Source organism: Abramis brama, assembly GCF_963993115.1.
Source record: "Abramis brama genome assembly, chromosome: 6".
Lineage (NCBI taxonomy): Eukaryota > Metazoa > Chordata > Actinopteri > Cypriniformes > Leuciscidae > Abramis > Abramis brama.
Window position 1 is genome coordinate 20821838 of NC_139968.1, and position 72089 is coordinate 20893926.

At 38.8% G+C, this 72089-nt stretch overlaps 2 protein-coding genes across 4 annotated transcripts; both read right to left on the minus strand.

Moving 5' to 3' along the window:
• Positions 1-22749: 22749 nt before the first annotated feature.
• Positions 22750-24525, minus strand: LOC311085814 (granzyme B(G,H)-like). Of its 2 annotated transcripts, none has more exons than XM_084118436.1 (5): positions 24449-24525; positions 24202-24352; positions 23957-24053; positions 23301-23552; positions 22750-23215 (listed from the first exon to the last, which is right to left on the minus strand). In XM_084118436.1, the coding sequence occupies exons 1-5, from the start codon at positions 24510-24512 to the stop codon at positions 23051-23053; spliced, it is 729 nt and encodes a 242-aa protein (XP_083974562.1). In that variant the 5' UTR covers positions 24513-24525; the 3' UTR covers positions 22750-23050. The 2 variants fall into 2 exon arrangements, with proteins under 2 accessions (XP_083974562.1, XP_083974561.1); XM_084118435.1 differs by having other exon boundaries at positions 23957-24095.
• Positions 24526-47872: 23347 nt separating this feature from the next.
• LOC311085812 (granzyme B(G,H)-like) lies at positions 47873-49648 on the minus strand. Of its 2 annotated transcripts, none has more exons than XM_084118434.1 (5): positions 49572-49648; positions 49325-49475; positions 49080-49176; positions 48424-48675; positions 47873-48338 (listed from the first exon to the last, which is right to left on the minus strand). In XM_084118434.1, the coding sequence occupies exons 1-5, from the start codon at positions 49633-49635 to the stop codon at positions 48174-48176; spliced, it is 729 nt and encodes a 242-aa protein (XP_083974560.1). In that variant the 5' UTR covers positions 49636-49648; the 3' UTR covers positions 47873-48173. The 2 variants fall into 2 exon arrangements, with proteins under 2 accessions (XP_083974560.1, XP_083974559.1); XM_084118433.1 differs by having other exon boundaries at positions 49080-49218.
• Between the last annotated feature and the right edge of the window lie 22441 nt (positions 49649-72089).

Genomic DNA, 72089 nt, shown 5'->3' on the forward strand with positions numbered 1-72089 from the left:
AGGCGAAAAGCAGTATGCAACCAAGTAGTATGTCTGAATTCAAATATATATACACAGTCACCAGCCACTAGGTACACCTTTTCAACTGCCTATTAACGCAAATATCTAATAATCAGTCTATCACACATGGCAGCGACTCAATGCATTTAGGCATGTTGACATGGTCAAGACGATCTGCTGAAGTTGGGCATCAGGATGAAGAAGAAAGGTGATATTGGGGGTATGTGAAAAAAAAAAAAAGTTGTGATTGTCAAAACATTTGGTAACTAAACAGAATTTGATTAAGTTTAGTGACAACATGTTACAATGTTTAGCTACATGGTACAATGACTGGTAGGCTACTGTTTTTATTATTGCTTGACATCTTGATTCAATATCGATTCATTTGGATAATTACAGTAGATACATGTCAATTTTTCTCAAGAAAAAAATATATCTCACTAATGCTGTAAACATACAGAGAGCCCTGTCAGCTGGTATTATTAAAGGTTAAAAATAACAACTCAAATTAAATATAATGCGTTTTTTATTATAATAACAACTTTATAATATTTTAATGATGTAAGTAAACATATAATATGTAATATAGTGGACATCTTTAGCAAAACACTCCTCTCTATAGCTAATTTTTCTAGCCTATAGCCTATATGGTCATTAAATGGCTTTCCTGAGGTAAATGTAACGTTATGTGACATTGTTCTCCAGTTGTTTTATTGACCTCTTACCGCGGTTGAAAATCACTGATTAATCCGAGGCATATACATTTCGGTAAGTTGTACTATATCTTTCAACATACCTATTGTTCATTCGGGTTTATTTACTTAGCCTAGTAAAGAAGAGTAAAAGATGATCGGTTCATGTGCCGCTTGAACTGAGGCGCTACAGCGATCTGTCACGTCACATTTACAAGCACATTTATTGTTTGAATTTCGTAATAAAATTGACAGACTCTGAGAGCTGATCATTTGTTTTATATCAAAAGTAACCTGCTCTGTCTTGTAAAAGTAACCGTCAGTGTCCTTTGCTTCGCAATTTTTCTCTGCGTGAGAAAATGGATGTGTGGTGTGGATATTTCCGTAAACTAAAACGTCTATGTGATGAGGGTCAGTGTGGGTGTGAAGGAAGAAGACAGGGTTGGCATGACTGGGACTCGTACGGCTCTTTTAATTAAAGTAAAAGAAAAATAAACAAAAGGTGCGCCACTGCGCGTTCAACCTAGGTTTTTACTACAGCACAGAAAATTAATTGACAGTTCACACAAGCTCTTCCTGCGACATCAGCTTTCTCTGGTTCACGTAAACTCTTCCCGCTGTCAACAGCTTTCTCTTGCCACAGTCACGCTGCATACGAGTCCTCAGTCCTCCTCTCTCTCTCTCGCTCACTCCCCGTCAGCTTATATCCGGTCTCTCCACGCCGATTACTGCAACAAGACATAGGTGTTTTAGACATTCCCTTTCGAAAGGGAACTCGCACTGTGTCGATTGACGCTTTGGGGAACGATATACCAACGCCACCATGCTAAGGGAAGTGCATGCCCACTGGCAGTGACAACTGTCAGAACCAGCTAAATTCACACCAAACAAAGGTCACACTGGGCTATCAGTGACAGCATTCCCTACGGTCATAGCCCAAGCTATACGCTTCACAGGAAAACCTCCATAAACTTTGTTTAATGAAAGGCCTGACCTGGTGTCACTTACATGGGACACTTAAGTCTGGCCAACTTTCCTGTCTGTCCGAAGACAAAGCCTCTGGACACTTGCCTTAGGTAAGGCATCCAACCTGAGGGACTGCGAAGCTGACAGTGAACCACTCAGCCTGGATCTCAAAGACAGGGTATCCTGGAGAGCATGACTCAGCATAGCGCTTACAACCCTTGCTAGCGAGGGGAGTTTCTCTGCTTGTTTCAAGCACTGAGGAGGCCTGAAAAAAGGGCTGATCTAACTGGGAGGCCTCACGAGAGGCCTACGACCATCTGACCAGACTTCAGGAGGCCAAGTACTCATAGTGATCCTCAGTGAGGGGAGCACATGGCCTGGTCAAGATTATTAAGATATGCACACGAGTTAACTGTAATCTGTGCAAACATTAAACTTTGCTTAAATTAAACGTCTTGCTTTGGTCTACACTTGAAGTGTTCTGTTTGCAAAATAAATAAAAAAAGCAAAATTGAAAACGATATTAAATTAAAACTAATTTAAAAACGCAAACCTATAATAACCTTGGGCGTGAGAGCGTGTGAAAAGTGTCAATTGTGTGAGTCTCACGCTCAATGCGTGAGAGTTGGTAACCCTGGGAGTTTCCACTCTGAATGATGCAAAAAGCTTGCTGGTTGAAGCCACCAAACACATGTTCCGTTTTCTCTTGAATGTAGGGTCAACCCAAGACCAACGCAAGTCATATAATCAATGCAAGGAAACTGACAAATAAAATTTATGAAGAAAAAGAGTTTAGGGAATTGTGGTAGTTTATTTGCACTATGATAAAATGTTGATGCTACATGCTAAAATATTTTTTTGTGTGTAAAATATCCTCCTAGCATATTCAGGTCAAATGTTTAAATGCTTTGTTCCTTCTATCAAGTCTTACTGAAAGTCTTTATGTGAGCATTTTTCTCTGAAATTTTGCTGCCATTTCTAGTGTTAGGGGGTAACAGTTTAGGACCCAAGGACCAGATGTTTGAAAGAAGACCCGGAGTCAGAATTATAATAAATTGAAGAAAAGTTTTACTGAAGATAGTTTGCAGTTTCATCAGCAGAAGTCAGCTTCAAGACTCACACAGGAGTTTGTAGGCCGCCCCGCTTACAGTTACAAAGATCACAGCAGTTATACTCTTCACCAAGATCTAAGGATTACACCCCTCTCAAGGTGATCGGCGAGCTCCATCTTGGAACCCCCTTGACGCACATCGCCGCTCTGCCTCAGCATGAGCGGGACCTGAGCCACAAGGTCCAGGGGCCGGTTGCACCAGCTGTGCGTAAGTTATAACTTAGCCTAGTTTTGACGTAAATTGACACTAAGTTACGACTTACGCACTTCTAAATATTTTTGCGTTGCACCATTAAACTTAGTTGAAGCGTAACTCTACGTTTAAACTAAATATTTACGACAGCCTCCGATCAGGAGTAACGGATGGAATAAAATATCAAACACACTGAACTGCATCAATAAGCTATTCTTTTACCTGACAGACTTCAATTCTTAATACATATATGATAATGCAGACATTTACACTCGCTTACATTTTAAGAGAGAGAACATTATGTGAAAAGATTACTTTGTTAGAGGCTATCTTTAACACGAACCCATCCTAAACAGCACGTCGCTGTGTGCATCGGTCCATGGTGTGCATGTCAAATATCAGTCATAATCAATAAACGTAATTTCTTATGCTTTTTGTATCAATATTTATTTATTGATCCTTATTCATTTCATTTCAAATAGTTTCTGAATGTTACATATAAAAACACTTATGCTATTCATGATCAAGTATCGTATTTAATGGAAACTTATTTTTACCGTTAGTAACGTGAGGCAAAAGAATGAAGGATAAACTGAAATTCACAGCATTTCAACACAACATCTGCTCACGTATTTGAAGGATGCTATTGGATAACCGAGGCTAAACGTCATATTATGCGACTACGCATTACTTTACGGAGAGCTTACGACCTACTAGCTACGTTCTGCCTTACGAACAAATGGTGCAACGGAATAAAGTTCAGAGTTAGTTACAAACTAGCTAGTAGTTACTAAGCCTCTAGTGTGGACTTTACGTTCCAATTTAAGAAAGAACTTACGAACGGCTGGTGCAACCCTACCCAGCTGCTGAACCCTCTTCTCTCTAGAAGAGGGCCAGACGGGAGCGGAGTGTTCTTAGAGAAAAAGGCTCACAATTTGCACAGACAGATCCCTCGAGAACTGCCTTGTGACTCACAGTTTGTGTGTGTCACCCAGCGTCAAGTATCTTGGGCACGGGTCTGCACACTTCTGAAAGCACCCAGCCCTCTCAGTGCATTACATAACTTTACCTTTGATTTTCAAAGCGCTTACAGACAGAACAGTCCCTGAAGACGAAAAAGGTGAATGTCATGTTTGCAAGGCGCCCTTATTTACTTCTAGGTCGCATGTTAATGATTCATGGGCTGTCGCCGGTCAATAGGATTGTCAGGATTTGATAGTAATTTCAGACACCTGTCACGCCTGAGGCACTCCCCCAAAGCGTCAATCGACGCAGTGCGAGTTCCCTTTCGAAAGGGAATTGAAACTAAGACTACAACTTTCGGTCAAAAAACATTTTCGTAAACTGAAATAAAATTTAACAGGTTGAAAGGTTCTGTTATTATCTTTGCTTTTACTAAATATTCACTGTTAATAATTTTACGATCCATGTGGAGACATTTCCCCAAAGTGTAGGGAAAACCAGGACAACACACTCACACTCATGTATACACAGACAGACAGACAGATACACACATGCCTGGTTGTTACGAAACTGCTCCGAGACTCAAAGGTAAGATCCAAATGCAGCTTTTATTAAGAGGCAATCCAGACACGTAATCCAATAAATGGGTCAAAACACAGGTAGGCAGTCCAAACAAACAAACAAACAAACAAAACAAAACAAAACAAGATAGGCAGGGGTCAGAGGCAAAAGAATAGTCCACGGAACAGGCAAGAAATCCAAAAACCAAGAAACAGAAAACCAGGGAAAATGCAACAACATACAAAACTTCGCAGTTAGTGAAGGGGTGAACCAGGCTTGTATGGGGTGAACTAAACAAGATAACAAGACACAGGTGACTGTGATAATGAGTTTTGATGAGTCCGGGCAGTAAGTTCTGGGAAAAGTAGTTTGTGAGTGAAATATGATAGTCTGGTGTGGAGTGGCACTCCAGCTGGTGACCGTTACAATGGTTTACTACCCTTGTGGAGACTCTCCATAGACATAATGGTTTTTATACTGTACAAATTGTATATTCTGTCTCCTTACACTAACCCGACCCCTAAACCTACCCATCAAACAAAACTTTATGCATTTTTTGCATTTAAAAAAAAATAAAAATAATCTGTATGATTTATAAGCTTGTGTACCCATGAGGACCTCAATTTAGGTCCCTACAGTGACTTGAGTCCCCATGAGTCAGTGTGCATTCAGGTTTAAGTCCCCACTGGGATAGAAACACACACACACACACACACACTGCATATATACTTCATTATTTAATCACACTGGCTTCACAGCATGTTGTGTTGGCAGGTCTGTAGTCAGATGAATTTAACTGATTTTTTGTATCGTTTTTTTTTTTTATGTACCAGTTGTCACAGCTATATTGTACAGCTGGAAAAAGTAAACTAGGTATGTTTAAAGATTTAATCTTTAATATAAATTAGTTTGTTTGAATCTTTCATAGTTTTTACTTTGTTGCATTATTTTATTTTTATTGTCAAGATGTCTGCACACGAGTTAACTGTAATCTGTGCAAACATTAAACTTTGCTTAAATTAAACGTCTTGCTTTGGTCTACACTTGAAGTGTACTGTTTGCAAAATAAAAAATTGAAATTAAAATAAAAACTAATTTAAAAATGCGAAACTATAACCTTGGGCGTGAGAGCGTGTGAAAAGAGTCAATTGTATGAGTCCCAAACTCAAAGCCTGAGAGTTGGTAACCCTGAAATATCCACTGTGAATGATGCAAAAAGCTTGCTGGTTGAAGCCACCATACACATGTTCCTCTTTCTCTTGAAAGTAGGGTCAACCCAAGACCAACCCAAGTCATATAATCAATGCAAGAAAAAGAGTTTAGGGAATTGCAGTAGTTTATTTGAACTATGATAAAATGTTGATGCTACATGCTAAAATATTGTTTGTGTGTAAAATATCCTTCTAGCATATTCAGGTCAAATGTGTAAATGCTTTACAGGTCTTACTGAAAGTCTTTATCGGTATGTGAGCGTTTTTCTCTGAAATTTTGCTGCCATTTCTAGTGTTAAGGGGTAACAGTTTAGGACCTAAGGACCAGATGTTTGAAAGGAGACCCGGAGTCAGAATAATAATAAATTGAAGAAAAGTTTTACTGAAGATAGTTTGCAGTTTCATCAGCAGAAGTCAGCTTCAAGACTCACACAGGAGTTTGTAGGCCGCCCCGCTTACAGTTACAAAGATCACAGCAGTTATACTCTTCACCAAGGTCTAAGCTACATCATTGCTTACAGGTTGAATGATTCTCATTGGCTAATAAATAGATAAACATAGTAATTTTCCACACATATACAGATAAATGGAAGCATATCTCCATCGATTATGCAGCTGACACTCAGACCCTGAAGTTAGGCACGTCGTGACCATCCTGGTCTCAGATTTGCTTTGCTGGGCGCCAGCATGTCCAGAACAACAACTCAGTCAATCTCCAATAATGCCAGTTGTTCCTTAACCTGTAACCAATAAGACTAACACACACACAGACACACAGCTTTTCCAAGGTTGGATTTGGCCAGGCTCTAACTATAAACAGGAGTCTCGTCTCAAAACATCAAGATAACAAGTTCTTTCTCTCAAGGATATAGAACACTTTAGTCTAAATGGAAAATATAGGCTTTAACTGAGAAATGGTCCCTTAAACTATAGACTTCAATGACCCCTATTTGTTTTAACACGCTGAAGACCTTTCTCAAACACAAAACATGTCCCTATTTCATTTCTGGAAGCCGGGCTAAATGAGCAAGCACTGTTACTGCATTCAGATATCATATACTGACATTAAAGAATACATGAAAAGAACATTTCAGTAATCACATTGGTAACTTCTATAACAAAGTAAAATCTCCAGAGAAGTCATTCAACTCATTTGATATTTAGAAGGAAAAAATATTGATTAATACCTTGATTATAATTTACATATACAATGAAGCAGCAGTGGATTCCAATCCACCCCCTTCACTAAGTACATGTTTTGGGCAGGAAATGTTTCGCAAAATATCCTGAATCCGTGTGGTAAAACATTGTGGGCAGAGCATCTTGCCTACAGGAAATACACTATCTCTTTAAAAAACTTGATACAAAAATAAAGTAGACCTTTACTGTATATTTACAGTGACCAAATGCCAGATAACAAAACTTGACTCATGGAGGATTGACATATTATGCATTTATTGAAACAATTTGGAGACATTCAAGACAAAAACAAGTAAATGTCAGGAAACATTTCCAATAAACGTATGTATCCATGGAAGATATGCTAATATACCAAATGTAGTACCTATACAGTATGCAATTTCAGATGCATATATACATATACACATATATACCAACGCATTCTCATCCTAGGGCGTCATATACTGACGCTTTTGACATTTCGTCTCTATATCCAACACACATGGCACCCTTTAATATGACACGCACAGAGCTTTGTTCGGTTATGGGTAGGTTTAGGTCTGGGGTAGGGTTAGGGTTAGGGTTAGACCGCTAGGAGGCGCCTTCTGGCCCATATCTATCTGCGTCTCATATTGACGGTAAAGGATGCCATGTGTGTTGGATGTAGACGAAATGTCAAAAACGTCAGTATATGACGCCTTGGGATGAGATCGGGCTGTATATACATATACACACACACAATCACAGTCACCAGCCACTATATTACACCTGTTCAACTTTCTATTAACGCAAATATCTAATAATCAGTCTATCACACATGGCAGCGACTCAATGCATTTAGGCATGTTGACATGGTCAAGACGATCTGCTGAAGTTGGGCATCAGGATGAAGAAAAAAAGGTGATTAAAGTGACTTTGAACGTGGCCTGGTTGTTGAGTATTTCAGAAACTGCTGATCTACTTGGATTTTCACTCACAGCTATCTCTAGAGTTTACAGAGAATGGTTAGAAACATATCCAGTGAGCAGCAGTTCTGTGGGCGAAAATGCCTTATTGATGCCAGAGGTCAGAGGAGAATGACAACTGGTTCAAGCTGATAGAGAGGCAACCGAAGAGAGAGGAGCATCTCTGAACGCACAACATGAACCTTGAAGCAGATGGGCTACAGCAGCAGAAGACACACCGGGTGCCACTCCTGTCAGATAAGTACAGGAAACTGAGGCTACAATAGAAAGACAAATGTGCCGAAGGTGCAGGCAGGTCGAAGGCTGACCAAGGTGGAGCCGGAGGGACAAGAGAGCCCAGAGAAGCTGTATGGCCGATGATCTCCGGTGGAAACGAGGGAGGGTGGAGTGATGGGCACAGAAGCTGGAGGCGGAGACAGGGGTTCATTTGAATGTTTTGATTTGTTCTCATGGGTTTTGGGGGCAACGCATTACAAGTACATCTGATAAAAAAATAAATGTAAAAAATTGTAAGTAACTATTAAAGTTATGCATTACTTTTCCAAATAAGCAACACTTTTTGCATTTTTCTCAGTTACTCAGAGACTATTTGGACTAGACCAACCAAATTTGTATATATTAAACTTGCATCTGTCTGCTAATTACTCATACAATTTAAAGTTGATTACATATGACATCGTTCACAGTATTGCAATGTGGTTGCAATGTTAAAAATACCTTCAATTTCACTAATTAACTTTAGCTTTTTGTCTCAATGAGCATAGAATTATGAAAATATGAACTGTTTTAGGCCTACTATAATATTATAGTATTATTTATACAATAATATTATTGTAGCCTAGTCATATTTATCAAATAACAGTTACTGAGTTTTGTTTGTTTATGTGTAGAACATAGGCCTACACAGATTCAGTGTGCAGGTGTTACAGATGCTATTCAATCTCTCCGTATTTCAGTGTCAGACAGGAAGAACTGAACAATTTGCAATGCAACAAACTTTTATTAAACATGCAATTTATAATTTGTTGCAACCGTCCCCAATGTCAGCCATGACAGAACACCATATGCCTGCTAGACATACAGATTCAGTATTCCTCAAAATTAATAAAAAGAGTGAAAAGCAACTCAGAATATTATGCAAAAATGCAATAATTAAATATGTTAAATTGATAAATGTAATGTATGTACTTAATCTCACTTTATTATCCAATTTCTTTGCTGCTGACTTTTGTTGTTCTAATTCAATCAAGTTAAACATCACATTTGTGATTCAATTAACATATCCAATAATGCTCGTTATCAATGGAAGATCTGAAAAATCTGAAAATAAACTTTTACTGTTACTGTAATTTCCTGAGGTTATAAAATTGAGGACCATTTGACTTGTCTTGATAGTGATTATTAGAACAAGATGTGGGAGAAAATCTGTTAAACATTTGGAAACTAGTACAGAACTAGTACAACACATCTTTTTTATTGTTAAAGTCAATTATTGCTAATTATGTCTTTGATCCATGGAAGAAATGCTGAAATCTTCGTATAAACTTCAGGATATTTAGGTGAATTACAGAGATCTGGGTCTCCGAAAGATGTGACACCAACTGCAGTGTCTCCACAAACCAAAGGACCTCCTGAATCCCCCTGTTAAAAAAACAAGGATCAGCAAGTCACTATATCAGTTATCACCTTTCTCTCTTCAGCACACTGAGAATGCATTGTAAAGTGTTATATAAATTGAAATAATTTATTCATTATTCTATAGATATATTTATTTTATTTGTTAATTTCTAATATGATATTATTATTATTATTATATAAAAAAAAAAGTTTACATACATCACAGCTTCCTCCAGTGCCATTTACACACATCATCTGTGCAGCTGAGAACGCTGATCTCCAACTATTTTCACATTTTTTGTTTTCCATGATCTTCACATTTGTTTCCATGAGGACTGGGCTTGCAGTGCCATAAGTTACTAAACTTCTCCAGCCTGCAACACTGCAAACAGAATCTGCTGGGATGTCTTCTTTTGTCTTTGGTATTGAAATCCATTCGACATTTTCGTTCTTTTCGACTTTTTTCTCTAGCTGCAATCATAAAATGCAATGATGTGTTAATAGACAGTGTTTAAATGATTAGGTATTATTTTGAACAACTGGTATAAATGCAGTCTGTTACCCTCAAAAGCATGATGTCATTCCGATAAGGGTCTTCACTATAATTCAGGTTTGTAGTAGGACATCACGTTAATGCTGACATTCATTTCTCGTAGGTCATGTGCACCAACCACAACTGTCAGAACTTTTTTTCTGTTTATGGAAAAATTCATATTAACTTCAGCTTTTAGGTTTCTTAATTCTTTCAGTGAAGATTGTGAAGGTATGATGAAACCATGATTGAGATTTTACTTTTAAATTAGTTTAGTTTGAATCTTCTTATGAAGATTTCAGATGACCCAAAACTTGTGAAGAGATTACGTCAACCCCTACGAAGACTTCAGATGACGCCAACTCTGAATCAACATGCACCACTGCCAAATTTTCTATATATTGTAATCATTATGATCACAACTTGTACACTGTAAAAAAAAATGTTGCTGCCTTAAATTTTTAAGTACAATCAACTTGGATGTTTATGTAATTTCAACTTAAATTACATTAAACTGACGTAAAAAAATTGTTGAATCTTTTTTTTATTAAAAATGCTTAACTTATTTTGATGAGTTAAAGCAATGTAAATCCAATGTAAATAGGATTCAACATATAACCTTAAATAAATCAAAATCAAATCAAACAGAGATATATAATGAATAAAGATAAGGAAAGCAAAATGTAATCAAATATCATAAATGTACAACTAAATAAATCAATTGATAAAGACATTAACGTTGCAATTCCAGCAAATGGCATGTTCGGGCGGATCCCATAACGCTTAAATTCTGTTCCTGCCCGGACTCTAATCTTCGTCACGCCAAGATGCGGGAGTTGCTGGCTGTACGTCTCGCCCTGCACCGCTTCTGTGCGTTGCTCAGGGGTTGTCACGTACTAGTCCGATCAGACAATACCGCCACAGTAGCGTACATCAACCATCAAGGTGGTCTACGCTCCCGCCGTATGTCGCAACTCGCTCGCCACCTCCTCATATGGAGTCAGAAGCATCTGAGGTCGCTTCGAGCCATTTATATCCCAGGAGACCTGAACCAGGCAGCCGACAAGCTGTCTCGGCTTCAACCTCCCGCTGGAGAATGGAGACTCCATCCCCAGTCAGTCCAGCTGATTTGGGATCAGTTCGGGGACGCACAGGTAGATCTGTTTGCCTCCCACGACTCGTCCCACTGCGGCCTGTATTATTCCCTGACCGAGGGCACGCTCGGCACGGATGCACTGGCGCACAGCTGGCCGCGGGGCCTACGCAAGTATGCATTTCCCCCAGTGAGCCTCCTTGCGCAGACCCTGCGCAAGATCAGGGAGGACGAGGAGCAGATAATTTTGGTTGCCCCGTATTGGCGCAACCGCACCTGGTTCTCAGAAACTAGTTCTCCTCGCGACAGCACCTCCCTGGCCAATTCCCCTGAGGAAGGACCTGCTTTCTCAGGGACGGGGCACCCTTTGGCACCCTCGTCCCGATCTTTGGGACCTCCACGTGTGGTCTCTGGACGGGACGAGGCAGGTTTGAGTACCCTACCACCAGCGGTGGTGGCTACCATCACTTCCTCTAGAGCATCGTCCACGAGACATGCCTATGCGTTGAAGTGGAACCTCTTCGTCAACTGGTGTTCTTCAAAACATCAAGAACCCACAAAATGCCCGATCAGTGTCGTGCTTTCCTTCCTGCAAGAAGGGTTGGAGCGAAGGCTGTCTCCCTCCACCCTAAAAGTGTATGTTGCCGCCATTGCCGCACATCACGACACAGTTGATGGTAAGTCTCTGGGAAAGCACAACCTGATCATCAGGTTCCTGAGGGGAGCGAGGAGACTGAATCATCCTCGTCCTCCCCTCGTACCCTCTTGGGATCTCTCAGTGGTTTTAACTGCCCTGCAGAGCGCTCCCTTTGAGCCTCTGCAATCAGTGGAGCTTAAGTTCCTGTCAATTAAGACAGCGCTCCTGGTTGCTTTGGCCTCCATCAAGAGGGTAGGGGACCTGCAGGCATTTTCGGTTGACGAAGCGTGCCTGGAATTCGGGCCGGCTAACTCTCACGTGTTCCTGAGACCCCGGCCTGGATATGTGCCCAAGGTTCCTACCACCCCCTTTCGAGATCAGGTAGTGAACCTGCAAGCGCTGCCCTTGGAGGAGGCAGACCCAGCCTTGGCACTGCTCTGTCCAGTACGCGCACTCCGTGCTTACGTTGACAGAACGCGGTGTTTCAGGACCTCAGACCAGCTCTTTGTCTGTTATGGTGGGAAGCTGAAGGGAAAGGCTCTCTCCAAGCAAAGGTTGTCTCACTGGATAGTGGACGCCATTGCTTTGGCATACCAGCAGCAAGGTCGACCATGCCCCCTTGGTGTGACGGCCCACTCCACTCGGAGTGTGGCATCCTCTTGGGCTCTAGCGCATGGCGCCTCGCCAGGGCCTGAAGTTAACTTTTTTGACCACCAGCCACTGTGGCAGGTGGATTTTTAAATCCACCCGCCACAGTGACTTTTTACCAGCCAGTTTTTTTTTTTTTTTTTTTTTTTGGCCTCATAAAAGGTGAAAAAAAAAGGAATAGCACAACATTTGTTCTTTAACTTGTAAGAATACACATTTAAGTGCTGTCAAGTTATTAAAGATCCATACAAGTAATAATAACTCTTAGAATACAGATATAGACCAGCTCGTAAACAAATCACACGCGGCTGTGTTGATGGCTGGGCAGCTGTTAGTTACAGCGTTCAGGAACCGTTAAGCAGAACTAAATTAATATTGTTAGTACTGGTAAAGTTACCGGGTAGGCTACCGGACATTTTCTCACCGGTTCCCAACTCCCAACATCTGTGCAACTGTCATTGTACTGTAGCCTATGTCAGCGTTGCATTATCTCATCTCATCTCACCAACAGTTTAATACTCACACATTCAAACGTAGTCAGAGAAGGGCCTCATCTTTCTCTCCGATCACGTTCCGAAACACTCAAATTGCGCTGCTTTCACAGTTCTTTACTCCAGTAATGTGCCACCACATTTTTAGCTAAAAGCCAACGAAATGGCTGGCTTCGTTTAAATGTCAAAGAACAACAGTTGAAAAAAAAAAAAAAAAAACCCGCAAAGACCCGGCCCCTTTAGTTACTGTTGCTATGTCCGACAAGCTACACCGTACTCACGCCAAACTCTGGCCAAACCATGATCTCACGCAATGAAAAACACATCGCGCAGCAGAGACAGACAATACAGTCAGGTTACTTTTGATATTAAACAAAGTCTCAACGTCAAAATTTGGTAATTTTTAAAGAAATTTAGACAATACCGTTTTGTGGCTCTGTATGTGTCTTGACAGATCGCTGTGGTGCCTCAGTTAAAACTGCTCGTGAACCGATCATCTCTTCCTTCTAGTTAATTTATAGCATCAAATAAACATGAATGAACATAAGAAGGAATGTAGTTTTAACTGCGGAAAGATGTCAGTAAGTTAGGCTTACTCAGTACACTCCGTTTTTTCAAGTTCAAATCCTCCAACGTTGAACTCTCCTGACTGCTTTGTCGGACAAAAAAAGGCGGATTCGGCGGATTATGATTGGCCAGATCGCCTGTCAATCAAACTCCCCGCGAAGGGTTCTCATTGGCTGCCTGCCAATGTGGCAGGTAGATTGACAGTGTTACCCGCCAATTGCAGAATTCACCCGCATTTGGCGTGTGGTCGGGTGTTAATTTCAGGCCCTGCGCCTCGCTAACAGACATCTGTAGAGCTGCAGGCTGGGCGACACCTAATACATTCACGAGATTCTATAATCTCCGAGTGGAGCCAGTTTCTTCTCATGTACTCGCTTCAACTAGCCGGTACTAGATTCTGCTCAGGTGTCTTCGCTTGCTTGCCATTCCTCTCCACGGACGGGATACGTGCGATATTTCCTCAGGTGAGCCTAATAAGCCCTGAGTCTCCTCCAGCACTGTCGACGTCAACGCCAGAGTTTTGCCACCGGCAGCTTTCGCGCTTGGCTAGGTGCCTCCATGTGCATGGTTCCCCCTCCGTGCGACCCCCACATGTGTATTCCACTGTAAGCCTCTCTGAGCATGTGTCTTTACGCAGGGCACTGGAAGACAGTCGAGAGGTGGCGTGATTACACTGGGAACCCCATTCGTCCTCATCCGACGTAACTCGGAGTGACAACGAAAGGGAACGTCTCGGTTACGTATGTAACCCTCGTTCCCTGAGTAGGGAACGGAGACGTTACGTCTCCCTCCCACTTCCGCTGTACCGCTGGAACGCCTGAGTTCAGTCTCAGCTCCTCAGCAAAGACATATCTGCATGTTGCCAGCGTACTTCCTTATATACCCCCAGGGTGGGGCGGACTTACGCTATGCAAATTCCGCAGACCCATGGCATTTCATTGCCATTGGCTCGTTTTATATACTCAAAGATGACAGGCTTTCTAATCGAAACCCCATTCGTCGTCATCTGATGTAACGTCTCCGTTCCCTACTCAGAGAACGAGGGTTACATACGTAACCGAGACGTTTTCACTAAAGTTAAAAAGAAAAAAAAATGACTTTAATATATTTATTTACTTCTTATTTACTTCTCCAGTGCTGCATTTCTTGTGTCACATCTTTAATGAATTACTGAAAATCGTGCAGAAAATGTAGATGGAAATTGAGAACCGTATTATAGTGCATGCAACTAAAATAATACATTTAAAAAATACATTAATAATAAAAATATATTTTTTTTACTCATTTTGATAACATAAAAAAATGTTTGGAGTGAAAATGAAACATCTTTTTTTTATCAGAATGTACTATCATGTTAAACTAATAATAATAATAAAAAAAAAGGTAGCAGATCTTATCAGCAAGAATTACTCATAATGAATATTGTGAGTGTGAAACAGCATTTTCCCAGCCAGTTGCAATGTTCATTTGAATCTTTTGATTTGTTCTTATTGGTTTTGGGGGCAACACTACAAGTAGGCCTACATCTGATTCTTTCTTTCTTTTTTTTCACGTAAGTAGTAAAGTTACACATTACTTTTAAATGAGCAACAAGTTACTACAGTATTTCCAAATAAGTTATGCTACTCCGTTTTCCCATTTTTTGACCAACATCTCTCCTGTCCCCATGTTGAGAGAAATCTTGAGCAAGGTTTAGCGGTGTGAATGTGAACATGATGGTCATTGTAGATCTAAATGAATCAAAATGAATAAAAACAGTGAAAAGAATCAGCCTGTGAATCTCAACAATGGTGACAATTGCAGTGCATTCTGGGTGCCACCAATCAAAACTCATTCATGGCTCCCATCATGCATTGCTGCATGAATAAATAATGAGCTTATGATCAGAGGTGATCTGTTTGTCACCATTGCTGAGATTCATACGCTAATTCTTGATGTCTGTGTGTAAAGTTTTTTATTTATTTTTAACTGATTTGATCATTTGGATTTCATTGAAAAGGCTAAAAATATTATGCTTTTCAAGTACAGTGCTGCTATAATTAATAAAGTAAACCTAACTCAGAAATTGGGCTCTATATGAGTTCAGTGATTCAGTATTAAAACACATTGTGTTTATTAAAACACAACCAACACCATCAGATCACCTTTTCTATTTGTTCATTTGGCTGTTATAACTCACGTACAGCAGCCAAACAAGATTTAAAGTCAATGATATAAGGGTCATGTGAGGGACCGAGAAGCCAAGAACAAGGAACACAAGCTTTGCACAAAAAAATGGGTCTTTATTTGAACCCAAGAAAAAAAATTTACTTTACCAACTCATAAATTTCTTACAACAAAAATAAAATAAACAAACAGAAAATGAGATCAAAACAGTTAGACAAAAACCAACCAAACAAACTAAAAATGACCTGCTCAAATGAACAAAGCAACAGCTTATAAAGGAGCTTTGCACAAAAAAAAATGGGTCTTTATAAAGAATCTCACTTTATTATACCATAGTTATTCCAATTTTGGAGATTTCTGCCTTTGCTCAATCAAAATGAGGTGTCATGGTTATCTCTGTTTAGTTTGATTTTCATGAAGTTTTAGTTTGTTTCTCTTCAGTTTCCTGTTTCCTTTGTTCTAGTTTCCCGCCACTTATATCAGTTACCATAGATATTCATTTAATCCTCACAGCTGTTCATTATCGAGTTCATTATCTTGTGTATTTAAGCTCCTTTTGGGTTTCTGTTGGTTGTCCTGTATTGTTTGTGCCATGCACATTGTCATTTGTTGTTTGCTCTTGTTAAATAAACCTTGTTGTGACTTGATTCGTGACAGTAATATTGTAATTATATACAGGGATGGGCAGTATTTCAGATACATGTATTTAAAATACGTATTTGAAATACAAAATACTATTTTGTATTTTGTATTTTAAAGCCTTTGGAAAAAATCAAATGTAATTTGTATTTAAATACATTTAAGATGAGTATTTTTGTATTTTCAAAATACATAAAATACTTTTTGCCAGTCAACCTCTTTATCAGGGTATTGATTTTGTGCATCAACTAGTTCAGACATTCACTAGTTCAGACATTCACTATAGCTCAGCACTGGATCAGATAATTTTTTTTGGAATAAGGTGAGAATGTCATGATCAATTCTACTTGTTGATTAAAGTTAAAATAGTGCATTATTCACTTCAGTTAACATGAAAGAATAAAAGAGCACAGACAAGTGGGAAAATAGCATTAGCCAATCAGTCTTGACCGGTTGTTGATTTTGATCAACTAGCTTGTCAAATGTGTTTAAAGCATTACTGTATGTTAGGGCTGGGTGATATGACACTATATCATAGCGATGATATAGAGTTTGAATTGATGGAACTTTTTCTAAATTGTTTACATAAACAGGCCTATTTGTGGGGTAAGTAAATATCCGTGCAGCTTTTAGTGGGGCAGGAATTATTGGAACGTTGGAGTGGAAAAACAAGCACTGATGAATGATACACCACAAAAATCTTCAGCTTTTAGTTTTATTGTACATAAAAAATAAAAATAAAAAAAAGGGGTAAATAGTGTCAAATGAATCTAAATTAATTCTAATTTTAAATTGTAGATACACTTTCTAATTTTAATAAACTTATAGAAACAAATAAACTTTACATAAAATAAACATAAAATTACTTAAAGGGGTCATATAATGGTACATGCACTTTTACAAGTTGATTGTACTGAAATGTGTGTTGGCAGTGCCTGTACACAACCATCATAAAATGATAAAAATCCATCCAGTGTTTTTTTTTTAAATCTTCTTATGTTTTCCCCCATCTCAAATAAAGCCGTTCGATTTTGTGACGTCACAAAATCGACGCCCCTCCCACGATTGTTGATTGACAGCAGCGTTTCAACACAGACCCGCCCTCGCTCGTGAGCGAGCTGTCAATCATAGCCCGCGCGGACCGGCGCGGTCATTGTTGATACGCTGGAGCACTGTCTATGAGCAGAATGGCTTCTAAGCGATTGTGGTGTTCTGTTCTTGGATGTAATAAGGAACACAGCATCATTTTGATGTTCCTAAATCCGAACCGCTGAAGACACAGTGGCTGAGTTTTGTTTTCGAAGGGAATATTCCCCACGATCAACGTCAATGCTTTCATGTTTGCGCGAATCATTTCACACACCAGACTGCTTTACAAACAAGGTCATTATAAAGCTGGTTTTGCTAAGAAGCTGCTCCTGAAAAAAGGATCGGTACCAACCATTATTCGTGTTCCTGCTGCACCTCCAGAAGAACTGAAGTGTAACATTTATTAACCTTATTATTAATATTTATATGAATCTTTGCAAATCGCTAGCACGCTTCACGATGAATGCGGCTGTTTACACTCAGGGTACATTACGGCATGTTTTCTATGTACGATGTTCTCAATATAATTAATAATCCCACGTTTATAATGAACAACGCGTTATGGTTATTGTGTTGCGTTACAAACGGTGTACGCACAGAACAGAGGGGTGGGGTGAGCAAAGCTCATTATCATTTAAAGACACATGCACTTAAACGGCGTGCTGAAAACAGAGCTGTTTTTGACCAGGTAAAATTAGTGTTTTCTTACAATACTAATGAGAATTTTTAATTAAAGTATATTATAAACTTTTAATTTAGACCCTAAAGAATCATATTAGCTTGTACAAAAATGGCATTATATGACCCCTTTAAAAAGCATTGGACTACCTGCAAAAAACAAGAACAAAAAATACTCAAAAGAGTTTGAAATTCAGTTTATTCTGTGGAATCAAAACTGATATTGAGAATTGTGAAACCATGATACTGTTACTGTGAAGCAAAATTGAGATTTTGGTAATATCGCCCATCCATATTCGTTAGATAGCAGAAAAGGTTCCCACAGTTTTATATACAGTATGAATTTTTTAATAGTGTTCACCACAATAGACTACATTGTAACCAGAAAGAAAGAAAGAAAGAAAGAAAGAAAGAAAGGGCAGAGATGAGGTTAGGAATGAAAAGTCAGTCGGCCTGTGTAGTTTCTTCATTCACTGTGACCTATGCCTGCACTGGATGGCCAATTTCCACAAAAGTCTTACTTCTAACAAAAGTCTTACTTCTTTCGGCAATGTGCAGCAGTCAAGACAAACTGATCAGAATTGAGGAATCTACCGCATTCATGTTCCCTGTTCTTCTGGATAGAAACCATGTAGGGTCTGGAGTGGGGTTTGGCTTCTGTGCCGTTCACTATACCCACATTCACATGAGCTGAGAGAGAGAGAGAGAGAGAGAGAGAGAGAAACACCACACAAGAAACATCTTTATGAGGCCGTTTACACTACACTGTTTTCAACTAAAAACTGAACACATTTTTTATCGTTCATTTACATGACAATGCCGCTTTGAGGGCCTGAAAACACAAACTTGGGTTTCGAAGTGCAAGTTCTTGAATACGATATGGTTATCTTCTCCGTGTAAACCACAAAAATGTGAATTTGTGAAAATTGTGAAAACTGTGATGTCATGCGAATGCGTATTACATGTTCAGTCTAAAGGTGCATAGTAAAGTGACATCGCCAACTACTGGCCTGGTCTAAATAATAAAGCATTTTTTAGTCACTTTTTTCGCAGATCCCTGTGAATGGGGATCGTTTTGACAATGTTATCATCTGTACACAAAAAAATATCAGTTTTTAGTAGGCTATAGCCTACTGTTGACGTGTAAATGTACCCTTAGTAATGAATCAATATGCAGTTCAGTTCAGTTAGTCTCACCAGTGAAGGTCAGGTGTGGCAGCAGAGAGGCCAGCAGGAGCACAGAGAGATGATGATGGTCATGATGAAGACGACGATCAGTGAGCTCTCATGATAAAACACTGTTTAAATATAAGGGTGGGTGGAGACAATGAGCTTTTTTTTCAGTTTGTGGATAAGTATTTTTCTTTTTAATTCTTGTGGTCTTATTTCAAGGTCATATGGTTTGGCTGAGATCTAGAAGATTAAAGCAGGTCAGCATACATTTTGTTACTTGAATATTTTACAATTCATAACCTTAAATATCAGTACAAATTGATGGAAAACCAACATAATAATCCAGATGTTGTATATATGTATATATCTATGTGTGTGTATATACAGTATATATACATCCTCATATGTTTCTCCACTATAAGTACGTAATGTATGCAAAACACCATCTAGATAATTTGTCATTTAGGGTATGCTCAATGCATCTTTTTATCAACAGTTCTAAACACCAAATTAGGGTTCTTTGGCTTGTAACAATAGCAGAACCCTTTTTGGTGCTAAATATAACCCTTTTTATATGTTTCCATAAATAACCATGCTTTTAAAGTGTTATAGGGCCTTAATGATGTTATAAATAACCTTTGAAATAACATTATATTTTCATTAATATTAGTATATTTATATTATTAATATTATTCTTATATATTATTTATTAATATTGTTTTTTTTAGTCTTTTTTTAGTTACTGTTTATCTGCCTTTCGTATAATATCTGTATATGACATTCTTCTTTCAAACGAATACATTTCGAGTTATATAAAAAAATGTGCTGGCTCTTCCAAGCTTTATAATGGTAGCGAATGGCTGTTTGACTTTGGAACCATCAAACCGCAAAGTGCTCCATGCATCTATATATATACATATATATATATATATATATATATATATATATATATATATATATATATATAGAGATAGAGAGAGAGAGAGAGAGAGAGAGAGAGAGAGAGAGAGAGAGAGAGAGAGAGAGAGAGAGAGAGAGAGAGAGAGAGAGAGAGAGAATGGACCCTTTTCACAGACTGTGATTCTCTCTTATTACAACTGTAATTGTCTTGATATTTTTCCCTTCTTCTGGAAAGTCATGGCAATTCTATCATGGCTCTTTTCTTTTGTTATTATAGCAAATGGGAATACAAAAAAAAATATTTTATCTCATCTCCATTTCACTGCTATAGAAGTTTACCCAACTATGAGGACTTCTACTGAGAACAATAGAAATGTTAGAAGTCTTATTTAGACAGCTGGGGATGTTGACCTCTGGTGTTGAGTTGAAGTAATTGCAGGTTGTGTTGGATGGATGGCAAAACTTGTTCAACTTTAATAGATGCATTTATCAAAATTAGAGGAAATAACGCAGTGAAATTTAGAAGGGAAGGGACGTGTATCTATATATTATAACATAATGGTAAAATATACTGAATCAACATTAGATTCAACATTAACTTACATTGCTACGCGCAAGTGGAAAGACTTTATTGTTCAGTAATGGGAACCATATATGAACATGATGAAGCATTTGTGCCATATGATTCTAAAGAAGCATGCAAACTTTTACAGAGATCGGGCCATACGTAGAGCTATTACACTTTAAAAGGGGGAGGGGGGACAACAAAAAACACATTTCAGTGATAAATGGCCTGAAAGTGCAAAAAGTGTTTTGTTTACAGGCTTGATATATATTTTGTAATCAGCAGCTCAAGCTGAGACCCTATAGTTTTTTGTTTTATATGTCTTTTTTTATTAGGGGTTCAAGTGCATAGCACTGAAACCCTATTGTAATTGTTAAAATTTCCAAGGATGAGCATTCTCACCTAAAACTGATCGGGCAGACCAAACCTAGTTGTAGAGACTTGAAACTTTGAGGGCTGGTATTACTCACACCATCTACAACTTCACCAGGGCCCGCCCCGATCGGCCTGACGGGAGCACTACATATATGATTGCCGCACGGCGAAATTTTTGGGTAATTTGTAAACTAGTCCTAGGTTTTTGGCCCGATCTTGCAGCAAGATTCTCTGGAGTCAGATTGTCAATAATTATATCAAAAAGTTAAAATTTCGATTAATGGTCTCTAAAACGGATAACTCGTGAACGGAATGAGATATTTTCACCAAACTCGGTGAAAGCACATGTGTATGGGCTCAATCTTTGGTCAAGTGAAAATAATCGTGGCGATCGGATGCTTGGTGGTGCTATAAACAGAAAAAAATACAAAAACCACAAACCAAAAGTGTCATGCAGTATCTTGGTCCAAGGCGCCATGATTGTTTATGAGGACATTCGCGTATCTCGAAAAACATGGCCGCCATCGGCCAATGAAGTTTGTGCACCTATTAGATGAGGTTAATGTTGGCCGATCAGAACAAAACTTGGTGGGCATGTTCGACTCATGGCCCTAGAGGCCTGTAAGAATTTTGAAAGAAATCAGTTGGTGCAAACTAGTTTTACGCCTCTGTAATCACGTGGTGTTTCACATATCCCCACAATATTTATATCATTTGATAGATCTCCTCATACTGAACAACTTTTCCTCATTAAAATATTGCTGTCAATCAATTTTCTCATTAAATATTCACAATTTTGTTAAAAACTTGCATTTGCTAACTAGTCTAGGTTTTTTGCTCAACCTCAATAAAACCAACGCAGGGAAATAATCTGGACTCTCTAGATCAATAATTATCAAAAATTTTTTAACTTTAACCTTTGGGGAGCTATAACAGGGTCATAAATAAAAATGGGCCAGGCAAAATATTCTCAAAAGCCTATAAATCCTATAGGAAAACTCAAAACTAGGTGCTTTTATAGAGATCGGACCATAGGGGGAGTTATAACTGTATATATATTATTGTACATATATTTCCTATGGTAAATTGAATGTATTGGCTGTAAATGGTCTTTTCCATCTATGATCATATGATAATATTCATATCATTTGTTATATCTGCTGATTTTGAACGACTTTGCCTCAAGAACCACTGCTGTCAAACAAATCGTTCATTAAATATTTGAGAATAATTTAAACAGCTATTGTAAACGGAGCGTTCTTTGATCGTTGACACATTCACATTGTTGAAAATAAATATCCACATTCCTAGCATTGGGATCCTTTGGAAGGAAATGTTATTTTTAGTTCTAGCAGAGAGACTCGGGAGATAAAATTATATAACGAAGCATATATTTATTAACAGCCCAGCAAGCAATTATTTATAAAGTTCTTTGGCGTAGGCCCCATCAGTAGCGCGCAATCCGAGGGTAGCGGAAACTGCATTTCCTGCCTGAAGATGAAGGCAGGGGCGCAACTGACCCCTGGGAGGTATGGGAAGGGACCATCCTGGTGGTGGTGGGGAGGATGGAGGGGAAGGGACCATCCTGGTGGAGGTGGGGAGGATGGAGGGGAAGGGACCATCCTGGTGGAGGTGGGGAGGATGGAGGTAATTGTCAGCGTCTTGTCAGATTGTCAGATTATGCTCCGTTATAAACAACCCAGTTTGCTGTGTGCATTTTTTTATTTTTTTTATTTTTACTCAAATCCTGGAGGCCTTTCCAGGACTGTTTTAATTCAACTTAATTTAATTTAGACTAAACTAATTGTTTTACTTATAAAATATTTTCTATTCTTTTCTTTTTTTATTTCAGTTTTCCCCCCTTCAAGTAGATATGAGCCGTACTTGCATGACTGAAAATTGAGGGTGTTGCCATGATGGCCACCAAGTGAACTGCTAAATGATTTTAAAGCGTGCAATTATTTATGTTTGTGACAATGAGAACACTTTGACTATAATTGATGCTTGCCATGAAAGAAAAACATTTCTTTCTTTTTAGTTTACATGAAGTCACTTAATTTTTCCATTTTGTTGATCCATTGAAGATATGCTGAAATCTTAGTATACACATTAGGACGTTGAGGTGAATTGCAACGATATCCAGATCCGAAAGATGTGACACCAACTGCAGTGTTTCCACAAACCAAAGGACCTCCTGAATCCCCCTGTTAAGAAACACAGATCAACACATCACTAGTGAAACCAGTCTGTACATTACCATAAAGTCTGTGATTCATCTTTTGTACATACCTTGCAGGATCCACCATCATCATATGCACAGATCATCTGTGAGGCCAAGAAGCTCGATCCCCAAGAAGCTTGACAGTCTGCCTGATTTTTTGTAGTCGTGTTTGCCTCCATTAGACGATAACTCTTTGGGCCATTTCTCCACAGTCTTCCCCAGCCGGCAACACTACAGAGAGTACCTGCTTCCACATCTTCTCCTTTCTTTGGTAATGATATCAGTCTAACTTTGTTGTTTAGTTTGACTTTTTTCTCTAGCTGTAATTAAAAAATACAACAATTTTTTATAAAAAATCTTTTATAAGACTGAAGTTCAGTTGATCATACTTTTGTTTTTGAGGTTTGTACAGAAGCCCTAAAGTTGATTTTATTTTTAAATGCCTCTTTATTATTGTGTTTTCTGCTTATAACAGCCACAAAACAAATGCATCAATGATATTCCAGTTTTGTTTGTTTTTTTGTGCCTTTTTTGCCCATTTCTTTTTTGTTGCTACACAGATCAATATATAAATAATGTAGGAAATAGACCTAAAGAGGCACTTGGCCATTTACATATAATGATTTAAATCTCTTCAGTAATTTTTAAGAAAAAATTGTAATAGAAAATCAAACATAGTGGTTTGTGCTACTGTTTCCTGATCAGATTTTCTTTTGAACGTTACCCTCAAAAGCATGATGTCATTCTGAATAGGTCTGCGTATATAGTCTGGATGCGGGATGTAGGACTTCACTGTAATGACATCCGAACTCTGGCTGTACCTTAAATCATGAGCACCAACAACAACCGTCAGAATCTCAAATCTGTTGAAAGAGAAAGTCATGATAGTAATTTATGTCATTCAGCACGCTGTATGGTTGCATTGCAGTTGTTGTGTCATTCAAAAGTGATTTCTAAACAAGCTTTTACCCATCCCAGCAATGTGCAGCAGTCAAGACAAGCTCATCAGAAATGAGGAATCCACCGCAGATATGTCGAGAGTTCTTCTGAAGAGAAACCATGTAAGGTCTGGAGTGGGGTTTGGCTTCTGTGCCATTCACTATACCCACATTCACATGAGCTGAGAGAGAGAGTGCTGTCAGTCAACTTATTCAGCACATACGAATCAAACATTCTTAAAAATAATCATAATTTACTGTTATATAATCAATCTTACCAGTGAAGGTCAGGTGTGGCAGCAGAGAAGCCAGCAGGAGCAGAGAGATGATGATGATGGTCATGATGAAGAAGATGATCAGTGAGTTCTCACTGGCTAAACATGGTATAAATATACTTTAAATATGGGTGGTGACATTAAGTGGCACGTTACTCCACCTCCTTTAAAAAAAAAAAGAGTAGTATGAGCAACACAATGATTAGAAAGTACTGTTCTTGTTAATCCTTGCGGTCTCATATTGAAGCCACCGATGGTTTGAATTATTAGATTTAAGTTTTTAAAAAGTTGAATTTATTATACCATTTTTGTTTGATTGTATCCCAAATATTGACCAAAAGTTGCCGTTTTCAAGTCTTTGCCCATTCAAGTTTATATGACCCGTACTTGCATGACTGGAAATTGAGGGTGTAACCAAGATGGCCCTAAGTGAATTAATGTGAAATTACTTTTGCAATTAATATTGCAATTATATATGGTTGTGACCATGAGGACACTTAGCAATATTATTTAACAGATTGATCAATATTCTGTTCTGTTAGTCTCACCAGTGAATGTCAGGTGTGGCAGCAGAGAGGCCAGCAGGAGCAGAGAGATGATGATGGATCAGTGAGCTGTCATGACAAAACACTCGCTCTGTCCGAATATGCCTACTTCCATAATATGTAGTAGGCGAAAAGCAGTATGCAACCAAGTAGTATGTCTGAATTCAAATATATATACACAGTCACCAGCCACTAGGTACACCTTTTCAACTGCCTATTAACGCAAATATCTAATAATCAGTCTATCACACATGGCAGCGACTCAATGCATTTAGGCATGTTGACATGGTCAAGACGATCTGCTGAAGTTGGGCATCAGGATGAAGAAGAAAGGTGATATTGGGGGTATGTGAAAAAAAAAAAAAGTTGTGATTGTCAAAACATTTGGTAACTAAACAGAATTTGATTAAGTTTAGTGACAACATGTTACAAAGTTTAGCTACATGGTACAATGACTGGTAGGCTACTGTTTTTATTATTGCTTGACATCTTGATTCAATATCGATTCATTTGGATAATTACAGTAGATACATGTAAATTTTTCTCAAGAAAAAAATATATCTCACTAATGCTGTAAACATACAGAGAGCCCTGTCAGCTGGTATTATTAAAGGTTAAAAATAACAACTCAAATTAAATATAATGCGTTTTTTATTATAATAACAACTTTATAATATTTTAATGATGTAAGTAAACATATAATATGTAATATAGTGGACATCTTTAGCAAAACACTCCTCTCTATAGCTAATTTTTCTAGCCTATAGCCTATATGGTCATTAAATGGCTTTCCTGAGGTAAATGTAACGTTATGTGACATTGTTCTCCAGTTGTTTTATTGACCTCTTACCGCGGTTGAAAATCACTGATTAATCCGAGGCATATACATTTCGGTAAGTTGTACTATATCTTTCAACATACCTATTGTTCATTCGGGTTTATTTACTTAGCCTAGTAAAGAAGAGTAAAAGATGATCGGTTCATGTGCCGCTTGAACTGAGGCGCTACAGCGATCTGTCACGTCACATTTACAAGCACATTTATTGTTTGAATTTCGTAATAAAATTGACAGACTCTGAGAGCTGATCATTTGTTTTATATCAAAAGTAACCTGCTCTGTCTTGTAAAAGTAACTGTCAGTGTCCTTTGCTTCGCAATTTTTCTCTGCGTGAGAAAATGGATGTGTGGTGTGGATATTTCCGTAAACTAAAACGTCTATGTGATGAGGGTCAGTGTGGGTGTGAAGGAAGAAGACAGGGTTGGCATGACTGGGACTCGTACGGCTCTTTTAATTAAAGTAAAAGAAAAATAAACAAAAGGTGCGCCACTGCGCGTTCAACCTAGGTTTTTACTACAGCACAGAAAATTAATTGACAGTTCACACAAGCTCTTCCTGCGACATCAGCTTTCTCTGGTTCACGTAAACTCTTCCCGCTGTCAACAGCTTTCTCTTGCCACAGTCACGCTGCATACGAGTCCTCAGTCCTCCTCTCTCTCTCTCGCTCACTCCCCGTCAGCTTATATCCGGTCTCTCCACGCCGATTACTGCAACAAGACATAGGTGTTTTAGACATTCCCTTTCGAAAGGGAACTCGCACTGTGTCGATTGACGCTTTGGGGAACGATATACCAACGCCACCATGCTAAGGGAAGTGCATGCCCACTGGCAGTGACAACTGTCAGAACCAGCTAAATTCACACCAAACAAAGGTCACACTGGGCTATCAGTGACAGCATTCCCTACGGTCATAGCCCAAGCTATACGCTTCACAGGAAAACCTCCATAAACTTTGTTTAATGAAAGGCCTGACCTGGTGTCACTTACATGGGACACTTAAGTCTGGCCAACTTTCCTGTCTGTCCGAAGACAAAGCCTCTGGACACTTGCCTTAGGTAAGGCATCCAACCTGAGGGACTGCGAAGCTGACAGTGAACCACTCAGCCTGGATCTCAAAGACAGGGTATCCTGGAGAGCATGACTCAGCATAGCGCTTACAACCCTTGCTAGCGAGGGGAGTTTCTCTGCTTGTTTCAAGCACTGAGGAGGCCTGAAAAAAGGGCTGATCTAACTGGGAGGCCTCACGAGAGGCCTACGACCATCTGACCAGACTTCAGGAGGCCAAGTACTCATAGTGATCCTCAGTGAGGGGAGCACATGGCCTGGTCAAGATTATTAAGATATGCACACGAGTTAACTGTAATCTGTGCAAACATTAAACTTTGCTTAAATTAAACGTCTTGCTTTGGTCTACACTTGAAGTGTTCTGTTTGCAAAATAAATAAAAAAAGCAAAATTGAAAACGATATTAAATTAAAACTAATTTAAAAACGCAAACCTATAATAACCTTGGGCGTGAGAGCGTGTGAAAAGTGTCAATTGTGTGAGTCTCACGCTCAATGCGTGAGAGTTGGTAACCCTGGGAGTTTCCACTCTGAATGATGCAAAAAGCTTGCTGGTTGAAGCCACCAAACACATGTTCCGTTTTCTCTTGAATGTAGGGTCAACCCAAGACCAACGCAAGTCATATAATCAATGCAAGGAAACTGACAAATAAAATTTATGAAGAAAAAGAGTTTAGGGAATTGTGGTAGTTTATTTGCACTATGATAAAATGTTGATGCTACATGCTAAAATATTTTTTTGTGTGTAAAATATCCTCCTAGCATATTCAGGTCAAATGTTTAAATGCTTTGTTCCTTCTATCAAGTCTTACTGAAAGTCTTTATGTGAGCATTTTTCTCTGAAATTTTGCTGCCATTTCTAGTGTTAGGGGGTAACAGTTTAGGACCCAAGGACCAGATGTTTGAAAGAAGACCCGGAGTCAGAATTATAATAAATTGAAGAAAAGTTTTACTGAAGATAGTTTGCAGTTTCATCAGCAGAAGTCAGCTTCAAGACTCACACAGGAGTTTGTAGGCCGCCCCGCTTACAGTTACAAAGATCACAGCAGTTATACTCTTCACCAAGATCTAAGGATTACACCCCTCTCAAGGTGATCGGCGAGCTCCATCTTGGAACCCCCTTGACGCACATCGCCGCTCTGCCTCAGCATGAGCGGGACCTGAGCCACAAGGTCCAGGGGCCGGTTGCACCAGCTGTGCGTAAGTTATAACTTAGCCTAGTTTTGACGTAAATTGACACTAAGTTACGACTTACGCACTTCTAAATATTTTTGCGTTGCACCATTAAACTTAGTTGAAGCGTAACTCTACGTTTAAACTAAATATTTACGACAGCCTCCGATCAGGAGTAACGGATGGAATAAAATATCAAACACACTGAACTGCATCAATAAGCTATTCTTTTACCTGACAGACTTCAATTCTTAATACATATATGATAATGCAGACATTTACACTCGCTTACATTTTAAGAGAGAGAACATTATGTGAAAAGATTACTTTGTTAGAGGCTATCTTTAACACGAACCCATCCTAAACAGCACGTCGCTGTGTGCATCGGTCCATGGTGTGCATGTCAAATATCAGTCATAATCAATAAACGTAATTTCTTATGCTTTTTGTATCAATATTTATTTATTGATCCTTATTCATTTCATTTCAAATAGTTTCTGAATGTTACATATAAAAACACTTATGCTATTCATGATCAAGTATCGTATTTAATGGAAACTTATTTTTACCGTTAGTAACGTGAGGCAAAAGAATGAAGGATAACTGAAATTCACAGCATTTCAACACAACATGTGCTCACGTATTTGAAGGCTGCTATTGGATAACCGAGGCTAAACGTCATATTATGCGACTACGCATTACTTTACGGAGAGCTTACGACCTACTAGCTACGTTCTGCCTTACGAACAAATGGTGCAACGGAATAAAGTTCAGAGTTAGTTACAAACTAGCTAGTAGTTACTAAGCCTCTAGTGTGGACTTTACGTTCCAATTTAAGAAAGAACTTACGAACGGCTGGTGCAACCCTACCCAGCTGCTGAACCCTCTTCTCTCTAGAAGAGGGCCAGACGGGAGCGGAGTGTTCTTAGAGAAAAAGGCTCACAATTTGCACAGACAGATCCCTCGAGAACTGCCTTGTGACTCACAGTTTGTGTGTGTCACCCAGCGTCAAGTATCTTGGGCACGGGTCTGCACACTTCTGAAAGCACCCAGCCCTCTCAGTGCATTACATAACTTTACCTTTGATTTTCAAAGCGCTTACAGACAGAACAGTCCCTGAAGACGAAAAAGGTGAATGTCATGTTTGCAAGGCGCCCTTATTTACTTCTAGGTCGCATGTTAATGATTCATGGGCTGTCGCCGGTCAATAGGATTGTCAGGATTTGATAGTAATTTCAGACACCTGTCACGCCTGAGGCACTCCCCCAAAGCGTCAATCGACGCAGTGCGAGTTCCCTTTCGAAAGGGAATTGAAACTAAGACTACAACTTTCGGTCAAAAAACATTTTCGTAAACTGAAATAAAATTTAACAGGTTGAAAGGTTCTGTTATTATCTTTGCTTTTACTAAATATTCACTGTTAATAATTTTACGATCCATGTGGAGCCATTTCCCCAAAGTGTAGGGAAAACCAGGACAACACACTCACACTCACGTATACACAGACAGACAGACAGATACACACATGCCTGGTTGTTACGAAACTGCTCCGAGACTCAAAGGTAAGATCCAAATGCAGCTTTTATTAAGAGGCAATCCAGACACGTAATCCAATAAATGGGTCAAAACACAGGTAGGCAGTCCAAACAAACAAACAAACAAACAAAACAAAACAAAACAAGATAGGCAGGGGTCAGAGGCAAAAGAATAGTCCACGGAACAGGCAAGAAATCCAAAAACCAAGAAACAGAAAACCAGGGAAAATGCAACAACATACAAAACTTCGCAGTTAGTGAAGGGGTGAACCAGGCTTGTATGGGGTGAACTAAACAAGATAACAAGACACAGGTGACTGTGATAATGAGTTTTGATGAGTCCGGGCAGTAAGTTCTGGGAAAAGTAGTTTGTGAGTGAAATATGATAGTCTGGTGTGGAGTGGCACTCCAGCTGGTGACCGTTACAATGGTTTACTACCCTTGTGGAGACTCTCCATAGACATAATGGTTTTTATACTGTACAAATTGTATATTCTGTCTCCTTACACTAACCCGACCCCTAAACCTACCCATCAAACAAAACTTTATGCATTTTTTGCATTTAAAAAAAAAAAATAATAATCTGTATGATTTATAAGCTTGTGTACCCATGAGGACCTCAATTTAGGTCCCTACAGTGACTTGAGTCCCCATGAGTCAGTGTGCATTCAGGTTTAAGTCCCCACTGGGATAGAAACACACACACACACACACACACTGCATATATACTTCATTATTTAATCACACTGGCTTCACAGCATGTTGTGTTGGCAGGTCTGTAGTCAGATGAATTTAACTGATTTTTTGTATCGTTTTTTTTTTTTATGTACCAGTTGTCACAGCTATATTGTACAGCTGGAAAAAGTAAACTAGGTATGTTTAAAGATTTAATCTTTAATATAAATTAGTTTGTTTGAATCTTTCATAGTTTTTACTTTGTTGCATTATTTTATTTTTATTGTCAAGATGTCTGCACACGAGTTAACTGTAATCTGTGCAAACATTAAACTTTGCTTAAATTAAACGTCTTGCTTTGGTCTACACTTGAAGTGTACTGTTTGCAAAATAAAAAATTGAAATTAAAATAAAAACTAATTTAAAAATGCGAAACTATAACCTTGGGCGTGAGAGCGTGTGAAAAGAGTCAATTGTATGAGTCCCAAACTCAAAGCCTGAGAGTTGGTAACCCTGAAATATCCACTGTGAATGATGCAAAAAGCTTGCTGGTTGAAGCCACCATACACATGTTCCTCTTTCTCTTGAAAGTAGGGTCAACCCAAGACCAACCCAAGTCATATAATCAATGCAAGAAAAAGAGTTTAGGGAATTGCAGTAGTTTATTTGAACTATGATAAAATGTTGATGCTACATGCTAAAATATTGTTTGTGTGTAAAATATCCTTCTAGCATATTCAGGTCAAATGTGTAAATGCTTTACAGGTCTTACTGAAAGTCTTTATCGGTATGTGAGCGTTTTTCTCTGAAATTTTGCTGCCATTTCTAGTGTTAGGGGGTAACAGTTTAGGACCTAAGGACCAGATGTTTGAAAGGAGACCCGGAGTCAGAATAATAATAAATTGAAGAAAAGTTTTACTGAAGATAGTTTGCAGTTTCATCAGCAGAAGTCAGCTTCAAGACTCACACAGGAGTTTGTAGGCCGCCCCGCTTACAGTTACAAAGATCACAGCAGTTATACTCTTCACCAAGGTCTAAGCTACATCATTGCTTACAGGTTGAATGATTCTCATTGGCTAATAAATAGATAAACATAGTAATTTTCCACACATATACAGATAAATGGAAGCATATCTCCATCGATTATGCAGCTGACACTCAGACCCTGAAGTTAGGCACGTCGTGACCATCCTGGTCTCAGATTTGCTTTGCTGGGCGCCAGCATGTCCAGAACAACAACTCAGTCAATCTCCAATAATGCCAGTTGTTCCTTAACCTGTAACCAATAAGACTAACACACACACAGACACACAGCTTTTCCAAGGTTGGATTTGGCCAGGCTCTAACTATAAACAGGAGTCTCGTCTCAAAACATCAAGATAACAAGTTCTTTCTCTCAAGGATATAGAACACTTTAGTCTAAATGGAAAATATAGGCTTTAACTGAGAAATGGTCCCTTAAACTATAGACTTCAATGACCCCTATTTGTTTTAACACGCTGAAGACCTTTCTCAAACACAAAACATGTCCCTATTTCATTTCTGGAAGCCGGGCTAAATGAGCAAGCACTGTTACTGCATTCAGATATCATATACTGACATTAAAGAATACATGAAAAGAACATTTCAGTAATCACATTGGTAACTTCTATAACAAAGTAAAATCTCCAGAGAAGTCATTCAACTCATTTGATATTTAGAAGGAAAAAATATTGATTAATACCTTGATTATAATTTACATATACAATGAAGCAGCAGTGGATTCCAATCCACCCCCTTCACTAAGTACATGTTTTGGGCAGGAAATGTTTCGCAAAATATCCTGAATCCGTGTGGTAAAACATTGTGGGCAGAGCATCTTGCCTACAGGAAATACACTATCTCTTTAAAAAACTTGATACAAAAATAAAGTAGACCTTTACTGTATATTTACAGTGACCAAATGCCAGATAACAAAACTTGACTCATGGAGGATTGACATATTATGCATTTATTGAAACAATTTGGAGACATTCAAGACAAAAACAAGTAAATGTCAGGAAACATTTCCAATAAACGTATGTATCCATGGAAGATATGCTAATATACCAAATGTAGTACCTATACAGTATGCAATTTCAGATGCATATATACATATACACATATATACCAACGCATTCTCATCCTAGGGCGTCATATACTGACGCTTTTGACATTTCGTCTCTATATCCAACACACATGGCACCCTTTAATATGACACGCACAGAGCTTTGTTCGGTTATGGGTAGGTTTAGGTCTGGGGTAGGGTTAGGGTTAGGGTTAGACCGCTAGGAGGCGCCTTCTGGCCCATATCTATCTGCGTCTCATATTGACGGTAAAGGATGCCATGTGTGTTGGATGTAGACGAAATGTCAAAAACGTCAGTATATGACGCCTTGGGATGAGATCGGGCTGTATATACATATACACACACACAATCACAGTCACCAGCCACTATATTACACCTGTTCAACTTTCTATTAACGCAAATATCTAATAATCAGTCTATCACACATGGCAGCGACTCAATGCATTTAGGCATGTTGACATGGTCAAGACGATCTGCTGAAGTTGGGCATCAGGATGAAGAAAAAAAGGTGATTAAAGTGACTTTGAACGTGGCCTGGTTGTTGAGTATTTCAGAAACTGCTGATCTACTTGGATTTTCACTCACAGCTATCTCTAGAGTTTACAGAGAATGGTTAGAAACATATCCAGTGAGCAGCAGTTCTGTGGGCGAAAATGCCTTATTGATGCCAGAGGTCAGAGGAGAATGACAACTGGTTCAAGCTGATAGAGAGGCAACCGAAGAGAGAGGAGCATCTCTGAACGCACAACATGAACCTTGAAGCAGATGGGCTACAGCAGCAGAAGACACACCGGGTGCCACTCCTGTCAGATAAGTACAGGAAACTGAGGCTACAATAGAAAGACAAATGTGCCGAAGGTGCAGGCAGGTCGAAGGCTGACCAAGGTGGAGCCGGAGGGACAAGAGAGCCCAGAGAAGCTGTATGGCCGATGATCTCCGGTGGAAACGAGGGAGGGTGGAGTGATGGGCACAGAAGCTGGAGGCGGAGACAGGGGTTCATTTGAATGTTTTGATTTGTTCTCATGGGTTTTGGGGGCAACGCATTACAAGTACATCTGATAAAAAAATAAATGTAAAAAATTGTAAGTAACTATTAAAGTTATGCATTACTTTTCCAAATAAGCAACACTTTTTGCATTTTTCTCAGTTACTCAGAGACTATTTGGACTAGACCAACCAAATTTGTATATATTAAACTTGCATCTGTCTGCTAATTACTCATACAATTTAAAGTTGATTACATATGACATCGTTCACAGTATTGCAATGTGGTTGCAATGTTAAAAATACCTTCAATTTCACTAATTAACTTTAGCTTTTTGTCTCAATGAGCATAGAATTATGAAAATATGAACTGTTTTAGGCCTACTATAATATTATAGTATTATTTATACAATAATATTATTGTAGCCTAGTCATATTTATCAAATAACAGTTACTGAGTTTTGTTTGTTTATGTGTAGAACACAGGCCTACACAGATTCAGTGTGCAGGTGTTACAGATGCTATTCAATCTCTCCGTATTTCAGTGTCAGACAGGAAGAACTGAACAATTTGCAATGCAACAAACTTTTATTAAACATGCAATTTATAATTTGTTGCAACCGTCCCCAATGTCAGCCATGACAGAACACCATATGCCTGCTAGACATACAGATTCAGTATTCCTCAAAATTAATAAAAAGAGTGAAAAGCAACTCAGAATATTATGCAAAAATGCAATAATTAAATATGTTAAATTGATAAATGTAATGTATGTACTTAATCTCACTTTATTATCCAATTTCTTTGCTGCTGACTTTTGTTGTTCTAATTCAATCAAGTTAAACATCACATTTGTGATTCAATTAACATATCCAATAATGCTCGTTATCAATGGAAGATCTGAAAAATCTGAAAATAAACTTTTACTGTTACTGTAATTTCCTGAGGTTATAAAATTGAGGACCATTTGACTTGTCTTGATAGTGATTATTAGAACAAGATGTGGGAGAAAATCTGTTAAACATTTGGAAACTAGTACAGAACTAGTACAACACATCTTTTTTATTGTTAAAGTCAATTATTGCTAATTATGTCTTTGATCCATGGAAGAAATGCTGAAATCTTCGTATAAACTTCAGGATATTTAGGTGAATTACAGAGATCTGGGTCTCCGAAAGATGTGACACCAACTGCAGTGTCTCCACAAACCAAAGGACCTCCTGAATCCCCCTGTTAAAAAAACAAGGATCAGCAAGTCACTATATCAGTTATCACCTTTCTCTCTTCAGCACACTGAGAATGCATTGTAAAGTGTTATATAAATTGAAATACTTTATTCATTATTCTATAGATATATTTATTTTATTTGTTAATTTCTAATATGATATTATTATTATTATTATATATAAAAAAAAGTTTACATACATCACAGCTTCCTCCAGTGCCATTTACACACATCATCTGTGCAGCTGAGAACGCTGATCTCCAACTATTTTCACATTTTTTGTTTTCCATGATCTTCACATTTGTTTCCATGAGGACTGGGCTTGCAGTGCCATAAGTTACTAAACTTCTCCAGCCTGCAACACTGCAAACAGAATCTGCTGGGATGTCTTCTTTTGTCTTTGGTATTGAAATCCATTCGACATTTTCGTTCTTTTCGACTTTTTTCTCTAGCTGCAATCATAAAATGCAATGATGTGTTAATAGACAGTGTTTAAATGATTAGGTATTATTTTGAACAACTGGTATAAATGCAGTCTGTTACCCTCAAAAGCATGATGTCATTCCGATAAGGGTCTTCACTATAATTCAGGTTTGTAGTAGGACATCACGTTAATGCTGACATTCATTTCTCGTAGGTCATGTGCACCAACCACAACTGTCAGAACTTTTTTTCTGTTTATGGAAAAATTCATATTAACTTCAGCTTTTAGGTTTCTTAATTCTTTCAGTGAAGATTGTGAAGGTATGATGAAACCATGATTGAGATTTTACTTTTAAATTAGTTTAGTTTGAATCTTCTTATGAAGATTTCAGATGACCCAAAACTTGTGAAGAGATTACGTCAACCCCTACGAAGACTTCAGATGACGCCAACTCTGAATCAACATGCACCACTGCCAAATTTTCTATATATTGTAATCATTATGATCACAACTTGTACACTGTAAAAAAAAATGTTGCTGCCTTAAATTTTTAAGTACAATCAACTTGGATGTTTATGTAATTTCAACTTAAATTACATTAAACTGACGTAAAAAAATTGTTGAATCTTTTTTTTATTAAAAATGCTTAACTTATTTTGATGAGTTAAAGCAATGTAAATCCAATGTAAATAGGATTCAACATATAACCTTAAATAAATCAAAATCAAATCAAACAGAGATATATAATGAATAAAGATAAGGAAAGCAAAATGTAATCAAATATCATAAATGTACAACTAAATAAATCAATTGATAAAGACATTAACGTTTCTTCCTCCCCCGGGCAATTCCAGCAAATGGCATGTTCGGGCGGATCCCATAACGCTTAAATTCTGTTCCTGCCCGGACTCTAATCTTCGTCACGCCAAGATGCGGGAGTTGCTGGCTGTACGTCTCGCCCTGCACCGCTTCTGTGCGTTGCTCAGGGGTTGTCACGTACTAGTCCGATCAGACAATACCGCCACAGTAGCGTACATCAACCATCAAGGTGGTCTACGCTCCCGCCGTATGTCGCAACTCGCTCGCCACCTCCTCATATGGAGTCAGAAGCATCTGAGGTCGCTTCGAGCCATTTATATCCCAGGAGACCTGAACCAGGCAGCCGACAAGCTGTCTCGGCTTCAACCTCCCGCTGGAGAATGGAGACTCCATCCCCAGTCAGTCCAGCTGATTTGGGATCAGTTCGGGGACGCACAGGTAGATCTGTTTGCCTCCCACGACTCGTCCCACTGCGGCCTGTATTATTCCCTGACCGAGGGCACGCTCGGCACGGATGCACTGGCGCACAGCTGGCCGCGGGGCCTACGCAAGTATGCATTTCCCCCAGTGAGCCTCCTTGCGCAGACCCTGCGCAAGATCAGGGAGGACGAGGAGCAGATAATTTTGGTTGCCCCGTATTGGCGCAACCGCACCTGGTTCTCAGAAACTAGTTCTCCTCGCGACAGCACCTCCCTGGCCAATTCCCCTGAGGAAGGACCTGCTTTCTCAGGGACGGGGCACCCTTTGGCACCCTCGTCCCGATCTTTGGGACCTCCACGTGTGGTCTCTGGACGGGACGAGGCAGGTTTGAGTACCCTACCACCAGCGGTGGTGGCTACCATCACTTCCTCTAGAGCATCGTCCACGAGACATGCCTATGCGTTGAAGTGGAACCTCTTCGTCAACTGGTGTTCTTCAAAACATCAAGAACCCACAAAATGCCCGATCAGTGTCGTGCTTTCCTTCCTGCAAGAAGGGTTGGAGCGAAGGCTGTCTCCCTCCACCCTAAAAGTGTATGTTGCCGCCATTGCCGCACATCACGACACAGTTGATGGTAAGTCTCTGGGAAAGCACAACCTGATCATCAGGTTCCTGAGGGGAGCGAGGAGACTGAATCATCCTCGTCCTCCCCTCGTACCCTCTTGGGATCTCTCAGTGGTTTTAACTGCCCTGCAGAGCGCTCCCTTTGAGCCTCTGCAATCAGTGGAGCTTAAGTTCCTGTCAATTAAGACAGCGCTCCTGGTTGCTTTGGCCTCCATCAAGAGGGTAGGGGACCTGCAGGCATTTTCGGTTGACGAAGCGTGCCTGGAATTCGGGCCGGCTAACTCTCACGTGTTCCTGAGACCCCGGCCTGGATATGTGCCCAAGGTTCCTACCACCCCCTTTCGAGATCAGGTAGTGAACCTGCAAGCGCTGCCCTTGGAGGAGGCAGACCCAGCCTTGGCACTGCTCTGTCCAGTACGCGCACTCCGTGCTTACGTTGACAGAACGCGGTGTTTCAGGACCTCAGACCAGCTCTTTGTCTGTTATGGTGGGAAGCTGAAGGGAAAGGCTCTCTCCAAGCAAAGGTTGTCTCACTGGATAGTGGACGCCATTGCTTTGGCATACCAGCAGCAAGGTCGACCATGCCCCCTTGGTGTGACGGCCCACTCCACTCGGAGTGTGGCATCCTCTTGGGCTCTAGCGCATGGCGCCTCGCCAGGGCCTGAAGTTAACTTTTTTGACCACCAGCCACTGTGGCAGGTGGATTTTTAAATCCACCCGCCACAGTGACTTTTTACCAGCCAGTTTTTTTTTTTTTTTTTTTTTTTGGCCTCATAAAAGGTGAAAAAAAAAGGAATAGCACAACATTTGTTCTTTAACTTGTAAGAATACACATTTAAGTGCTGTCAAGTTATTAAAGATCCATACAAGTAATAATAACTCTTAGAATACAGATATAGACCAGCTCGTAAACAAATCACACGCGGCTGTGTTGATGGCTGGGCAGCTGTTAGTTACAGCGTTCAGGAACCGTTAAGCAGAACTAAATTAATATTGTTAGTACTGGTAAAGTTACCGGGTAGGCTACCGGACATTTTCTCACCGGTTCCCAACTCCCAACATCTGTGCAACTGTCATTGTACTGTAGCCTATGTCAGCGTTGCATTATCTCATCTCATCTCACCAACAGTTTAATACTCACACATTCAAACGTAGTCAGAGAAGGGCCTCATCTTTCTCTCCGATCACGTTCCGAAACACTCAAATTGCGCTGCTTTCACAGTTCTTTACTCCAGTAATGTGCCACCACATTTTTAGCTAAAATCCAACGAAATGGCTGGCTTCGTTTAAATGTCAAAGAACAACAGTTGAAAAAAAAAAAAAAAAAACCCGCAAAGACCCGGCCCCTTTAGTTACTGTTGCTATGTCCGACAAGCTACACCGTACTCACGCCAAACTCTGGCCAAACCATGATCTCACGCAATGAAAAACACATCGCGCAGCAGAGACAGACAATACAGTCAGGTTACTTTTGATATTAAACAAAGTCTCAACGTCAAAATTTGGTAATTTTTAAAGAAATTTAGACAATACCGTTTTGTGGCTCTGTATGTGTCTTGACAGATCGCTGTGGTGCCTCAGTTAAAACTGCTCGTGAACCGATCATCTCTTCCTTCTAGTTAATTTATAGCATCAAATAAACATGAATGAACATAAGAAGGAATGTAGTTTTAACTGCGGAAAGATGTCAGTAAGTTAGGCTTACTCAGTACACTCCGTTTTTTCAAGTTCAAATCCTCCAACGTTGAACTCTCCTGACTGCTTTGTCGGACAAAAAAAGGCGGATTCGGCGGATTATGATTGGCCAGATCGCCTGTCAATCAAACTCCCCGCGAAGGGTTCTCATTGGCTGCCTGCCAATGTGGCAGGTAGATTGACAGTGTTACCCGCCAATTGCAGAATTCACCCGCATTTGGCGTGTGGTCGGGTGTTAATTTCAGGCCCTGCGCCTCGCTAACAGACATCTGTAGAGCTGCAGGCTGGGCGACACCTAATACATTCGCGAGATTCTATAATCTCCGAGTGGAGCCAGTTTCTTCTCATGTACTCGCTTCAACTAGCCGGTACTAGATTCTGCTCAGGTGTCTTCGCTTGCTTGCCATTCCTCTCCACGGACGGGATACGTGCGATATTTCCTCAGGTGAGCCTAATAAGCCCTGAGTCTCCTCCAGCACTGTCGACGTCAACGCCAGAGTTTTGCCACCGGCAGCTTTCGCGCTTGGCTAGGTGCCTCCATGTGCATGGTTCCCCCTCCGTGCGACCCCCACATGTGTATTCCACTGTAAGCCTCTCTGAGCATGTGTCTTTACGCAGGGCACTGGAAGACAGTCGAGAGGTGGCGTGATTACACTGGGAACCCCATTCGTCCTCATCCGACGTAACTCGGAGTGACAACGAAAGGGAACGTCTCGGTTACGTATGTAACCCTCGTTCCCTGAGTAGGGAACGGAGACGTTACGTCTCCCTCCCACTTCCGCTGTACCGCTGGAACGCCTGAGTTCAGTCTCAGCTCCTCAGCAAAGACATATCTGCATGTTGCCAGCGTACTTCCTTATATACCCCCAGGGTGGGGCGGACTTACGCTATGCAAATTCCGCAGACCCATGGCATTTCATTGCCATTGGCTCGTTTTATATACTCAAAGATGACAGGCTTTCTAATCGAAACCCCATTCGTCGTCATCTGATGTAACGTCTCCGTTCCCTACTCAGAGAACGAGGGTTACATACGTAACCGAGACGTTTTCACTAAAGTTAAAAAGAAAAAAAAATGACTTTAATATATTTATTTACTTCTTATTTACTTCTCCAGTGCTGCATTTCTTGTGTCACATCTTTAATGAATTACTGAAAATCGTGCAGAAAATGTAGATGGAAATTGAGAACCGTATTATAGTGCATGCAACTAAAATAATACATTTAAAAAATACATTAATAATAAAAATATATTTTTTTACTCATTTTGATAACATAAAAAAATGTTTGGAGTGAAAATGAAACATCTTTTTTTTATCAGAATGTACTATCATGTTAAACTAATAATAATAATAAAAAAAAAGGTAGCAGATCTTATCAGCAAGAATTACTCATAATGAATATTGTGAGTGTGAAACAGCATTTTCCCAGCCAGTTGCAATGTTCATTTGAATCTTTTGATTTGTTCTTATTGGTTTTGGGGGCAACACTACAAGTAGGCCTACATCTGATTCTTTCTTTCTTTTTTTTCACGTAAGTAGTAAAGTTACACATTACTTTTAAATGAGCAACAAGTTACTACAGTATTTCCAAATAAGTTATGCTACTCCGTTTTCCCATTTTTTGACCAACATCTCTCCTGTCCCCATGTTGAGAGAAATCTTGAGCAAGGTTTAGCGGTGTGAATGTGAACATGATGGTCATTGTAGATCTAAATGAATCAAAATGAATAAAAACAGTGAAAAGAATCAGCCTGTGAATCTCAACAATGGTGACAATTGCAGTGCATTCTGGGTGCCACCAATCAAAACTCATTCATGGCTCCCATCATGCATTGCTGCATGAATAAATAATGAGCTTATGATCAGAGGTGATCTGTTTGTCACCATTGCTGAGATTCATACGCTAATTCTTGATGTCTGTGTGTAAAGTTTTTTATTTATTTTTAACTGATTTGATCATTTGGATTTCATTGAAAAGGCTAAAAATATTATGCTTTTCAAGTACAGTGCTGCTATAATTAATAAAGTAAACCTAACTCAGAAATTGGGCTCTATATGAGTTCAGTGATTCAGTATTAAAACACATTGTGTTTATTAAAACACAACCAACACCATCAGATCACCTTTTCTATTTGTTCATTTGGCTGTTATAACTCACGTACAGCAGCCAAACAAGATTTAAAGTCAATGATATAAGGGTCATGTGAGGGACCGAGAAGCCAAGAACAAGGAACACAAGCTTTGCACAAAAAAATGGGTCTTTATTTGAACCCAAGAAAAAAAATTTACTTTACCAACTCATAAATTTCTTACAACAAAAATAAAATAAACAAACAGAAAATGAGATCAAAACAGTTAGACAAAAACCAACCAAACAAACTAAAAATGACCTGCTCAAATGAACAAAGCAACAGCTTATAAAGGAGCTTTGCACAAAAAAAAATGGGTCTTTATAAAGAATCTCACTTTATTATACCATAGTTATTCCAATTTTGGAGATTTCTGCCTTTGCTCAATCAAAATGAGGTGTCATGGTTATCTCTGTTTAGTTTGATTTTCATGAAGTTTTAGTTTGTTTCTCTTCAGTTTCCTGTTTCCTTTGTTCTAGTTTCCCGCCACTTATATCAGTTACCATAGATATTCATTTAATCCTCACAGCTGTTCATTATCGAGTTCATTATCTTGTGTATTTAAGCTCCTTTTGGGTTTCTGTTGGTTGTCCTGTATTGTTTGTGCCATGCACATTGTCATTTGTTGTTTGCTCTTGTTAAATAAACCTTGTTGTGACTTGATTCGTGACAGTAATATTGTAATTATATACAGGGATGGGCAGTATTTCAGATACATGTATTTAAAATACGTATTTGAAATACAAAATACTATTTTGTATTTTGTATTTTAAAGCCTTTGGAAAAAATCAAATGTAATTTGTATTTAAATACATTTAAGATGAGTATTTTTGTATTTTCAAAATACATAAAATACTTTTTGCCAGTCAACCTCTTTATCAGGGTATTGATTTTGTGCATCAACTAGTTCAGACATTCACTAGTTCAGACATTCACTATAGCTCAGCACTGGATCAGAGAATTTTTTTTGGAATAAGGTGAGAATGTCATGATCAATTCTACTTGTTGATTAAAGTTAAAATAGTGCATTATTCACTTCAGTTAACATGAAAGAATAAAAGAGCACAGACAAGTGGGAAAATAGCATTAGCCAATCAGTCTTGACCGGTTGTTGATTTTGATCAACTAGCTTGTCAAATGTGTTCAAAGCATTACTGTATGTTAGGGCTGGGTGATATGACACTATATCATAGCGATGATATAGAGTTTGAATTGATGGAACTTTTTCTAAATTGTTTACATAAACAGGCCTATTTGTGGGGTAAGTAAATATCCGTGCAGCTTTTAGTGGGGCAGGAATTATTGGAACGTTGGAGTGGAAAAACAAGCACTGATGAATGATACACCACAAAAATCTTCAGCTTTTAGTTTTATTGTACATAAAAAATAAAAATAAAAAAAAGGGGTAAATAGTGTCAAATGAATCTAAATTAATTCTAATTTTAAATTGTAGATACACTTTCTAATTTTAATAAACTTATAGAAACAAATAAACTTTACATAAAATAAACATAAAATTACTTAAAGGGGTCATATAATGGTACATGCACTTTTACAAGTTGATTGTACTGAAATGTGTGTTGGCAGTGCCTGTACACAACCATCATAAAATGATAAAAATCCATCCAGTGTTTTTTTTTTAAATCTTCTTATGTTTTCCCCCATCTCAAATAAAGCCGTTCGATTTTGTGACGTCACAAAATCGACGCCCCTCCCACGATTGTTGATTGACAGCAGCGTTTCAACACAGACCCGCCCTCGCTCGTGAGCGAGCTGTCAATCATAGCCCGCGCGGACCGGCGCGGTCATTGTTGATACGCTGGAGCACTGTCTATGAGCAGAATGGCTTCTAAGCGATTGTGGTGTTCTGTTCTTGGATGTAATAAGGAACACAGCATCATTTTGATGTTCCTAAATCCGAACCGCTGAAGACACAGTGGCTGAGTTTTGTTTTCGAAGGGAATATTCCCCACGATCAACGTCAATGCTTTCATGTTTGCGCGAATCATTTCACACACCAGACTGCTTTACAAACAAGGTCATTATAAAGCTGGTTTTGCTAAGAAGCTGCTCCTGAAAAAAGGATCGGTACCAACCATTATTCGTGTTCCTGCTGCACCTCCAGAAGAACTGAAGTGTAACATTTATTAACCTTATTATTAATATTTATATGAATCTTTGCAAATCGCTAGCACGCTTCACGATGAATGCGGCTGTTTACACTCAGGGTACATTACGGCATGTTTTCTATGTACGATGTTCTCAATATAATTAATAATCCCACGTTTATAATGAACAACGCGTTATGGTTATTGTGTTGCGTTACAAACGGTGTACGCACAGAACAGAGGGGTGGGGTGAGCAAAGCTCATTATCATTTAAAGACACATGCACTTAAACGGCGTGCTGAAAACAGAGCTGTTTTTGACCAGGTAAAATTAGTGTTTTCTTACAATACTAATGAGAATTTTTAATTAAAGTATATTATAAACTTTTAATTTAGACCCTAAAGAATCATATTAGCTTGTACAAAAATGGCATTATATGACCCCTTTAAAAAGCATTGGACTACCTGCAAAAAACAAGAACAAAAAATACTCAAAAGAGTTTGAAATTCAGTTTATTCTGTGGAATCAAAACTGATATTGAGAATTGTGAAACCATGATACTGTTACTGTGAAGCAAAATTGAGATTTTGGTAATATCGCCCATCCATATTCGTTAGATAGCAGAAAAGGTTCCCACAGTTTTATATACAGTATGAATTTTTTAATAGTGTTCACCACAATAGACTACATTGTAACCAGAAAGAAAGAAAGAAAGAAAGAAAGAAAGAAAGGGCAGAGATGAGGTTAGGAATGAAAAGTCAGTCGGCCTGTGTAGTTTCTTCATTCACTGTGACCTATGCCTGCACTGGATGGCCAATTTCCACAAAAGTCTTACTTCTAACAAAAGTCTTACTTCTTTCGGCAATGTGCAGCAGTCAAGACAAACTGATCAGAATTGAGGAATCTACCGCATTCATGTTCCCTGTTCTTCTGGATAGAAACCATGTAGGGTCTGGAGTGGGGTTTGGCTTCTGTGCCGTTCACTATACCCACATTCACATGAGCTGAGAGAGAGAGAGAGAGAGAGAGAGAGAGAGAGAAACACCACACAAGAAACATCTTTATGAGGCCGTTTACACTACACTGTTTTCAACTAAAAACTGAACACATTTTTTATCGTTCATTTACATGACAATGCCGCTTTGAGGGCCTGAAAACACAAACTTGGGTTTCGAAGTGCAAGTTCTTGAATACGATATGGTTATCTTCTCCGTGTAAACCACAAAAATGTGAATTTGTGAAAATTGTGAAAACTGTGATGTCATGCGAATGCGTATTACATGTTCAGTCTAAAGGTGCATAGTAAAGTGACATCGCCAACTACTGGCCTGGTCTAAATAATAAAGCATTTTTTAGTCACTTTTTTCGCAGATCCCTGTGAATGGGGATCGTTTTGACAATGTTATCATCTGTACACAAAAAAATATCAGTTTTTAGTAGGCTATAGCCTACTGTTGACGTGTAAATGTACCCTTAGTAATGAATCAATATGCAGTTCAGTTCAGTTAGTCTCACCAGTGAAGGTCAGGTGTGGCAGCAGAGAGGCCAGCAGGAGCAGAGAGATGATGATGGTCATGATGAAGACGACGATCAGTGAGCTCTCATGATAAAACACTGTTTAAATATAAGGGTGGGTGGAGACAATGAGCTTTTTTTTCAGTTTGTGGATAAGTATTTTTCTTTTTAATTCTTGTGGTCTTATTTCAAGGTCATATGGTTTGGCTGAGATCTAGAAGATTAAAGCAGGTCAGCATACATTTTGTTACTTGAATATTTTACAATTCATAACCTTAAATATCAGTACAAATTGATGGAAAACCAACATAATAATCCAGATGTTGTATATATGTATATATCTATGTGTGTGTATATACAGTATATATACATCCTCATATGTTTCTCCACTATAAGTACGTAATGTATGCAAAACACCATCTAGATAATTTGTCATTTAGGGTATGCTCAATGCATCTTTTTATCAACAGTTCTAAACACCAAATTAGGGTTCTTTGGCTTGTAACAATAGCAGAACCCTTTTTGGTGCTAAATATAACCCTTTTTATATGTTTCCATAAATAACCATGCTTTTAAAGTGTTATAGGGCCTTAATGATGTTATAAATAACCTTTGAAATAACATTATATTTTCATTAATATTAGTATATTTATATTATTAATATTATTCTTATATATTATTTATTAATATTGTTTTTTTTAGTCTTTTTTTAGTTACTGTTTATCTGCCTTTCGTATAATATCTGTATATGACATTCTTCTTTCAAACGAATACATTTCGAGTTATATAAAAAAATGTGCTGGCTCTTCCAAGCTTTATAATGGTAGCGAATGGCTGTTTGACTTTGGAACCATCAAACCGCAAAGTGCTCCATGCATCTATATATATACATATATATATATATATATATATATATATATATATATATATATATATATATATATAGAGATAGAGAGAGAGAGAGAGAGAGAGAGAGAGAGAGAGAGAGAGAGAGAGAGAGAGAGAGAGAGAGAGAGAGAGAGAGAATGGACCCTTTTCACAGACTGTGATTCTCTCTTATTACAACTGTAATTGTCTTGATATTTTTCCCTTCTTCTGGAAAGTCATGGCAATTCTATCATGGCTCTTTTCTTTTGTTATTATAGCAAATGGGAATACAAAAAAAAATATTTTATCTCATCTCCATTTCACTGCTATAGAAGTTTACCCAACTATGAGGACTTCTACTGAGAACAATAGAAATGTTAGAAGTCTTATTTAGACAGCTGGGGATGTTGACCTCTGGTGTTGAGTTGAAGTAATTGCAGGTTGTGTTGGATGGATGGCAAAACTTGTTCAACTTTAATAGATGCATTTATCAAAATTAGAGGAAATAACGCAGTGAAATTTAGAAGGGAAGGGACGTGTATCTATATATTATAACATAATGGTAAAATATACTGAATCAACATTAGATTCAACATTAACTTACATTGCTACGCGCAAGTGGAAATACTTTATTGTTCAGTAATGGGAACCATATATGAACATGATGAAGCATTTGTGCCATATGATTCTAAAGAAGCATGCAAACTTTTACAGAGATCGGGCCATACGTAGAGCTATTACACTTTAAAAGGGGGAGGGGGGACAACAAAAAACACATTTCAGTGATAAATGGCCTGAAAGTGCAAAAAGTGTTTTGTTTACAGGCTTGATATATATTTTGTAATCAGCAGCTCAAGCTGAGACCCTATAGTTTTTTGTTTTATATGTCTTTTTTTATTAGGGGTTCAAGTGCATAGCACTGAAACCCTATTGTAATTGTTAAAATTTCCAAGGATGAGCATTCTCACCTAAAACTGATCGGGCAGACCAAACCTAGTTGTAGAGACTTGAAACTTTGAGGGCTGGTATTACTCACACCATCTACAACTTCACCAGGGCCCGCCCCGATCGGCCTGACGGGAGCACTACATATATGATTGCCGCACGGCGAAATTTTTGGGTAATTTGTAAACTAGTCCTAGGTTTTTGGCCCGATCTTGCAGCAAGATTCTCTGGAGTCAGATTGTCAATAATTATATCAAAAAGTTAAAATTTCGATTAATGGTCTCTAAAACGGATAACTCGTGAACGGAATGAGATATTTTCACCAAACTCGGTGAAAGCACATGTGTATGGGCTCAATCTTTGGTCAAGTGAAAATAATCGTGGCGATCGGATGCTTGGTGGTGCTATAAACAGAAAAAAATACAAAAACCACAAACCAAAAGTGTCATGCAGTATCTTGGTCCAAGGCGCCATGATTGTTTATGAGGACATTCGCGTATCTCGAAAAACATGGCCGCCATCGGCCAATGAAGTTTGTGCACCTATTAGATGAGGTTAATGTTGGCCGATCAGAACAAAACTTGGTGGGCATGTTCGACTCATGGCCCTAGAGGCCTGTAAGAATTTTGAAAGAAATCAGTTGGTGCAAACTAGTTTTACGCCTCTGTAATCACGTGGTGTTTCACATATCCCCACAATATTTATATCATTTGATAGATCTCCTCATACTGAACAACTTTTCCTCATTAAAATATTGCTGTCAATCAATTTTCTCATTAAATATTCACAATTTTGTTAAAAACTTGCATTTGCTAACTAGTCTAGGTTTTTTGCTCAACCTCAATAAAACCAACGCAGGGAAATAATCTGGACTCTCTAGATCAATAATTATCAAAAAAATTTTAACTTTAACCTTTGGGGAGCTATAACAGGGTCATAAATAAAAATGGGCCAGGCAAAATATTCTCAAAAGCCTATAAATCCTATAGGAAAACTCAAAACTAGGTGCTTTTATAGAGATCGGACCATAGGGGGAGTTATAACTGTATATATATTATTGTACATATATTTCCTATGGTAAATTGAATGTATTGGCTGTAAATGGTCTTTTCCATCTATGATCATATGATAATATTCATATCATTTGTTATATCTGCTGATTTTGAACGACTTTGCCTCAAGAACCACTGCTGTCAAACAAATCGTTCATTAAATATTTGAGAATAATTTAAACAGCTATTGTAAACGGAGCGTTCTTTGATCGTTGACACATTCACATTGTTGAAAATAAATATCCACATTCCTAGCATTGGGATCCTTTGGAAGGAAATGTTATTTTTAGTTCTAGCAGAGAGACTCGGGAGATAAAATTATATAACGAAGCATATATTTATTAACAGCCCAGCAAGCAATTATTTATAAAGTTCTTTGGCGTAGGCCCCATCAGTAGCGCGCAATCCGAGGGTAGCGGAAACTGCATTTCCTGCCTGAAGATGAAGGCAGGGGCGCAACTGACCCCTGGGAGGTATGGGAAGGGACCATCCTGGTGGTGGTGGGGAGGATGGAGGGGAAGGGACCATCCTGGTGGAGGTGGGGAGGATGGAGGGGAAGGGACCATCCTGGTGGAGGTGGGGAGGATGGAGGTAATTGTCAGCGTCTTGTCAGATTGTCAGATTATGCTCCGTTATAAACAACCCAGTTTGCTGTGTGCATTTTTTTATTTTTTTTATTTTTACTCAAATCCTGGAGGCCTTTCCAGGACTGTTTTAATTCAACTTAATTTAATTTAGACTAAACTAATTGTTTTACTTATAAAATATTTTCTATTCTTTTCTTTTTTTATTTCAGTTTTCCCCCCTTCAAGTAGATATGAGCCGTACTTGCATGACTGAAAATTGAGGGTGTTGCCATGATGGCCACCAAGTGAACTGCTAAATGATTTTAAAGCGTGCAATTATTTATGTTTGTGACAATGAGAACACTTTGACTATAATTGATGCTTGCCATGAAAGAAAAACATTTCTTTCTTTTTAGTTTACATGAAGTCACTTAATTTTTCCATTTTGTTGATCCATTGAAGATATGCTGAAATCTTAGTATACACATTAGGACGTTGAGGTGAATTGCAACGATATCCAGATCCGAAAGATGTGACACCAACTGCAGTGTTTCCACAAACCAAAGGACCTCCTGAATCCCCCTGTTAAGAAACACAGATCAACACATCACTAGTGAAACCAGTCTGTACATTACCATAAAGTCTGTGATTCATCTTTTGTACATACCTTGCAGGATCCACCATCATCATATGCACAGATCATCTGTGAGGCCAAGAAGCTCGATCCCCAAGAAGCTTGACAGTCTGCCTGATTTTTTGTAGTCGTGTTTGCCTCCATTAGACGATAACTCTTTGGGCCATTTCTCCACAGTCTTCCCCAGCCGGCAACACTACAGAGAGTACCTGCTTCCACATCTTCTCCTTTCTTTGGTAATGATATCAGTCTAACTTTGTTGTTTAGTTTGACTTTTTTCTCTAGCTGTAATTAAAAAATACAACAATTTTTTATAAAAAATCTTTTATAAGACTGAAGTTCAGTTGATCATACTTTTGTTTTTGAGGTTTGTACAGAAGCCCTAAAGTTGATTTTATTTTTAAATGCCTCTTTATTATTGTGTTTTCTGCTTATAACAGCCACAAAACAAATGCATCAATGATATTCCAGTTTTGTTTGTTTTTTTGTGCCTTTTTTGCCCATTTCTTTTTTGTTGCTACACAGATCAATATATAAATAATGTAGGAAATAGACCTAAAGAGGCACTTGGCCATTTACATATAATGATTTAAATCTCTTCAGTAATTTTTAAGAAAAAATTGTAATAGAAAATCAAACATAGTGGTTTGTGCTACTGTTTCCTGATCAGATTTTCTTTTGAACGTTACCCTCAAAAGCATGATGTCATTCTGAATAGGTCTGCGTATATAGTCTGGATGCGGGATGTAGGACTTCACTGTAATGACATCCGAACTCTGGCTGTACCTTAAATCATGAGCACCAACAACAACCGTCAGAATCTCAAATCTGTTGAAAGAGAAAGTCATGATAGTAATTTATGTCATTCAGCACGCTGTATGGTTGCATTGCAGTTGTTGTGTCATTCAAAAGTGATTTCTAAACAAGCTTTTACCCATCCCAGCAATGTGCAGCAGTCAAGACAAGCTCATCAGAAATGAGGAATCCACCGCAGATATGTCGAGAGTTCTTCTGAAGAGAAACCATGTAAGGTCTGGAGTGGGGTTTGGCTTCTGTGCCATTCACTATACCCACATTCACATGAGCTGAGAGAGAGAGTGCTGTCAGTCAACTTATTCAGCACATACGAATCAAACATTCTTAAAAATAATCATAATTTACTGTTATATAATCAATCTTACCAGTGAAGGTCAGGTGTGGCAGCAGAGAAGCCAGCAGGAGCAGAGAGATGATGATGATGGTCATGATGAAGAAGATGATCAGTGAGTTCTCACTGGCTAAACATGGTATAAATATACTTTAAATATGGGTGGTGACATTAAGTGGCACGTTACTCCACCTCCTTTAAAAAAAAAAAGAGTAGTATGAGCAACACAATGATTAGAAAGTACTGTTCTTGTTAATCCTTGCGGTCTCATATTGAAGCCACCGATGGTTTGAATTATTAGATTTAAGTTTTTAAAAAGTTGAATTTATTATACCATTTTTGTTTGATTGTATCCCAAATATTGACCAAAAGTTGCCGTTTTCAAGTCTTTGCCCATTCAAGTTTATATGACCCGTACTTGCATGACTGGAAATTGAGGGTGTAACCAAGATGGCCCTAAGTGAATTAATGTGAAATTACTTTTGCAATTAATATTGCAATTATATATGGTTGTGACCATGAGGACACTTAGCAATATTATTTAACAGATTGATCAATATTCTGTTCTGTTAGTCTCACCAGTGAATGTCAGGTGTGGCAGCAGAGAGGCCAGCAGGAGCAGAGAGATGATGATGGATCAGTGAGCTGTCATGACAAAACACTCGCTCTGTCCGAATATGCCTACTTCCATAATATGTAGTAGGCGAAAAGCAGTATGCAACCAAGTAGTATGTCTGAATTCAAATATATATACACAGTCACCAGCCACTAGGTACACCTTTTCAACTGCCTATTAACGCAAATATCTAATAATCAGTCTATCACACATGGCAGCGACTCAATGCATTTAGGCATGTTGACATGGTCAAGACGATCTGCTGAAGTTGGGCATCAGGATGAAGAAGAAAGGTGATATTGGGGGTATGTGAAAAAAAAAAAAAGTTGTGATTGTCAAAACATTTGGTAACTAAACAGAATTTGATTAAGTTTAGTGACAACATGTTACAAAGTTTAGCTACATGGTACAATGACTGGTAGGCTACTGTTTTTATTATTGCTTGACATCTTGATTCAATATCGATTCATTTGGATAATTACAGTAGATACATGTAAATTTTTCTCAAGAAAAAAATATATCTCACTAATGCTGTAAACATACAGAGAGCCCTGTCAGCTGGTATTATTAAAGGTTAAAAATAACAACTCAAATTAAATATAATGCGTTTTTTATTATAATAACAACTTTATAATATTTTAATGATGTAAGTAAACATATAATATGTAATATAGTGGACATCTTTAGCAAAACACTCCTCTCTATAGCTAATTTTTCTAGCCTATAGCCTATATGGTCATTAAATGGCTTTCCTGAGGTAAATGTAACGTTATGTGACATTGTTCTCCAGTTGTTTTATTGACCTCTTACCGCGGTTGAAAATCACTGATTAATCCGAGGCATATACATTTCGGTAAGTTGTACTATATCTTTCAACATACCTATTGTTCATTCGGGTTTATTTACTTAGCCTAGTAAAGAAGAGTAAAAGATGATCGGTTCATGTGCCGCTTGAACTGAGGCGCTACAGCGATCTGTCACGTCACATTTACAAGCACATTTATTGTTTGAATTTCGTAATAAAATTGACAGACTCTGAGAGCTGATCATTTGTTTTATATCAAAAGTAACCTGCTCTGTCTTGTAAAAGTAACTGTCAGTGTCCTTTGCTTCGCAATTTTTCTCTGCGTGAGAAAATGGATGTGTGGTGTGGATATTTCCGTAAACTAAAACGTCTATGTGATGAGGGTCAGTGTGGGTGTGAAGGAAGAAGACAGGGTTGGCATGACTGGGACTCGTACGGCTCTTTTAATTAAAGTAAAAGAAAAATAAACAAAAGGTGCGCCACTGCGCGTTCAACCTAGGTTTTTACTACAGCACAGAAAATTAATTGACAGTTCACACAAGCTCTTCCTGCGACATCAGCTTTCTCTGGTTCACGTAAACTCTTCCCGCTGTCAACAGCTTTCTCTTGCCACAGTCACGCTGCATACGAGTCCTCAGTCCTCCTCTCTCTCTCTCGCTCACTCCCCGTCAGCTTATATCCGGTCTCTCCACGCCGATTACTGCAACAAGACATAGGTGTTTTAGACATTCCCTTTCGAAAGGGAACTCGCACTGTGTCGATTGACGCTTTGGGGAACGATATACCAACGCCACCATGCTAAGGGAAGTGCATGCCCACTGGCAGTGACAACTGTCAGAACCAGCTAAATTCACACCAAACAAAGGTCACACTGGGCTATCAGTGACAGCATTCCCTACGGTCATAGCCCAAGCTATACGCTTCACAGGAAAACCTCCATAAACTTTGTTTAATGAAAGGCCTGACCTGGTGTCACTTACATGGGACACTTAAGTCTGGCCAACTTTCCTGTCTGTCCGAAGACAAAGCCTCTGGACACTTGCCTTAGGTAAGGCATCCAACCTGAGGGACTGCGAAGCTGACAGTGAACCACTCAGCCTGGATCTCAAAGACAGGGTATCCTGGAGAGCATGACTCAGCATAGCGCTTACAACCCTTGCTAGCGAGGGGAGTTTCTCTGCTTGTTTCAAGCACTGAGGAGGCCTGAAAAAAGGGCTGATCTAACTGGGAGGCCTCACGAGAGGCCTACGACCATCTGACCAGACTTCAGGAGGCCAAGTACTCATAGTGATCCTCAGTGAGGGGAGCACATGGCCTGGTCAAGATTATTAAGATATGCACACGAGTTAACTGTAATCTGTGCAAACATTAAACTTTGCTTAAATTAAACGTCTTGCTTTGGTCTACACTTGAAGTGTTCTGTTTGCAAAATAAATAAAAAAAGCAAAATTGAAAACGATATTAAATTAAAACTAATTTAAAAACGCAAACCTATAATAACCTTGGGCGTGAGAGCGTGTGAAAAGTGTCAATTGTGTGAGTCTCACGCTCAATGCGTGAGAGTTGGTAACCCTGGGAGTTTCCACTCTGAATGATGCAAAAAGCTTGCTGGTTGAAGCCACCAAACACATGTTCCGTTTTCTCTTGAATGTAGGGTCAACCCAAGACCAACGCAAGTCATATAATCAATGCAAGGAAACTGACAAATAAAATTTATGAAGAAAAAGAGTTTAGGGAATTGTGGTAGTTTATTTGCACTATGATAAAATGTTGATGCTACATGCTAAAATATTTTTTTGTGTGTAAAATATCCTCCTAGCATATTCAGGTCAAATGTTTAAATGCTTTGTTCCTTCTATCAAGTCTTACTGAAAGTCTTTATGTGAGCATTTTTCTCTGAAATTTTGCTGCCATTTCTAGTGTTAGGGGGTAACAGTTTAGGACCCAAGGACCAGATGTTTGAAAGAAGACCCGGAGTCAGAATTATAATAAATTGAAGAAAAGTTTTACTGAAGATAGTTTGCAGTTTCATCAGCAGAAGTCAGCTTCAAGACTCACACAGGAGTTTGTAGGCCGCCCCGCTTACAGTTACAAAGATCACAGCAGTTATACTCTTCACCAAGATCTAAGGATTACACCCCTCTCAAGGTGATCGGCGAGCTCCATCTTGGAACCCCCTTGACGCACATCGCCGCTCTGCCTCAGCATGAGCGGGACCTGAGCCACAAGGTCCAGGGGCCGGTTGCACCAGCTGTGCGTAAGTTATAACTTAGCCTAGTTTTGACGTAAATTGACACTAAGTTACGACTTACGCACTTCTAAATATTTTTGCGTTGCACCATTAAACTTAGTTGAAGCGTAACTCTACGTTTAAACTAAATATTTACGACAGCCTCCGATCAGGAGTAACGGATGGAATAAAATATCAAACACACTGAACTGCATCAATAAGCTATTCTTTTACCTGACAGACTTCAATTCTTAATACATATATGATAATGCAGACATTTACACTCGCTTACATTTTAAGAGAGAGAACATTATGTGAAAAGATTACTTTGTTAGAGGCTATCTTTAACACGAACCCATCCTAAACAGCACGTCGCTGTGTGCATCGGTCCATGGTGTGCATGTCAAATATCAGTCATAATCAATAAACGTAATTTCTTATGCTTTTTGTATCAATATTTATTTATTGATCCTTATTCATTTCATTTCAAATAGTTTCTGAATGTTACATATAAAAACACTTATGCTATTCATGATCAAGTATCGTATTTAATGGAAACTTATTTTTACCGTTAGTAACGTGAGGCAAAAGAATGAAGGATAACTGAAATTCACAGCATTTCAACACAACATGTGCTCACGTATTTGAAGGCTGCTATTGGATAACCGAGGCTAAACGTCATATTATGCGACTACGCATTACTTTACGGAGAGCTTACGACCTACTAGCTACGTTCTGCCTTACGAACAAATGGTGCAACGGAATAAAGTTCAGAGTTAGTTACAAACTAGCTAGTAGTTACTAAGCCTCTAGTGTGGACTTTACGTTCCAATTTAAGAAAGAACTTACGAACGGCTGGTGCAACCCTACCCAGCTGCTGAACCCTCTTCTCTCTAGAAGAGGGCCAGACGGGAGCGGAGTGTTCTTAGAGAAAAAGGCTCACAATTTGCACAGACAGATCCCTCGAGAACTGCCTTGTGACTCACAGTTTGTGTGTGTCACCCAGCGTCAAGTATCTTGGGCACGGGTCTGCACACTTCTGAAAGCACCCAGCCCTCTCAGTGCATTACATAACTTTACCTTTGATTTTCAAAGCGCTTACAGACAGAACAGTCCCTGAAGACGAAAAAGGTGAATGTCATGTTTGCAAGGCGCCCTTATTTACTTCTAGGTCGCATGTTAATGATTCATGGGCTGTCGCCGGTCAATAGGATTGTCAGGATTTGATAGTAATTTCAGACACCTGTCACGCCTGAGGCACTCCCCCAAAGCGTCAATCGACGCAGTGCGAGTTCCCTTTCGAAAGGGAATTGAAACTAAGACTACAACTTTCGGTCAAAAAACATTTTCGTAAACTGAAATAAAATTTAACAGGTTGAAAGGTTCTGTTATTATCTTTGCTTTTACTAAATATTCACTGTTAATAATTTTACGATCCATGTGGAGACATTTCCCCCAAGTGTAGGGAAAACCAGGACAACACACTCACACTCACGTATACACAGACAGACAGACAGATACACACATGCCTGGTTGTTACGAAACTGCTCCGAGACTCAAAGGTAAGATCCAAATGCAGCTTTTATTAAGAGGCAATCCAGACACGTAATCCAATAAATGGGTCAAAACACAGGTAGGCAGTCCAAACAAACAAACAAACAAACAAAACAAAACAAAACAAGATAGGCAGGGGTCAGAGGCAAAAGAATAGTCCACGGAACAGGCAAGAAATCCAAAAACCAAGAAACAGAAAACCAGGGAAAATGCAACAACATACAAAACTTCGCAGTTAGTGAAGGGGTGAACCAGGCTTGTATGGGGTGAACTAAACAAGATAACAAGACACAGGTGACTGTGATAATGAGTTTTGATGAGTCCGGGCAGTAAGTTCTGGGAAAAGTAGTTTGTGAGTGAAATATGATAGTCTGGTGTGGAGTGGCACTCCAGCTGGTGACCGTTACAATGGTTTACTACCCTTGTGGAGACTCTCCATAGACATAATGGTTTTTATACTGTACAAATTGTATATTCTGTCTCCTTACACTAACCCGACCCCTAAACCTACCCATCAAACAAAACTTTATGCATTTTTTGCATTTAAAAAAAAAAAAAAAAAATCTGTATGATTTATAAGCTTGTGTACCCATGAGGACCTCAATTTAGGTCCCTACAGTGACTTGAGTCCCCATGAGTCAGTGTGCATTCAGGTTTAAGTCCCCACTGGGATAGAAACACACACACACACACACACACACACACTGCATATATACTTCATTATTTAATCACACTGGCTTCACAGCATGTTGTGTTGGCAGGTCTGTAGTCAGATGAATTTAACTGATTTTTTGTATCGTTTTTTTTTTTTATGTACCAGTTGTCACAGCTATATTGTACAGCTGGAAAAAGTAAACTAGGTATGTTTAAAGATTTAATCTTTAATATAAATTAGTTTGTTTGAATCTTTCATAGTTTTTACTTTGTTGCATTATTTTATTTTTATTGTCAAGATGTCTGCACACAAGTTAACTGTAATCTGTGCAAACATTAAACTTTGCTTAAATTAAACGTCTTGCTTTGGTCTACACTTGAAGTGTACTGTTTGCAAAATAAAAAATTGAAATTAAAATAAAAACTAATTTAAAAATGCGAAACTATAACCTTGGGCGTGAGAGCGTGTGAAAAGAGTCAATTGTATGAGTCCCAAACTCAAAGCCTGAGAGTTGGTAACCCTGAAATATCCACTGTGAATGATGCAAAAAGCTTGCTGGTTGAAGCCACCATACACATGTTCCTCTTTCTCTTGAAAGTAGGGTCAACCCAAGACCAACCCAAGTCATATAATCAATGCAAGAAAAAGAGTTTAGGGAATTGCAGTAGTTTATTTGAACTATGATAAAATGTTGATGCTACATGCTAAAATATTGTTTGTGTGTAAAATATCCTTCTAGCATATTCAGGTCAAATGTGTAAATGCTTTACAGGTCTTACTGAAAGTCTTTATCGGTATGTGAGCGTTTTTCTCTGAAATTTTGCTGCCATTTCTAGTGTTAAGGGGTAACAGTTTAGGACCTAAGGACCAGATGTTTGAAAGGAGACCCGGAGTCAGAATAATAATAAATTGAAGAAAAGTTTTACTGAAGATAGTTTGCAGTTTCATCAGCAGAAGTCAGCTTCAAGACTCACACAGGAGTTTGTAGGCCGCCCCGCTTACAGTTACAAAGATCACAGCAGTTATACTCTTCACCAAGGTCTAAGCTACATCATTGCTTACAGGTTGAATGATTCTCATTGGCTAATAAATAGATAAACATAGTAATTTTCCACACATATACAGATAAATGGAAGCATATCTCCATCGATTATGCAGCTGACACTCGGACCCTGAAGTTAGGCACGTCGTGACCTTCCTGGTCTCAGATTTGCTTTGCTGGGCGCCAGCATGTCCAGAACAACAACTCAGTCAATCTCCAATAATGCCAGTTGTTCCTTAACCTGTAACCAATAAGACTAACACACACACAGACACACAGCTTTTCCAAGGTTGGATTTGGCCAGGCTCTAACTATAAACAGGAGTCTCGTCTCAAAACATCAAGATAACAAGTTCTTTCTCTCAAGGATATAGAACACTTTAGTCTAAATGGAAAATATAGGCTTTAACTGAGAAATGGTCCCTTAAACTATAGACTTCAATGACCCCTATTTGTTTTAACACGCTGAAGACCTTTCTCAAACACAAAACATGTCCCTATTTCATTTCTGGAAGCCGGGCTAAATGAGCAAGCACTGTTACTGCATTCATATATCATATACTGACATTAAAGAATACATGAAAAGAACATTTCAGTAATCACATTGGTAACTTCTATAACAAAGTAAAATCTCCAGAGAAGTCATTCAACTCATTTGATATTTAGAAGGAAAAAATATTGATTAATACCTTGATTATAATTTACATATACAATGAAGCAGCAGTGGATTCCAATCCACCCCCTTCACTAAGTACATGTTTTGGGCAGGAAATGTTTCGCAAAATATCCTGAATCCGTGTGGTAAAACATTGTGGGCAGAGCATCTTGCCTACAGGAAATACACTATCTCTTTAAAAAACTTGATACAAAAATAAAGTAGACCTTTACTGTATATTTACAGTGACCAAATGCCAGATAACAAAACTTGACTCATGGAGGATTGACATATTATGCATTTATTGAAACAATTTGGAGACATTCAAGACAAAAACAAGTAAATGTCAGGAAACATTTCCAATAAACGTATGTATCCATGGAAGATATGCTAATATACCAAATGTAGTACCTATACAGTATGCAATTTCAGATGCATATATACATATACACATATATACCAACGCATTCTCATCCTAGGGCGTCATATACTGACGCTTTTGACATTTCGTCTCTATATCCAACACACATGGCACCCTTTAATATGACACGCACAGAGCTTTGTTCGGTTATGGGTAGGTTTAGGTCTGGGGTAGGGTTAGGGTTAGGGTTAGACCGCTAGGAGGCGCCTTCTGGCCCATATCTATCTGCGTCTCATATTGACGGTAAAGGATGCCATGTGTGTTGGATGTAGACGAAATGTCAAAAACGTCAGTATATGACGCCTTGGGATGAGATCGGGCTGTATATACATATACACACACACAATCACAGTCACCAGCCACTATATTACACCTGTTCAACTTTCTATTAACGCAAATATCTAATAATCAGTCTATCACACATGGCAGCGACTCAATGCATTTAGGCATGTTGACATGGTCAAGACGATCTGCTGAAGTTGGGCATCAGGATGAAGAAAAAAAGGTGATTAAAGTGACTTTGAACGTGGCCTGGTTGTTGAGTATTTCAGAAACTGCTGATCTACTTGGATTTTCACTCACAGCTATCTCTAGAGTTTACAGAGAATGGTTAGAAACATATCCAGTGAGCAGCAGTTCTGTGGGCGAAAATGCCTTATTGATGCCAGAGGTCAGAGGAGAATGACAACTGGTTCAAGCTGATAGAGAGGCAACCGAAGAGAGAGGAGCATCTCTGAACGCACAACATGAACCTTGAAGCAGATGGGCTACAGCAGCAGAAGACACACCGGGTGCCACTCCTGTCAGATAAGTACAGGAAACTGAGGCTACAATAGAAAGACAAATGTGCCGAAGGTGCAGGCAGGTCGAAGGCTGACCAAGGTGGAGCCGGAGGGACAAGAGAGCCCAGAGAAGCTGTATGGCCGATGATCTCCGGTGGAAACGAGGGAGGGTGGAGTGATGGGCACAGAAGCTGGAGGCGGAGACAGGGGTTCATTTGAATGTTTTGATTTGTTCTCATGGGTTTTGGGGGCAACGCATTACAAGTACATCTGATAAAAAAATAAATGTAAAAAATTGTAAGTAACTATTAAAGTTATGCATTACTTTTCCAAATAAGCAACACTTTTTGCATTTTTCTCAGTTACTCAGAGACTATTTGGACTAGACCAACCAAATTTGTATATATTAAACTTGCATCTGTCTGCTAATTACTCATACAATTTAAAGTTGATTACATATGACATCGTTCACAGTATTGCAATGTGGTTGCAATGTTAAAAATACCTTCAATTTCACTAATTAACTTTAGCTTTTTGTCTCAATGAGCATAGAATTATGAAAATATGAACTGTTTTAGGCCTACTATAATATTATAGTATTATTTATACAATAATATTATTGTAGCCTAGTCATATTTATCAAATAACAGTTACTGAGTTTTGTTTGTTTATGTGTAGAACACAGGCCTACACAGATTCAGTGTGCAGGTGTTACAGATGCTATTCAATCTCTCCGTATTTCAGTGTCAGACAGGAAGAACTGAACAATTTGCAATGCAACAAACTTTTATTAAACATGCAATTTATAATTTGTTGCAACCGTCCCCAATGTCAGCCATGACAGAACACCATATGCCTGCTAGACATACAGATTCAGTATTCCTCAAAATTAATAAAAAGAGTGAAAAGCAACTCAGAATATTATGCAAAAATGCAATAATTAAATATGTTAAATTGATAAATGTAATGTATGTACTTAATCTCACTTTATTATCCAATTTCTTTGCTGCTGACTTTTGTTGTTCTAATTCAATCAAGTTAAACATCACATTTGTGATTCAATTAACATATCCAATAATGCTCGTTATCAATGGAAGATCTGAAAAATCTGAAAATAAACTTTTACTGTTACTGTAATTTCCTGAGGTTATAAAATTGAGGACCATTTGACTTGTCTTGATAGTGATTATTAGAACAAGATGTGGGAGAAAATCTGTTAAACATTTGGAAACTAGTACAGAACTAGTACAACACATCTTTTTTATTGTTAAAGTCAATTATTGCTAATTATGTCTTTGATCCATGGAAGAAATGCTGAAATCTTCGTATAAACTTCAGGATATTTAGGTGAATTACAGAGATCTGGGTCTCCGAAAGATGTGACACCAACTGCAGTGTCTCCACAAACCAAAGGACCTCCTGAATCCCCCTGTTAAAAAAACAAGGATCAGCAAGTCACTATATCAGTTATCACCTTTCTCTCTTCAGCACACTGAGAATGCATTGTAAAGTGTTATATAAATTGAAATAATTTATTCATTATTCTATAGATATATTTATTTTATTTGTTAATTTCTAATATGATATTATTATTATTATTATATATAAAAAAAAGTTTACATACATCACAGCTTCCTCCAGTGCCATTTACACACATCATCTGTGCAGCTGAGAACGCTGATCTCCAACTATTTTCACATTTTTTGTTTTCCATGATCTTCACATTTGTTTCCATGAGGACTGGGCTTGCAGTGCCATAAGTTACTAAACTTCTCCAGCCTGCAACACTGCAAACAGAATCTGCTGGGATGTCTTCTTTTGTCTTTGGTATTGAAATCCATTCGACATTTTCGTTCTTTTCGACTTTTTTCTCTAGCTGCAATCATAAAATGCAATGATGTGTTAATAGACAGTGTTTAAATGATTAGGTATTATTTTGAACAACTGGTATAAATGCAGTCTGTTACCCTCAAAAGCATGATGTCATTCCGATAAGGGTCTTCACTATAATTCAGGTTTGTAGTAGGACATCACGTTAATGCTGACATTCATTTCTCGTAGGTCATGTGCACCAACCACAACTGTCAGAACTTTTTTTCTGTTTATGGAAAAATTCATATTAACTTCAGCTTTTAGGTTTCTTAATTCTTTCAGTGAAGATTGTGAAGGTATGATGAAACCATGATTGAGATTTTACTTTTAAATTAGTTTAGTTTGAATCTTCTTATGAAGATTTCAGATGACCCAAAACTTGTGAAGAGATTACGTCAACCCCTACGAAGACTTCAGATGACGCCAACTCTGAATCAACATGCACCACTGCCAAATTTTCTATATATTGTAATCATTATGATCACAACTTGTACACTGTAAAAAAAAATGTTGCTGCCTTAAATTTTTAAGTACAATCAACTTGGATGTTTATGTAATTTCAACTTAAATTACATTAAACTGACGTAAAAAAATTGTTGAATCTTTTTTTTATTAAAAATGCTTAACTTATTTTGATGAGTTAAAGCAATGTAAATCCAATGTAAATAGGATTCAACATATAACCTTAAATAAATCAAAATCAAATCAAACAGAGATATATAATGAATAAAGATAAGGAAAGCAAAATGTAATCAAATATCATAAATGTACAACTAAATAAATCAATTGATAAAGACATTAACGTTTCTTCCTCCCCCGGGCAATTCCAGCAAATGGCATGTTCGGGCGGATCCCATAACGCTTAAATTCTGTTCCTGCCCGGACTCTAATCTTCGTCACGCCAAGATGCGGGAGTTGCTGGCTGTACGTCTCGCCCTGCACCGCTTCTGTGCGTTGCTCAGGGGTTGTCACGTACTAGTCCGATCAGACAATACCGCCACAGTAGCGTACATCAACCATCAAGGTGGTCTACGCTCCCGCCGTATGTCGCAACTCGCTCGCCACCTCCTCATATGGAGTCAGAAGCATCTGAGGTCGCTTCGAGCCATTTATATCCCAGGAGACCTGAACCAGGCAGCCGACAAGCTGTCTCGGCTTCAACCTCCCGCTGGAGAATGGAGACTCCATCCCCAGTCAGTCCAGCTGATTTGGGATCAGTTCGGGGACGCACAGGTAGATCTGTTTGCCTCCCACGACTCGTCCCACTGCGGCCTGTATTATTCCCTGACCGAGGGCACGCTCGGCACGGATGCACTGGCGCACAGCTGGCCGCGGGGCCTACGCAAGTATGCATTTCCCCCAGTGAGCCTCCTTGCGCAGACCCTGCGCAAGATCAGGGAGGACGAGGAGCAGATAATTTTGGTTGCCCCGTATTGGCGCAACCGCACCTGGTTCTCAGAAACTAGTTCTCCTCGCGACAGCACCTCCCTGGCCAATTCCCCTGAGGAAGGACCTGCTTTCTCAGGGACGGGGCACCCTTTGGCACCCTCGTCCCGATCTTTGGGACCTCCACGTGTGGTCTCTGGACGGGACGAGGCAGGTTTGAGTACCCTACCACCAGCGGTGGTGGCTACCATCACTTCCTCTAGAGCATCGTCCACGAGACATGCCTATGCGTTGAAGTGGAACCTCTTCGTCAACTGGTGTTCTTCAAAACATCAAGAACCCACAAAATGCCCGATCAGTGTCGTGCTTTCCTTCCTGCAAGAAGGGTTGGAGCGAAGGCTGTCTCCCTCCACCCTGAAAGTGTATGTTGCCGCCATCACAGCACATCACGACGCAGTCGATGGTAAGTCTCTGGGAAAGCACAACCTGATCATCAGGTTCCTGAGGGGAGCGAGGAGACTGAATCATCCTCGTCCTCCCCTCGTACCCTCTTGGGATCTCTCAGTGGTTTTAACTGCCCTGCAGAGCGCTCCCTTTGAGCCTCTGCAATCAGTGGAGCTTAAGTTCCTGTCAATTAAGACAGCGCTCCTGGTTGCTTTGGCCTCCATCAAGAGGGTAGGGGACCTGCAGGCATTTTCGGTTGACGAAGCGTGCCTGGAATTCGGGCCGGCTAACTCTCACGTGTTCCTGAGACCCCGGCCTGGATATGTGCCCAAGGTTCCTACCACCCCCTTTCGAGATCAGGTAGTGAACCTGCAAGCGCTGCCCTTGGAGGAGGCAGACCCAGCCTTGGCACTGCTCTGTCCAGTACGCGCACTCCGTGCTTACGTTGACAGAACGCGGTGTTTCAGGACCTCAGACCAGCTCTTTGTCTGTTATGGTGGGAAGCTGAAGGGAAAGGCTCTCTCCAAGCAAAGGTTGTCTCACTGGATAGTGGACGCCATTGCTTTGGCATACCAGCAGCAAGGTCGACCATGCCCCCTTGGTGTGACGGCCCACTCCACTCGGAGTGTGGCATCCTCTTGGGCTCTAGCGCATGGCGCCTCGCCAGGGCCTGAAGTTAACTTTTTTGACCACCAGCCACTGTGGCAGGTGGATTTTTAAATCCACCCGCCACAGTGACTTTTTACCAGCCAGTTTTTTTTTTTTTTTTTTTTTTTGGCCTCATAAAAGGTGAAAAAAAAAGGAATAGCACAACATTTGTTCTTTAACTTGTAAGAATACACATTTAAGTGCTGTCAAGTTATTAAAGATCCATACAAGTAATAATAACTCTTAGAATACAGATATAGACCAGCTCGTAAACAAATCACACGCGGCTGTGTTGATGGCTGGGCAGCTGTTAGTTACAGCGTTCAGGAACCGTTAAGCAGAACTAAATTAATATTGTTAGTACTGGTAAAGTTACCGGGTAGGCTACCGGACATTTTCTCACCGGTTCCCAACTCCCAACATCTGTGCAACTGTCATTGTACTGTAGCCTATGTCAGCGTTGCATTATCTCATCTCATCTCACCAACAGTTTAATACTCACACATTCAAACGTAGTCAGAGAAGGGCCTCATCTTTCTCTCCGATCACGTTCCGAAACACTCAAATTGCGCTGCTTTCACAGTTCTTTACTCCAGTAATGTGCCACCACATTTTTAGCTAAAATCCAACGAAATGGCTGGCTTCGTTTAAATGTCAAAGAACAACAGTTGAAAAAAAAAAAAAAAAACCCCGCAAAGACCCGGCCCCTTTAGTTACTGTTGCTATGTCCGACAAGCTACACCGTACTCACGCCAAACTCTGGCCAAACCATGATCTCACGCAATGAAAAACACATCGCGCAGCAGAGACAGACAATACAGTCAGGTTACTTTTGATATTAAACAAAGTCTCAACGTCAAAATTTGGTAATTTTTAAAGAAATTTAGACAATACCGTTTTGTGGCTCTGTATGTGTCTTGACAGATCGCTGTGGTGCCTCAGTTAAAACTGCTCGTGAACCGATCATCTCTTCCTTCTAGTTAATTTATAGCATCAAATAAACATGAATGAACATAAGAAGGAATGTAGTTTTAACTGCGGAAAGATGTCAGTAAGTTAGGCTTACTCAGTACACTCCGTTTTTTCAAGTTCAAATCCTCCAACGTTGAACTCTCCTGACTGCTTTGTCGGACAAAAAAAGGCGGATTCGGCGGATTATGATTGGCCAGATCGCCTGTCAATCAAACTCCCCGCGAAGGGTTCTCATTGGCTGCCTGCCAATGTGGCAGGTAGATTGACAGTGTTACCCGCCAATTGCAGAATTCACCCGCATTTGGCGTGTGGTCGGGTGTTAATTTCAGGCCCTGCGCCTCGCTAACAGACATCTGTAGAGCTGCAGGCTGGGCGACACCTAATACATTCGCGAGATTCTATAATCTCCGAGTGGAGCCAGTTTCTTCTCATGTACTCGCTTCAACTAGCCGGTACTAGATTCTGCTCAGGTGTCTTCGCTTGCTTGCCATTCCTCTCCACGGACGGGATACGTGCGATATTTCCTCAGGTGAGCCTAATAAGCCCTGAGTCTCCTCCAGCACTGTCGACGTCAACGCCAGAGTTTTGCCACCGGCAGCTTTCGCGCTTGGCTAGGTGCCTCCATGTGCATGGTTCCCCCTCCGTGCGACCCCCACATGTGTATTCCACTGTAAGCCTCTCTGAGCATGTGTCTTTACGCAGGGCACTGGAAGACAGTCGAGAGGTGGCGTGATTACACTGGGAACCCCATTCGTCCTCATCCGACGTAACTCGGAGTGACAACGAAAGGGAACGTCTCGGTTACGTATGTAACCCTCGTTCCCTGAGTAGGGAACGGAGACGTTACGTCTCCCTCCCACTTCCGCTGTACCGCTGGAACGCCTGAGTTCAGTCTCAGCTCCTCAGCAAAGACATATCTGCATGTTGCCAGCGTACTTCCTTATATACCCCCAGGGTGGGGCGGACTTACGCTATGCAAATTCCGCAGACCCATGGCATTTCATTGCCATTGGCTCGTTTTATATACTCAAAGATGACAGGCTTTCTAATCGAAACCCCATTCGTCGTCATCTGATGTAACGTCTCCGTTCCCTACTCAGAGAACGAGGGTTACATACGTAACCGAGACGTTTTCACTAAAGTTAAAAAGAAAAAAAAATGACTTTAATATATTTATTTACTTCTTATTTACTTCTCCAGTGCTGCATTTCTTGTGTCACATCTTTAATGAATTACTGAAAATCGTGCAGAAAATGTAGATGGAAATTGAGAACCGTATTATAGTGCATGCAACTAAAATAATACATTTAAAAAATACATTAATAATAAAAATATATTTTTTTACTCATTTTGATAACATAAAAAAATGTTTGGAGTGAAAATGAAACATCTTTTTTTTATCAGAATGTACTATCATGTTAAACTAATAATAATAATAAAAAAAAAGGTAGCAGATCTTATCAGCAAGAATTACTCATAATGAATATTGTGAGTGTGAAACAGCATTTTCCCAGCCAGTTGCAATGTTCATTTGAATCTTTTGATTTGTTCTTATTGGTTTTGGGGGCAACACTACAAGTAGGCCTACATCTGATTCTTTCTTTCTTTTTTTTCACGTAAGTAGTAAAGTTACACATTACTTTTAAATGAGCAACAAGTTACTACAGTATTTCCAAATAAGTTATGCTACTCCGTTTTCCCATTTTTTGACCAACATCTCTCCTGTCCCCATGTTGAGAGAAATCTTGAGCAAGGTTTAGCGGTGTGAATGTGAACATGATGGTCATTGTAGATCTAAATGAATCAAAATGAATAAAAACAGTGAAAAGAATCAGCCTGTGAATCTCAACAATGGTGACAATTGCAGTGCATTCTGGGTGCCACCAATCAAAACTCATTCATGGCTCCCATCATGCATTGCTGCATGAATAAATAATGAGCTTATGATCAGAGGTGATCTGTTTGTCACCATTGCTGAGATTCATACGCTAATTCTTGATGTCTGTGTGTAAAGTTTTTTATTTATTTTTAACTGATTTGATCATTTGGATTTCATTGAAAAGGCTAAAAATATTATGCTTTTCAAGTACAGTGCTGCTATAATTAATAAAGTAAACCTAACTCAGAAATTGGGCTCTATATGAGTTCAGTGATTCAGTATTAAAACACATTGTGTTTATTAAAACACAACCAACACCATCAGATCACCTTTTCTATTTGTTCATTTGGCTGTTATAACTCACGTACAGCAGCCAAACAAGATTTAAAGTCAATGATATAAGGGTCATGTGAGGGACCGAGAAGCCAAGAACAAGGAACACAAGCTTTGCACAAAAAAATGGGTCTTTATTTGAACCCAAGAAAAAAAATTTACTTTACCAACTCATAAATTTCTTACAACAAAAATAAAATAAACAAACAGAAAATGAGATCAAAACAGTTAGACAAAAACCAACCAAACAAACTAAAAATGACCTGCTCAAATGAACAAAGCAACAGCTTATAAAGGAGCTTTGCACAAAAAAAAATGGGTCTTTATAAAGAATCTCACTTTATTATACCATAGTTATTCCAATTTTGGAGATTTCTGCCTTTGCTCAATCAAAATGAGGTGTCATGGTTATCTCTGTTTAGTTTGATTTTCATGAAGTTTTAGTTTGTTTCTCTTCAGTTTCCTGTTTCCTTTGTTCTAGTTTCCCGCCACTTATATCAGTTACCATAGATATTCATTTAATCCTCACAGCTGTTCATTATCGAGTTCATTATCTTGTGTATTTAAGCTCCTTTTGGGTTTCTGTTGGTTGTCCTGTATTGTTTGTGCCATGCACATTGTCATTTGTTGTTTGCTCTTGTTAAATAAACCTTGTTGTGACTTGATTCGTGACAGTAATATTGTAATTATATACAGGGATGGGCAGTATTTCAGATACATGTATTTAAAATACGTATTTGAAATACAAAATACTATTTTGTATTTTGTATTTTAAAGCCTTTGGAAAAAATCAAATGTAATTTGTATTTAAATACATTTAAGATGAGTATTTTTGTATTTTCAAAATACATAAAATACTTTTTGCCAGTCAACCTCTTTATCAGGGTATTGATTTTGTGCATCAACTAGTTCAGACATTCACTAGTTCAGACATTCACTATAGCTCAGCACTGGATCAGAGAATTTTTTTTGGAATAAGGTGAGAATGTCATGATCAATTCTACTTGTTGATTAAAGTTAAAATAGTGCATTATTCACTTCAGTTAACATGAAAGAATAAAAGAGCACAGACAAGTGGGAAAATAGCATTAGCCAATCAGTCTTGACCGGTTGTTGATTTTGATCAACTAGCTTGTCAAATGTGTTCAAAGCATTACTGTATGTTAGGGCTGGGTGATATGACACTATATCATAGCGATGATATAGAGTTTGAATTGATGGAACTTTTTCTAAATTGTTTACATAAACAGGCCTATTTGTGGGGTAAGTAAATATCCGTGCAGCTTTTAGTGGGGCAGGAATTATTGGAACGTTGGAGTGGAAAAACAAGCACTGATGAATGATACACCACAAAAATCTTCAGCTTTTAGTTTTATTGTACATAAAAAATAAAAATAAAAAAAAGGGGTAAATAGTGTCAAATGAATCTAAATTAATTCTAATTTTAAATTGTAGATACACTTTCTAATTTTAATAAACTTATAGAAACAAATAAACTTTACATAAAATAAACATAAAATTACTTAAAGGGGTCATATAATGGTACATGCACTTTTACAAGTTGATTGTACTGAAATGTGTGTTGGCAGTGCCTGTACACAACCATCATAAAATGATAAAAATCCATCCAGTGTTTTTTTTTTAAATCTTCTTATGTTTTCCCCCATCTCAAATAAAGCCGTTCGATTTTGTGACGTCACAAAATCGACGCCCCTCCCACGATTGTTGATTGACAGCAGCGTTTCAACACAGACCCGCCCTCGCTCGTGAGCGAGCTGTCAATCATAGCCCGCGCGGACCGGCGCGGTCATTGTTGATACGCTGGAGCACTGTCTATGAGCAGAATGGCTTCTAAGCGATTGTGGTGTTCTGTTCTTGGATGTAATAAGGAACACAGCATCATTTTGATGTTCCTAAATCCGAACCGCTGAAGACACAGTGGCTGAGTTTTGTTTTCGAAGGGAATATTCCCCACGATCAACGTCAATGCTTTCATGTTTGTGCGAATCATTTCACACACCAGACTGCTTTACAAACAAGGTCATTATAAAGCTGGTTTTGCTAAGAAGCTGCTCCTGAAAAAAGGATCGGTACCAACCATTATTCGTGTTCCTGCTGCACCTCCAGAAGAACTGAAGTGTAACATTTATTAACCTTATTATTAATATTTATATGAATCTTTGCAAATCGCTAGCACGCTTCACGATGAATGCGGCTGTTTACACTCAGGGTACATTACGGCATGTTTTCTATGTACGATGTTCTCAATATAATTAATAATCCCACGTTTATAATGAACAACGCGTTATGGTTATTGTGTTGCGTTACAAACGGTGTACGCACAGAACAGAGGGGTGGGGTGAGCAAAGCTCATTATCATTTAAAGACACATGCACTTAAACGGCGTGCTGAAAACAGAGCTGTTTTTGACCAGGTAAAATTAGTGTTTTCTTACAATACTAATGAGAATTTTTAATTAAAGTATATTATAAACTTTTAATTTAGACCCTAAAGAATCATATTAGCTTGTACAAAAATGGCATTATATGACCCCTTTAAAAAGCATTGGACTACCTGCAAAAAACAAGAACAAAAAATACTCAAAAGAGTTTGAAATTCAGTTTATTCTGTGGAATCAAAACTGATATTGAGAATTGTGAAACCATGATACTGTTACTGTGAAGCAAAATTGAGATTTTGGTAATATCGCCCATCCATATTCGTTAGATAGCAGAAAAGGTTCCCACAGTTTTATATACAGTATGAATTTTTTAATAGTGTTCACCACAATAGACTACATTGTAACCAGAAAGAAAGAAAGAAAGAAAGAAAGAAAGAAAGGGCAGAGATGAGGTTAGGAATGAAAAGTCAGTCGGCCTGTGTAGTTTCTTCATTCACTGTGACCTATGCCTGCACTGGATGGCCAATTTCCACAAAAGTCTTACTTCTAACAAAAGTCTTACTTCTTTCGGCAATGTGCAGCAGTCAAGACAAACTGATCAGAATTGAGGAATCTACCGCATTCATGTTCCCTGTTCTTCTGGATAGAAACCATGTAGGGTCTGGAGTGGGGTTTGGCTTCTGTGCCGTTCACTATACCCACATTCACATGAGCTGAGAGAGAGAGAGAGAGAGAGAGAGAGAGAAACACCACACAAGAAACATCTTTATGAGGCCGTTTACACTACACTGTTTTCAACTAAAAACTGAACACATTTTTTATCGTTCATTTACATGACAATGCCGCTTTGAGGGCCTGAAAACACAAACTTGGGTTTCGAAGTGCAAGTTCTTGAATACGATATGGTTATCTTCTCCGTGTAAACCACAAAAATGTGAATTTGTGAAAATTGTGAAAACTGTGATGTCATGCGAATGCGTATTACATGTTCAGTCTAAAGGTGCATAGTAAAGGGACATCGCCAACTACTGGCCTGGTCTAAATAATAAAGCATTTTTTAGTCACTTTTTTCGCAGATCCCTGTGAATGGGGATCGTTTTGACAATGTTATCATCTGTACACAAAAAAATATCAGTTTTTAGTAGGCTATAGCCTACTGTTGACGTGTAAATGTACCCTTAGTAATGAATCAATATGCAGTTCAGTTCAGTTAGTCTCACCAGTGAAGGTCAGGTGTGGCAGCAGAGAGGCCAGCAGGAGCACAGAGATGATGATGATGGTCATGATGAAGACGACGATCAGTGAGCTCTCATGATAAAACACTGTTTAAATATAAGGGTGGGTGGAGACAATGAGCTTTTTTTTCAGTTTGTGGATAAGTATTTTTCTTTTTAATTCTTGTGGTCTTATTTCAAGGTCATATGGTTTGGCTGAGATCTAGAAGATTAAAGCAGGTCAGCATACATTTTGTTACTTGAATATTTTACAATTCATAACCTTAAATATCAGTACAAATTGATGGAAAACCAACATAATAATCCAGATGTTGTATATATGTATATATCTATGTGTGTGTATATACAGTATATATACATCCTCATATGTTTCTCCACTATAAGTACGTAATGTATGCAAAACACCATCTAGATAATTTGTCATTTAGGGTATGCTCAATGCATCTTTTTATCAACAGTTCTAAACACCAAATTAGGGTTCTTTGGCTTGTAACAATAGCAGAACCCTTTTTGGTGCTAAATATAACCCTTTTTATATGTTTCCATAAATAACCATGCTTTTAAAGTGTTATAGGGCCTTAATGATGTTATAAATAACCTTTGAAATAACATTATATTTTCATTAATATTAGTATATTTATATTATTAATATTATTCTTATATATTATTTATTAATATTGTTTTTTTTAGTCTTTTTTTAGTTACTGTTTATCTGCCTTTCGTATAATATCTGTATATGACATTCTTCTTTCAAACGAATACATTTCGAGTTATATAAAAAAATGTGCTGGCTCTTCCAAGCTTTATAATGGTAGCGAATGGCTGTTTGACTTTGGAACCATCAAACCGCAAAGTGCTCCATGCATCTATATATATACATATATATATATATATATATATATATAGAGATAGAGAGAGAGAGAGAGAGAGAGAGAGAGAGAGAGAGAGAGAGAGAGAGAGAGAGAGAGAGAGAGAGAGAATGGACCCTTTTCACAGACTGTGATTCTCTCTTATTACAACTGTAATTGTCTTGATATTTTTCCCTTCTTCTGGAAAGTCATGGCAATTCTATCATGGCTCTTTTCTTTTGTTATTATAGCAAATGGGAATACAAAAAAAAAATATTTTATCTCATCTCCATTTCACTGCTATAGAAGTTTACCCAACTATGAGGACTTCTACTGAGAACAATAGAAATGTTAGAAGTCTTATTTAGACAGCTGGGGATGTTGACCTCTGGTGTTGAGTTGAAGTAATTGCAGGTTGTGTTGGATGGATGGCAAAACTTGTTCAACTTTAATAGATGCATTTATCAAAATTAGAGGAAATAACGCAGTGAAATTTAGAAGGGAAGGGACGTGTATCTATATATTATAACATAATGGTAAAATATACTGAATCAACATTAGATTCAACATTAACTTACATTGCTACGCGCAAGTGGAAATACTTTATTGTTCAGTAATGGGAACCATATATGAACATGATGAAGCATTTGTGCCATATGATTCTAAAGAAGCATGCAAACTTTTACAGAGATCGGGCCATACGTAGAGCTATTACACTTTAAAAGGGGGAGGGGGGACAACAAAAAACACATTTCAGTGATAAATGGCCTGAAAGTGCAAAAAGTGTTTTGTTTACAGGCTTGATATATATTTTGTAATCAGCAGCTCAAGCTGAGACCCTATAGTTTTTTGTTTTATATGTCTTTTTTTATTAGGGGTTCAAGTGCATAGCACTGAAACCCTATTGTAATTGTTAAAATTTCCAAGGATGAGCATTCTCACCTAAAACTGATCGGGCAGACCAAACCTAGTTGTAGAGACTTGAAACTTTGAGGGCTGGTATTACTCACACCATCTACAACTTCACCAGGGCCCGCCCCGATCGGCCTGACGGGAGCACTACATATATGATTGCCGCACGGCGAAATTTTTGGGTAATTTGTAAACTAGTCCTAGGTTTTTGGCCCGATCTTGCAGCAAGATTCTCTGGAGTCAGATTGTCAATAATTATATCAAAAAGTTAAAATTTCGATTAATGGTCTCTAAAACGGATAACTCGTGAACGGAATGAGATATTTTCACCAAACTCGGTGAAAGCACATGTGTATGGGCTCAATCTTTGGTCAAGTGAAAATAATCGTGGCGATCGGATGCTTGGTGGTGCTATAAACAGAAAAAAATACAAAAACCACAAACCAAAAGTGTCATGCAGTATCTTGGTCCAAGGCGCCATGATTGTTTATGAGGACATTCGCGTATCTCGAAAAACATGGCCGCCATCGGCCAATGAAGTTTGTGCACCTATTAGATGAGGTTAATGTTGGCCGATCAGAACAAAACTTGGTGGGCATGTTCGACTCATGGCCCTAGAGGCCTGTAAGAATTTTGAAAGAAATCAGTTGGTGCAAACTAGTTTTACGCCTCTGTAATCACGTGGTGTTTCACATATCCCCACAATATTTATATCATTTGATAGATCTCCTCATACTGAACAACTTTTCCTCATTAAAATATTGCTGTCAATCAATTTTCTCATTAAATATTCACAATTTTGTTAAAAACTTGCATTTGCTAACTAGTCTAGGTTTTTTGCTCAACCTCAATAAAACCAACGC

What these genes read in the sequence shown, in the direction of transcription:
- LOC311085814 (XM_084118435.1), bottom strand. Translation starts at nt 24,512, where the DNA reads ATGACCATCATCATCATCTCTCTGCTCCTGCTGGCTTCTCTGCTGCCA. An exon ending in GCTGCACATTGCTGGGATGG is followed by an intron (nt 24,096 to 24,201) that starts GTAAAAGCTTGT and finishes CTCTTTCAACAG; the next exon opens with ATTTGAGATTCTGACGGTTG. An exon ending in ATGATGGTGGATCCTGCAAG is followed by an intron (nt 23,216 to 23,300) that starts GTATGTACAAAA and finishes GTTTCTTAACAG; the next exon opens with GGGGATTCAGGAGGTCCTTT.
- LOC311085812 (XM_084118433.1), bottom strand. Translation starts at nt 49,635, where the DNA reads ATGACCATCATCATCATCTCTCTGCTCCTGCTGGCTTCTCTGCTGCCA. An exon ending in GCTGCACATTGCTGGGATGG is followed by an intron (nt 49,219 to 49,324) that starts GTAAAAGCTTGT and finishes CTCTTTCAACAG; the next exon opens with ATTTGAGATTCTGACGGTTG. An exon ending in ATGATGGTGGATCCTGCAAG is followed by an intron (nt 48,339 to 48,423) that starts GTATGTACAAAA and finishes GTTTCTTAACAG; the next exon opens with GGGGATTCAGGAGGTCCTTT.